We start from the raw sequence: 72089 nt of genomic DNA on the forward strand, positions 1-72089 counted from the left end.
TGGAATATATTGATGAGACTATTTTTGAAAGGCGATATGGGAGAATTGCACAACCAATGAGGTTACCCGTACAAGCAGCAGCAATCAAAGCCCTACTAATTTTTTGGGATCCTAGTTATCGATGTTTTACCTTCGGGAATGTCGATATGACACCGACTTTGGAGGAATATGAAAGGATTTTAGATTTTCCAAACAACAACCACAAGATCTACCTCAGGCGAAGATTTGAAGACACAGCTTCAGAGGTAGTCAGTTTATTAGGCTTGGGAAAGATCAGCCAATGTAGAGTCGCAGAGGGGGGTTTCAAATGGAAGGTCATTGAAGCCCGAATGAAGAAAAATGCTGAAGAAGGCAAGTTGAGAGAGGAACGATACAGGTTGGTGGCCTTCGCCATTTTTGGGCTAGTATTATTCCCTTTCGAAATCGGAGTCATCAGTTTGGAAGCAGCAAGTGTCTTCATAGAATACGAGCGTGACCGGATCAATCCCTCGTCAGCCATTTTGGGAGAAACCATGTTATCACTCAACCACTGTAGAACGCATGGAAAAGGAGCCATGAGATGTTGCATCCCTATGTTGTATTTATGGATTATCAGTCATATCGAAACACCAAGGGACATTTTTAACAACTTTTGGTGGTTTGACCTGCGACCGTTAAAGGTTACCATGGATGAGACTTGGAAGAATTGGGATGAGAAAGCATGGATAGATAAATATGCAGCATTGCCAAGGAGCAACTTCAAATGGAAAGCACCATGGATGAACGTCATCTGCACAATGAGCTGTGGAAACAAGATATGGGTTCCTTTGATTGGTGTAACCGGGTACATCAGCTACGCCCCCGCCCTCGTAACAAGGCAGTTGGGTGGAATGCAGTATGCACCAAGAACTCTGGGTTTAGCTGATTTCGTCGGTTTATTCAAACACCAACCTTTCCTCGAGGAGATGGAACTTATCCGACAAGATTGGGAAAGACCCCTGATGGTAAAAAGGCAAGAAGGGAGCACATTTGAAACATCATTCAGCCAGAACTATAGAGTTTGGAGGAACAAAGAGCTTTTTGAAGTGAAGGGTTTCTCAATACCAAAACATCCAGAATCCACAATAGAGCAACAAAAAAGGAAAAGGACTGATATTGAGGAAGAGTTGAGAAAGTAGCTAGAACAATGTAGAATTGATCTCAGCAAGAGCAAAGGGCAGCAACAACTGTTAGAAAATCAATTAGAAGAAGAAAACACGATGAGGGTTTACTTGAACCAGCAGTTGGAAAAACAGGATAAGCAATTAACATCCTTAAAGGAATGGCTGAAAAGGGCCGAGGTAGCTGAAGAAATAGCAAAAGCGGTTCAGGCTGAGTTAAGGAATCAAATAACTGAGTATGATAAGCTGTTTAACAAGAACGGGCTCACACAAAAAGAGTTGGCTAAGGTTAAGAGATCAACCAAAGGCAAGATGAGTGTCGATAAAGAGATGGTGGATTCCTTGAAGAAAGAAATGAGCATTCTTTTAAAGAAAGTGGAAGTTGAAAAGGAGAAGAATCGGCTAGCCCATCTCGACATAGAAGAGGAAAGAAGGATCAAAGCTCAATACATGATGCAACTAGAGGAAGAGAGAAGTTCAAGAAAGGCTGCAGAGTCTGATATGAGAGATTACCAGAAGAGAGCCGAGTCTTCGAAAGGAAGGATGATGGCTTTACAATCGAAGATCGAGATACGAGAAGAAGAGTTAAAAGAGATGAGCAGCCATTACTTCGAGATGGAAGAGGAGCTCAGTAAGGCTAAGCAAGAGCGTCAAGAATGTCAAGACTACATGGACAACTTTACAGTTCAAATTAACTCCAAAATAGCCGAGCTGGATATCGAAAAGGAAGAACTACAGAGGGTAAGGGATAAGTTGGCCCGGTCGGAGGATATGGTTCGAGTGTTGGAAAGAAGTAATGAAGCCCTAGGAGCCAGCAACGAAGTGATAATTGCAGATAACACCGTGTTCCATGATAAGATAAGGCACATAACGAAGCAGGTCGAGCAAGCAGCCCGTTATGCAGAAAGATTGCAACAACAAGCAATCCAAGTTGGAAATGATGCTTCAAAGTATTGGGAATACATGGCGGCCATCACATGTTTTATTGGGGACTTAGCTAATAGGGGAAACACCTTTTAAAGGGTAACAATGTATAACGCCCTGTTTGGTAATCATTGTATGAACGACTTTTATTTATAAGAAGGTCATGACCTATCTTTCTTTCTAAATGTGTTTTGGTAAGCTACTATGATAAAGAACTTGGCAAACCCTCCTTTACAGTAATCGGGTCAACTCAGAAATCTTGCCTAAAGGATTACGAAAGTCATGAGTCGGCTCTAAAATATACATTGTATGAGCATCATATTTTCATCACGCATTTGTTTTTAATTTATCATAGGCATTCCAGATCGTGAAACATAGGCCCCACATCCAAAGTCCACAACACCCGGTTTAGAGCAAGAATGGAGAACGAAAAAAGAGCTCACTTAGAGTCACATTATCAGACCGAGTTGGAGTCCGTAAAAAATGAAGTTTCTCGGCTAACCGACTTACTCGAGCAGCTTTTAAGAGCTAAGAATGGGGAGGGAACATCAACACAACAGCTTGAAGGAGCGCCAGCAGCTCACATCCCTCAAGCATCTCAAAACCAGGGGGCAAACTCGGCCAATGGACAACATTTTGTGCCTATCACCCCTATCCAGCCAACTCACGCTCCAATCACTATGGACTTAACAATTGAGGGAGTCCCGGATAATAGATCTCCCAGTTTGATAGACCAAGACAAGCTATTTGCTCTGGAAGAAAGATTAAGGGCAGTTGAGGGTAATGATTGGTTTGACCCTATGCGAGCAGCCGAAGTATGTTTGGTACCAAACATCGTGGTGCCAAAAGATTTCCGGATACTAGAATTCATTAAGTATACCGGTTTGGAATGCCCAAACACTCACCTTCGATCCTACTGCAACAAAATGGCGGAAGTAATCCGTGATGATAAATTGCTAATCTATTTCTTTCAAGATAGCCTAGCAGGATCCGCTTTAAGCTGGTACATGAGGTTAGATAGCATCAGGATCAAGAGCTTGAGAGATTTGGTGGAGGCTTTCCTTAAACAGTACAAGTTTAACCTGAAAATTGCTCCAGATCGGACAAGTCTAATGCCAATGGAGAAGAGGAGCCAAGAGTCAGTAAGGGCCTATGCACAAAGGTGGAGGGATGAGGCAATGCATGTCCAACCCCCTTTGATAGAAACAGAGATGGTGAACTTGTTTGCTAATACCTTCAAGGCACCTTATTATGAGCACCTAATGGGTAGTTCCTCTCAACATTTCTATGATGCGGTACACATAGCTGAAAGGATAGAGCAAGGGATTAAAGCTGGGCGTATAGCGATGCCAGTGGAAAAAAAAGGTTTTATTAGAAGAAAGAGAGAAGGCGATATTAACAACTTGGAAGGCGGGTATAGGGGCAAGAAAGTAGATTCCCATAATCCACAAGTACCTACCTCTCAATTCTCACACATGAACTTTAACCAATCTTTTTTTCCTAATCGAACAAATAACCAGTCAAACAACCAAAATCACTACCAAAGACCCCATACAAGATACCCTTCAGAACAACTGCCGCCACTACCCATGCCTTTGAAGGACATGTACGCCAAACTGTTGAGCATTGGGCACATAGCTCCTATCCCTACACTACCATTACAACCACCATTCCCAATTTGGTACAAGCCCGAGTTGACTTGTGAGTACCACGCGGGTAATCCTGGGCATGGGATTGAAACCTGTTACGCTTTCAAGAAAAGATTATTGGAGCTTATTAAGATAGGATGGGTATCCTTTGAAGACAAGCCCAATGTTAATTCAAACTCGTTGCCTAAACATGCCTCAAGTAGTAGTGGAATAGGCATGATAGAAGTTGGAAATCAATGCAAGGTGTTGAAGGTGTCTATGGAAAAGATGTACGATATGTTAGTACGATCAGGATTTCTAAAGGTAAATGTGGAAAGTCATTCGGAGGGAGGTGGTTATTGTGAGTTCCATGGAAGAGATGGACACCATATTGAGGATTGCATCGAGTTTTGCGAAAAGATTGCAAAAATGTTAAAAATGGGGCAATTGAGAATTGAACCCATGGAGAGCAGGGGTGAGGTGAGTATGATGGAAGGTCAAGATGAGATGACAGGAGTATGCAAGGTCCAACAAACAGCTAATGGGCCCCCAAGGCTAATCTTGGTTAAACCGTCCTACACAAAAGGGAATCACAATGCCATGCACTACAAACGGTTATGCCTCCAACGTTCAAACTCCACTTCCTTTGTTCCAAACTGAGATTAGTGGTTTGACTCGGAGTGGTCGTTGCTTTACGCCCGAGGAGTTGAGGAAGGCAAAGGGCAAAGAAGTAGTAGATCTTGACAAAGCACTAGAAGTTAATAAGCCGGTAACAGAAGAGGAGTCGAATGAATTCTTGAAGTTGATCAAGCATAGCGAATATTGCATAGTAGATCAACTAAAGAAGACTCCAGCTAAGATCTCCCTTATGTCCTTGATACTCAGCTCTGAGCCGCATCGAAACACCTTGCAAAAGGTATTGAATGAGGCATATGTACCCCAAGACATTGAACATAAAACTATGGAGCATCTGGTGGGGAGGATCCATGCAACTAATTACCTGTACTTCACGGCTGATGAGCTTGATGCTGAAGGTACCGGACATAACAAGCCCTTATACATTACGGTTAGGTGCAAGGACTGCCTCATAGGAAAGGTACTCATTGATAATGGCTCGGCCCTTAACGTATTGCCAAAGCACATTCTGGAAGAAATGCCGATCGATGAATCCCATATAAAGCCGAGTACTATGATGGCCAAAGCGTATGATGGCTCACCTAGGCCAATAATTAGGGCTTTAGAAATGGAGCTATATGTGGGACCACAAATGTTCCTAGTAACACTTCAGGTTATGGATATTCACCCTTCCTATAGTATGTTGTTAGGAAGACCTTGGATTCATGCAGCGGGGGCAATAGCTTCGTCATTACACCAATGCCTGAAGTATATCATGAATGGGATGTTGGTAACTGTCAAGGCCAAGGAGACAGTATCCATGATAAAGAATATGGCTGTGCCTTTTATCGAAGCAGATGATTGCAAGGATAACAATATCCATGCCTTTGAGATTGTGAACACTGATTGGGTGCCGGAGAACACAGTGCTAAGAAGGCCAAGGATATCAGAAGCAGCAAGGATGGCAAGTCTATGCTTCTTGGACCGCGGGATCCCATTTCAGTGGATACCAGAAGGTGTTAATTCGGCAAAGATAACATGTGTTGATCAAAGATTTGGGCTAGGATATAAACCTAACAAGGAGGATCATCGGTGGGATGCTGGTCGGAGAAGGGAAAGAAGAATAACTAGAATTGAAGGAAGGGAGCGTGAAGAAGAAAAGCTAGAAATCCCTCCCCTTAGCGTGTCATTCCCAAAAGCTGCATACATAATACAACATGATAAAGAAGCTGAAAGCCTTGATCAAGAGCTGTCAAACATGAGCATAAATACCTTGGGGGAAAACAAGGTGGAAGGAGGTGACATGAAGACAGTAGCGAGAAAGGGAGACGAAACACTGCCACAACTGACGGTCTACACCCTAGAAGGAGTCTCCGCCAAGACCTTTGTGCGCAAGTTGGCTCAGGGCGAGAAGTTTCAGAACTTGGTGATCCAAGAAGCTCCAGTAGTTTTCAAAATGTAAACCCACTTTGGTTGTCTTAACATGCTTTTGTCATTGCTTTGGTTTGCTTTTATTTTCTCTAGTCGACAATCAAGGCTCAATTGTCAGCTAGATTTCGTGTTTGTCATGGAGCTTACCTTTTCCTTTAAATAAATTGTGAGATCATGCATTTTTCACAAATTGCCTTCTTTTTTATGCATTTACACCAAACACTTCCCGCTTTCAGGAATCCTGAAAGCGGATCTCCTACAACATCACATACATTTAGCATCAAGAATAAATGGCCAAACTTGAACGAGCATGTGATAGCTATGGAAGAAGAAGAGTGGGATGAAAGCAATATTAGTAAATTCACCAGGCTAGTAGAACAACAGGAACAGACTTGGAAGCCTATCACCGAGGAACTCGAAACCATCAATGTGGGCAGTGATCAGCTTAAGAAAGAGTTGAAAATAGGTACCTTAATTACTTCTAAACAAAGGATAAAAATGATCGCCTTATTACAAGAATATTCAGATGTCTTTGCTTGGTACTATGAAGATATGCCCGGTTTGGATACAAATATTGTAGTACACAAGATACCGTTGGAAGAAGGTTGTAAGCCAATCAAGCAGAAGCTAAGGAGGGCCCACCCGGATGTTTGGATCAAGGTCAAGGCAGAACTCGAGAAGCAATGGGATGCCGGCTTTCTAGAAGTAGTTAGATATCCACAATGGGTATCTAACATTGTTGTGGTGCCCAAGAAGGAGGGGAAGATTAGAGTGTGCGTGGATTTTTGGAATTTGAATAAAGCTAGTCCCAAGGATGATTTTCCGCTACCACACATAGATGTTTTAGTGGACAACGCTGCCCGGAGTTCCACATATTCCTTTATGGATGGTTTTTCAGGATACAACCAGATAAAAATGGCTCCGGAGGATAAAGCAAAAACAACTTTTGTCACACCTTGGGGGACGTTCTGCTACAAGGTCATGCCATTTGGATTGAAGAATGCAGGAGCAACCTATCAAAGAGCAATGATGACTTTGTTCCACGACATGATGCATAAGGAAATTGAGGTGTATGTAGACGACATGATTGCCAAGTCTAAAAGGGGAGAGGATCATGTTGAAGTTTTGAGGAAGTTATTTGAGAGGTTGAGGAAATATGAACTAAGGCTTAATCTTGCAAAATGTTCATTCGGAGTTAAATCGGGCAAGCTGTTAGGATTTGTGGTAAGTGATAGAGGTATAGAGGTGGATCCAGAAAAAGTAAGGGTCATCCAAGCTATGTCATCCCCTAAGACGGAGAAAGAAGTAAGAGGATTCTTGGGAAGGTTAAACTACATTGCTCGGTTTATAGCTCAGCTAACAACGACGTGTGAACCTATATTCCGACTACTAAGGAAAAAGAATCCTGGAACCTGGAATGAGGAGTGTGAGGAGGCATTCAATAAAATCAAGCATTATTTACAAAATCCACCTTTACTGGTTCCTCCGGTATCAGGAAAACCTCTAGTATTATATCTAATAGTAACTGAAGCAGTCATGGGATGTGTATTGGGTCAGCATGATGGAACCGGAAGGAAGGAAAGAGCTATTTATTACTTAAGTAAGAAATTCACTGAATGTGAGTCTAGATACACAGAGATAGAAAGGCTTTGTTGTGCGTTGGTGTGGGCGGCAAAGAGGTTGCGACATTATATGTTATACTATACCACTTGGTTGATTTCAAAAGTAGATCCTCTGAGGTATATTTGTAACAAGCCCTTTCTCTCAAGTTGAATTGCAAGGTGGCAAGTTTTATTAGCAGAATATGACATAGTATATATGACAAGGAAAGCCGTGAAAGGAAGTGCAATCGCGGACCATCTGGCTGACAATGCTGTTGAAGATTACGAACCTTTGGATTTTGACTTCCCCGATGAAGATATATTGTCAATAGAGAAAGAAAAAGAGAAGACAGATTGGTGGACGATGTTTTTTGACGGTGCAGTGAATGTATATGGTAACGGGGCCGGTGCGGTAATAATCTCTCCTGATAAGAAACAGTATCCAGTTTCAGTTAAACTACATTTCGAGTGCACCAACAATACAGCTGAGTATGAAGCTTGTATCCTCGGTTTAGAAGCGGTATTAGAGTTGAAGATAAAGAAGTTAGATGTATATGGAGATTCAATGTTGATTATCTGTCAGGTTAAAGGGGAATGGCAGACCAAGGAGGAAAAGTTGAGGCCGTACCAGGAATACCTATCCACGTTAGCAAAGGAATTTGAAGAAATTAGATTCACCCATCTGGGAAGGGAGGGGAACCATTTTGCGGATGCTTTGGCCACGCTAGCTGTTATGACTACCATTGATCTCAAGTGCAAGGTACAACCGGTACACATTGACATTAGAAATGACCCAGCTCACTGTTGCTTAATTGAAGGAGAGATAGACGGACAGCCTTGGTATTACGATATCAAGAACCTTGTGCAAAATCATGAATATCCGGTGGGAGCTTCCAAAACGGATAAGAAAACCTTGAGAAGGTTGGCTATAGACTTCTATTTAGATGGAGAGATTTTGTACAAAAGATCATTTGATGGAACCCTGCTAAGGTGTTTGAATGAGGTAGATGCTAGAAAGACATTACAGGAGGTTCATGAGGGGATTTGCTCAACCCATGCTAGCGGGCATATGATAGCGAGGAAAATCCAAAGGGCTGGTTATTTTTGGATGACACTAGAGAAAGACTGTATCGACTATGTCCGGAAATGTCATAAATGTCAAGTTTATAGTGACAAGGTCAATATGCCACTAGCTCCTCTGTTTAATCTAATATCCCCTTAGCCATTTGCAATGTGGGGAATTGACGTGATCGGTCCTGTTAACCCAAAAGCTAGCAACGGTCATAGATTCATCCTTGTAGCTATTGACTACTTCACAAAATGGGTGGAAGCTAATTCATATGCCCACGTAACACAGAACGTAGTGAAGAAGTTTGTAGAAAGAGACTTGATTTGCCGATATGGTCCTCCGGAAAATATAGTGACAGATAATGCACAGAATTTCAATGGCAAAATGATAGCGGAGTTGTGTACTAAATGGAAAATCAAGCATTCGAATTCCTCACCATACCGACCAAAAATGAATGGCGCAGTAGAAGCCGCCAACAAGAACATCAAAAAGATTATTCAGAAAATGGTAGTCACATATAGAGATTGGCATGAGATGTTGTCGTTTGCTCTTCATGCATACCGCACTACAGTCAGGTCCTCAACAGGAACTACCCCATATTCTCTGGTGTACGGTATGGAAGCAGTGATGCCTTTGGAAGTAGAGATCCCGTCGTTAAGAGTGTTGATGGACTCCGGATTAGAAGAGGCCGAGTGGGCCAAAGTGAGACACGAGCAACTAAACCTGATTAGTGAAAAGAGGATGGCTGCAATATGTCATCACCAACTTTACCAGAAACGAATGGCCAAGGCATATGATAAGAAGGTTAGACCGCGGTTGTTTCGAGAAGGGGATCTAGTATTGAAGAAAATATTGTCGCTACTTGGAGACGATCAAAGCAAATGGGCATCGAATTACGAGGGTCCTTACATAGTAAAGAAGGCATTCGCAGGAGGAGCGTTGAAGTTGGCTAGAATGGATGGAGAAGACCTAGCTCGACCCGTGAATTCTGACTCTGTAAAAAGATATTATGCTTGATGTAGGCTCCTAAATCAATAAAGAAAAGTTTGGCCATTGACTTCTTTCTCTTTTGCATTGATCTCACAATAATCATTTTTGCATTAATCCCAACAGTGCATGTCATGTTGTTATCGCACCTAAAAAGTTTAGCATCGGCTAAACGAATTTCTTCTCTATACAAAAGCCTAGACTAGAATCACACCCCTACACTGGGGGCAATAAGAGATGTTTTCATGAAAAGTTTTACGTGTTTAAAATGTACGGAAGCCTATAGATTTGAAAACCAAGCTAAAGCATTTGACAAAAGCATGACAAAGAGGCAATGACAAGTTATACATTTTGGGAAAAGGACTACTTGAAGAAAGTCAGAGACTTCTCCTCCAAGAATATGATAGGAGGCAACACGAGAGATGAATCCAACTTACGACTTCAAAAGCAAGCTTATGTTAAGAGGGAGTCTCATGAACTAGAAGAAGAGGATGGGGCCTATGTTTCAAAACCAGGTACGAATGCATGCATGGCATCTAATAATAAATCATTGCATATATGTTTTTTGGATCGTTACAGGAGGAGACCTTAATGCATTCCAACAAGATTGGAGACGAAGAAAGAATCATAGTGGATGATAGCAAAGAATCACGGTTTTGAACCATAGTGGATTCTGGAACAACGAGAAGAACAAGAAAAAGAGAGAAAATGGAAAGTTTTGAACCCTGCCATCAGGAAGAACGACATCGAGCAATCGGTTAAAGGGAATCGCCAGATGGGATTCCAGGTTGATCGATTTACAAAATAGATTTTTTGGTTTTTGATTAAAGGAGATCGCCAGAAGGGATCTCATTATTCCAGCTTCGAATAAAAGGAATCGCCAGATGAGATTCCAAGTTGTTTGAGATCGCTAGAAGGGATCTCGTATTTCGATATTGGTCAAAGGAGGTCGCTAGAAGGGACCTCGTATTTCAGCTTTGAATAAAAGGAATCGCCAGATGGAATTCCAAGTTGATGGAGGTCGCTAGATGGGACCTCATATTTCATGTTGGTTAAAAGGAATCGCTAGATGGGATTCCAAGTTGATTAAAGGAGATCGCCAGAAGGGATCTCGTGTTTCGCTATTTGGAGGTCGCCAAATGGGACCTCGTATTACATGTTGGTTAAAAGGAATCGCCAGATGGGATTCCAAGTTGAATAAAGAAGATCGCCAGAAGGGATCTCGTATTTTGCTATTTGAAGGTCGCTAGATGGGACCTCATATTTTGTTTGAATAAAAGGAATCGCCAGATGGGATTCCAAGTTGAAGGTGATCGCCAGAAGGGATCTCGTATTTCGCTATTTAGAGGTCGCCAGATGGGACCTCATATTTCGTTTGAATAAAAGGAATCGCCAGATGGGATTCGAAGTTGAAGGAGATCGCCAGAAGGGATCTCGTATTTCGCTATTTGGAGGTCGCCAAATGGGACCTCATATTTCGTTTGAATAAAAGGAATCGCCAGATGGGATTCCAAGTTGAAGGAGATCGCCAGAAGGGATCTCGTGTTTCGCTATTTGGAGGTCGCTAAATGGGACCTCGTTTTTTTCATGTTGGTTAGAAAAGGAATCGCCAGAAGGGATCTCGTATTTCGCTATTTGGAGGTCGCTAGATGGGACCTCATATTTCGTTTGTATAAAAGGAATCGCCAGATGGGATTCCAAGTTGATGGAGATTGCCAGAAGGGATCTCGTATTTTGCTATTTGGAGGTGGCCAGATGGGACCTCATATTTCATGTTTGAATAAAAGGAATCGCCAGATGAGATTCCAAGTTGATTAAAGGAGATCGCCAGAAGGGATCTCGTGTTTCGCTATTTGGAGGTCGTCAGATGGGACCTCGTTTTTTTCATGTTGGTTAAAAAAAGAATCGCCAGATGGGATTCCAAGTTGATTAAAGGAGATCGCCAGAAGGGATCTCGTATTTTGCTATTTGGAGGTCGCCAGATGGGACCTCATATTTCGTTTGAATAAAAGGAATCGCCAGAAGGGATCTCGTGTTTCGATATTCATCCAAGGAGGTCGCCAGAAGGGACCTCATATTTCAACATTGGTTACAAGGAATCGCCAGATGGGATTCTAAGATTTTTTGTTAAAGGAGATCGCCAGAAGGGATCTCGTATTTCGATATTGGTTAAAGGAGGTCGCCAAATGGGACCTCACATTTCATGTTGGTTAAAAGGAATCGCCAGATGGGATTCCAAGTTAAGATTGTTGTAAAAGACAAGTTTCAGATCAATCAAGCTTCAACCAGATCAGTTTCGGGAGTTCCGTTTTGGGTTTATCTTTATAAAACTTACTACGCAAAACTCATGCTGCTCCGCAAGAATTATAAAGAAGGGGCATCTGTTGTAACCCATTTTTGGGTCCACACAAATAAAAAAAATATATAATAAAAAAAAAGAATTTGAACAGTGTCGTTTTGACACTGTTCCTCTTCCCGCATGCTGCCGAAATCAAGGGAGCCGAACCTCGACAGTCACGCCCAATGGCCGACCAGCCGCAGCGTGATTTGCTCCTAAGGCGCACTAGCAAAAGGGACCAGCTCCTTTCCCCCCTATAAAAAGGAGAGACCCCGAAAGAGGGAAGAGGGGAAAAAACGGACAGAAGAGAGGGGAAGAAACAAAAAAAACATAGAAAAAAAACAGAGGGAAAGAAACGGGCAGAGAAGAGGGAGGAGATTGAAGAACAACACCAACAGAGTAGTTGAGCCATCATCGAACCAGGAACCAGCCGAGGGGACCAGCATCATCATAGACTTTTTCTTCTCCAGAATCCACTCCCCAGGCCGCCGCCACCAGCACCTCCACGAAGCCACTGCAGAGAGGGAAGAACATTGTTGACAGAGGGAATAAAAGAAACAAAGAGAAGAAGCAACGCAGAACAGAGGGGAAGAGAAGAACAATAACCTCTCTCTCAGGTCTCTTTCTCTCCACCGTTTGAAACAGCACCATTGCTGCCACAACACTGTCACCATGAACGCCACCGTCAAGTAATCCTTTCTCTCCTCTGTCCATTTTTTGTTCGTCTTCATTTGCATGCAGAACGTGAGCAATTCACGTTCTGCAGCAAATGAAATATAATTAGGTGGTTACTGTGTGGAGCACAGTAACCACCTAATTATAATTCATTGGTTACTATGCGGAAATAATTATAATTCATTTGTTATTATGCACTATGCATGTACAGTAACCCGGTTACTGTTGTTTCGGGCTGGACTGAGTCCAGCCCTGTAGGAAGTAGACCCAATTTATTTTGGGCTGATTTCGACCCAGTTTACTTTTGGGCCGGGTCTGGCCCGTTCGAACAAAAATTCTTCAAAAATTATTTCAAAAATATGTGATTTTCTGTAATTTTATTACTGTATTTTTATCAATATCGGTTTGTATTTTTATACTGTAAAGATACAAATCCGGTATTAAAATACCTGGTTTTTGTCAAGTTTTCAAATTAAAAAATATTTTGTTTTCATGCATACGGCCTAGTCTCTCCAATATATATATATAAATATTATAACATCATATTTTCACACAACAAAGGAAATTTCAAAACAATATATGTATTAGCATGCATTTTGGCTTTAATAACTAGTTTATTCAAGCCATGAGAACTATGCCAATATTTCAAAAATTCTAAAAAAATCTTTTTGTCTTCTTTTAGTATTTGGGATTACAAATTTATACGTAAAACGTATTCCTGATATTAAAAATATGGTTTTTTTACATAGACATTAGAACGGTTAGGTTTTACCCGATAAGATAAGGACCTCCTTATTGAGGAGGACTTTTCTTGAACCCTAAACGGACCAACAACTAGGAAACACAACGAGACCTTCAATTTTATCAGACAAATAAACAATGCAGCTTACCTTAGGTAGGGCGTATTTGGGGTGCTAATACCTTCCTTTTACGCAACCAGTCCCCGTACCCAATCTCTGAGACCAGTTAGGGTTCCTAGTGACCAAAATACTAGGTGGCGACTCCCATTCCATTTTCTACCAATAAAAGACAATATTTTCTTGTCTCCCCATATTTGCCAGATAGATACCATACACAGTTCCTAGATTTAAAAGTGGAATACTTCGCCGCAACGCAGCGCACCCGCCACAAACATTGTCACACCCGGATATCACGACGACCGATTAAAGAAAATAATCTTGATTGGAAAAAAGAACAGATATCTGACATCTTGTTCTTTTTAAGGGAAAAGGTCTTGTTCAAGGAGTTGCCACCTAGTATTATGGTTACTAGGAACCCTAACTGGTCAACAGAGATTCTATGGTACGGGACTGGTTACGCAAAGGGAAGATGTTATCACCCCTTAAGCATCCTACCTAAGGCAAGCTGCATTGCTGGTTTTGTCTAAAATTGATAATAATTTGTTCTCTTTTTCCTTTTTTTATTCTTCTTTTTATGTTCCTGACTCTGGCGTCAGCGAACAATTCCTTCGAATATTTCTAACTTTGGTGTTGGTAAATATCGCACAAATCCAAAAAATACGATACTTCTGACTTTGGTGTCAATGAATATTTTTTGCAAAAAATGAATTTAAAGAAGAAATTTTCTATGTCATTTTTTTCTTGTTTATCCTTTATTATTATTTGCTCTTTTTTAGATGAAAGTAAAAAAAACATTGCACGACATATTTGCATTTAACAATAATAGTCCACAGATTGAGCACATCTACAAAAAATACAAACATAAAGGAAAAAAAATAAAACAACATGTGAAGGGCCCACAAATAAATCAACGAAGGCTCCCAAATATTTTTGGAATTTTTTGTTATCGAAAAGGGGTTCGTTTGGTCAAATATCAAATTAGAATGGGCATAAAAATTATAGTCAAGGCATAAGAGTTTGTTTTGCCAAGCACACCCTTAGCAAATACAATTTGGGTCGGTTGGGCCTAAAGTTGAGACCCGGCCCACTTTTTTTTTTTTTTTTGGGTTAGATCTAGCCCAGCCATGCGGGCTCGGCTAGACCCAGCCAAACAGGCCTGGTTACTAGTTCAGACTAGTAACTCGGCTGATATATTTTTCTTTGTAAGTGTGCCCGAGCTACTCGCGCACACTTGCTACAGGAAGAGGGTAATTAAAAGTGAAAAGGAGGGGACGAAATGACTTGCTTATTGTTGGACTGCTATTGCCAACTTCTTGAGCGAAGATTGATGCAGGCGCTCGTTGCTGGGAAAACTAGTATTATTCCTTCTGCTTTTTTTTTCCTTACCTTTGTTCCTTCTTCCTCTCGCCTTTGTGTTTTGTTTTTTTTTTTTTGTGTTTTTCGGGTTCTTTCTCTCCCTTTCTCTCTCCAGTTCTCTTTGTTTTTTGTCTTTTGTTTTCTCGATTTTTCCTAATGACCTCCTCTCAGGGTTTCTTTTAATAGTCTCCTCTTGGGGTTTTTTTGTGATAGCCTCCTGTTAGGGTTTTTTTTGTGATGACCTCTCTCCAGGTTTCTTCTGATTGTCCCCCCCCCTTTTTTTGCATACACTGAGATCTGTATTTATAGTGTTAGATTCCCTTTGCGTGTGAGAAATAAAGTTTAAATCAAACTCATTCTCTTCTTCGAAGTTTGAATTTGATTAAGAATTAAATTTGAAAAAGAATAACTATTATTATCTTGAAAACAAGGATAATCTTGAAGATAAAGATAGAATAACAAAAGCACATTGTAGTTCCTAGTTTTCACGCAAGTTGACAAATCACACTTTTCATTGAAATAAATCTCTGATCTTTTAATTTTACATTTTAAACCCTGTAAAATTAAATTAAAAAACCAATAGGTCAAAATTAGGTTACAACAGTTACTCTCTCTTTATAATTGTTGGCTTTTGGGTTAACAGGCCAAATCACATCAATTCCCTACATCGCAAATGGCCATGGAGATGTTAGATTAAATAGAAGAGTGATGGGTGCATTGATCTTATCACTATACACCTGATACTTGTGATATTTATTAACATAATCGATACAATCTTTTTTAACGTCATTAAAAAATAATCAACCCTTTGTATTTTTCTTGTCATCATGTGCCCACTAGTATGAGTTGAGCATGTCCTTTCATAGACTTCTTGTAATGCATTTCTAACGTCAGCCTCATTTAAACACCTTAGCAAGGTTCTGTCGAATGATCTTTTGCATAAAAATTCTCCGTCTAAGTAGAAATTCATTATCAATCTTCTCAAGGTTTTCCTATTTGCTTTGGAAGCTCCCACAAGATATTCCTAGTTTTATACAAAGTTTTTAATATCACAGTACTAAAGGTTCCCATCTATCTCTCATTCAACTGAGCAACAGTGAGCTGAGAAATTTCTAATATCAATGTGCATTAATTGTACTTTATGTCTAAAATCAATTCTAGCCATGATAACTAGTGTGGCCAAAGCATCCGAAAAATGGTTCCCTTCTCTTCCTAGATGGGTGAACTTTATCTATTCAAACACTTATGCTAGTTTGGATAGATATTCTTAATAGGGTCTTAGCTTTTCTTTCTTGGTTTGTCATTTCTCTTTCACTTGATAGATAATCAACATTGAATTACCATATGCATTTATCTTTTTTTGTAAGCTATAATACAGTCTGTAAACCCAGGATACAAGCCTCATACTCAGTTGTATTGTTAATGCATTCAAACTGTAGTTTAACCGAAACCAGGTACTGCTTCTTATCATAAGAGATTATCATTGTACCAGCTTCGTTTCCATATATATTCACCGCTTCATCAAAATATATGGTCCATCAATCTGTCTTTTTTTCTTCTTCGTTGATTAATAATATGTTTTCATTGGGAAAATCAAAATCCAATGGCTCATAGTCTTCGATGGAATTGTCAGCCAGATGGTTAACAATTGTGCTTTCTTTTATGGCCTTTTTATCATATACACTGTCATATTATGCTAGTCAACAAGGTTAAATTTTCCAATTTTATATATTTTGACTCACCTCAATCGATTTTTGGCAATTTCTTGGGAATTCTAGTATATTCTTCTTAACTGATAGATTTTTTTTCTTCCATCTTTTTTTATTTATTTTTTGTATTTTCTCTTTTCCCTTTTTTATTTTTTTGTTTATGTGAAGCCCTAAAACGGATAATACCTAGAGGGTTAACTCTCTATTTTGTGACTTAAATAGTTTTTCTAAAAAACAACCACTCCTTAAAAAGTAAGAGGCACAACTTATTATCTATAGCAAAATCTAAAAAACCCTATAATCAGTAAAATAACAATTTGCTCCCTGAAGAATATTCATATATTAATTCAAGATAATTTTAAAACTTATCTCAATCAAGTCCTTGATTTTTCTAAGTCTAGAAATATAATCCTTGTATTAATTATAATCTAGTCTTTAATTTCTAAAATATATTTTAATTAATTCATACTTAATTAAATCATCTCAATTACATTTTTGACTAATGGTTCTTAATATATGTGACCCATTAGGTTTCTAATATTTTGGCCTAAATATAAATTCTAATTCTAATTAAATAGAAACAAATAAATTAAATAATTTAATTTATTATCAATTAAATAATTTATTAATTTATATTTTAAGATCAGATGCATCTTTTGGCAACATGTCATAATCCTCCAAATATTAAAAAAATCATTAATGGTTTAACTTGACATTTCAGTAACCAGTTTCTCTATGTAATTAATATTCTTTCATCAATAATTTTCTGATTTAACATTAAAACATGAAGTATGTATGTCATGTTAAATCGTATTTGTTCTATTCATAATAGTCATTAATCATTTGAATAAGATTTGAAACCCTTTTTAAATCTTATTCCACCTTGGCCAAGAATTTCTCGGTTAATACTATTTGAGAACAGATTAAACATTTTCTCTAATTCCCCTAAGGTGATGAATCATCTTTTGTTCACAAATACCTTCATATATACTTCATGATATACCCAATGTTTGCCCTTTCGTTACCTTGATTAAGATAACAAATATAAAATCAAAGCATAACATTCTCTATATAAGATGACTTAGTGATCTCAAGTCTAAAAATCATTTACACAACCGTCATGTGAGCCTTTCAATAAACATAGATAATCTCTCCATATGAAATCCTCATGCAGGTCAGTTCAATTTACATGTCTTATGACAAAAATCTACATATTAGTTTTAGATATCCCTTATCCTCAGCTTATGAGAACAATTGTTTTCTTTCATTAAGGAAAAAACATAATATGTATCAGTCTCTACAACTCTAATGAATATCTAGTATTTAGGAGAGCATCGATTAGAAACATTTTAGAAACAATACTTTAATGCAATCAGAATATCATAATTGTAACAATTTTATAATTTTCTTTGCAAAGCATTTTTTGTCTCATTGACTTTATCTTTATTCTAGATGAATGTTAAAGATAAATTAAGCCTTTATTGATAATAAATATGTATTTACATGAATATAATAATGACATGTGTAACCAACTGATTGACTAAATGACATATTAAACTAACAATAAATAAATCATAAATCCTTGAAGCCAAAGGTTCACAATCTCTTCAATCTTAAAATTTTCAACATACATATTTTTAGAGTTTATTTTTCTAAAATATCATTATTTTTTCTCTACAAAGTTTCTGACTTTACCATCGGAGATTCTCCACGTTCATCAAAAGGGACCTTTTATAGGTATCAGCTATTGGTCATTTGGCTTATAAGGCACCACCTACTACTACCACAGTTACCGGTCACCTGACTTATCAGACACCACCTGCTACTAACACAGTTATCGGTCACCCTCAGTTACTAAATACCATATGCTACTACCACAGCTATCAGTCATCTTGACTTACCAAGCATCATTTGTTGCTAACTACAAACCTCTTAGGCTTTCCATAGCAAGTCAGCAGACACCTTGACTAGAAAAAATGAATTTGATTGATTGAACTAAAAGATCAACTAATTAAACACATCAACCTTATTCATAAGCATCTTGAATTTTGAGACTCATCAGTTAGAAAAAATAAGTTATCTTGAAAAACACTACATTAGTGCCAGTTGAGTTACAAGTGATACAACCATATTATTTGATTGTTTTACCCATATTTACCTAGTATTTTTCCTATGTTTTATATATAAATTATATATAAAATGTCTTGATATTCTTTGTTTTGTGTTTTGAAGGCACTTTTGGATGTAAGATTCGAAAAGAAGTAAATTGGAGAAAATTGGCAGATTTGACCTCCAATCGATGTTTTGTGCAGAGCTTGAGCTCTAGAGGTTGAAACGAAATGATTCCAGTGGCATTAGAAAGCTGACATCCATACCTTTGTGTAAATATATGGTAAGAAAAATATAAAAAGAAAGAGGATGGAGATCGCAGCCTTCAAAGACAAATCTCGCATTCTGCCAGTGTTGACCTTAGGCCATTCTGACTTGAATATCTTGAGCTAGAGAAGTCCATTTGATGCAAACTCAATTTGATTGGATTCCTGACTCAAAGACCTATCATCTTACCCAATTTCAGCAAAAAGAGAGCTCATATGAGAGAGATATGATTTTTCTAAGATGCCACATGAATTCTGCCAGCATACATGTTTTGTGAAGAAATAGGTCCAAATTACTTCCCAAAGCTTCCAAACCGACATCTAAGTCTTTATTTCGCCAATTTAACTCTTTTAAGTCCAAGTCAAAGTTTGTGGATTTTATGCAAGGTTATTTCTCTTTTTTTTAGAAAAACAGTTATTGAACTACTTAAATGTAAATTGTCTACTTAGGTAAGGACTATTTTGTAGGTAAGAGGGATTAGGGCTTCTTATCAAATAAAAAAAGAAGAAAGAAAGAGAAGGGCTGCTAGTCAAGAGAGAGAAAACACACCTTCATCTAAAAAACCCGAAATCATGCATTCTTCTTTCTTTTTTATTAGTTGTTCAATAGACATGCAAGGTTAAACTCTTTTTCTTGGTTGCAAGGACATGGAAACCTTCGGATTTCAAGAAATATGAGATTTATTTTACCTTTTCTTTTCAGTTTACATGATGAATGAATATGTTTGTTTTCCTATGTTTATTTCTTGCGATTGTTTATTTTAATTGCTAGAGCAGACTCTAAGTTATTATTGTGAACAATCTATTGCTAAGTTTGCTATCTAAACTGGAGTTGTAATATATAAACTTGTAAAGCAACTAAGTTTAATAATCGTAGCGAATCTATGTTATTAATCTTAGGAAAAACATTCGATCAAATCAAACATGAACTGCGAATAGTTATGTTGTCTAGATTAATCAACTTATCTAGTTTTTAAGGCTGCCATTGAATTTTAATTACTAGTGTGGACACTGTGATTGTTTGATGGTTAAGATTAGTTATATGGCGGATCTGTTAACTAACCAATGTTAAGAAAAGATAAGGATTCGGATATAAATTGATGTTTTGTTTCAATAATCGGTTCTGATTTTCGTAGGTGGATGTTTACTTAAAACCAAGGTTTGTTCTCTTGATAATTTTCTGATTTATTTAATTTAGCTTGATTCTTTAATTCAGTTATAGCCTAGATAACCTCAGTTTCCCCCAATTGCATATCGTATAGCATAAAAATCTGAACTAAAACTTCCTCGTGGGATCAAACCCTTGCTTGCTCTATATTATCTTGTTTATTTAAATTAGGGTAATTAATGTGTGCGATCGCGACATCGCAACAACAAGTTCATTGACGTGTGTTTAACTTCATTTTATTCGTTTGAAAAATATCAAATTTATAATGTTAGTACAAGTATAGAGGAATTTCACTAACCAAGTATTTCAAATTGTTAATTGTTGGGATAAGTTTAGTCTTAAGGACTACCTCCACTGAAACCGGTTAAGCATGGTTCCAATGTAGAAAACAACAATTTGTTTCCTCTAAAAGAGGGATTTGAATTCACTTCTCACTACTTAAATTCATATATGTATGTGACAAGCAAACAATTAGTAATAATAAAAATAGTAGTAACATTTTTTATCCGGGCATGCTACAGGTGAAGATTCTGAGGAAGGAATCCTACTGGTTCAATGGTGTTGGATCCGTAGTAGCTGTTAATCAGGTAAGACGATCTCTCTCCTTCCTGACCTCTTTTTTTCCTTTAAAATTTCTTATCATGGTTATTTACAGTGGATTTGTATTGGAAAGGACCTTAAGACCCGCTACAAGTGGCAGTTTGATTCAACAAGGTTAATTATGAAAATGTATATACAAACAACTATACCTTGGATGAAATCGAAGTAAAATGAGTGTGATGTCTTTGAATTGTAATTTTGGTTTTCTTTATCCAACTCTATAGCTTAAAGCTTTGTAAGTGTCATGAATGTGTATTATACTCCACCTTAGTGATTCTCTCTTGTTCCCTATTATATTTCTATTATTACTATTAAAATCAAATTCAAAAAACCAAAAAATGTTAACCCTTATATTGCCCCAACTGGCTGCAATTTGTAACAAGTTTCTGACCGACTACAATGAAGGCATAATTTGTATCCTTACTTTTCAAAAGAGAGTAATGTTGGGTTCTAGAATATCATACACGCAGCGAAAATAATAAAATAAAAATATTTGGAGGTCTCTATGATCCTATTAGATAGATCTAGAGTTGTTTAAGAATTTATCACTTGAAGGTCTAATCACTTACACAATCATTTGACTTAGTCTTTCAGTAATCGGTTTCTTAGTAATAATTAATATCCTTTCATCAATAATATTCCGATTGAATATTAAAGCATAAAGTACATATGTCATGTTAAATCATGTTTGTTGTGTACATAATAGTCATTGATCATTTTAATAAAATTTGAAACCCTTTTCAAATATTATTTCACCTTGACCAAGGATTTCTCGGTTAATACTATTTGAGAACAGATAGAATATTTTTTTTAATTTATCTAGGGTGAAAAATCCTCTCTTGATCACTCAAGTACCTTCATATAGTTCATGTTATACCTAATATCTACCCCTTCATTATCTCGATTAAGATAACATGTAACAAGATTAAAGCATAATATTTTTTATATAAGATGACTTAATGATCTCAAGTCTAAGAATCACTTATGCAACCATCACGTGAGCCTTTCCATAGACATAGGTGATCTTTCCATATAAAATTCTCATGCAAGTCAGTTCAATGTACATGTCTTATGATAAGTATCAACAAATTAGTTCTAGGTATCTTTTATACCCTAACTTATAAGAATAGTTGCTTCATTTCATAAAGTAAAGAACATTATATGTATTAGTATTCACAGCTTTAATGAATGTTCAATATTTAAGAGAGCATTGATCAGGAATATTTTAGAAAGAATATTCTGATGCAATCAAAATCCTATACTTATAACAACTAGTGGAATCCAAAGAACAAATTAGTTATGATGGTGAGCTGTGACAGGGGATTTACTGACACATACAAAAAAAAATTAAAAATTAAATATTGATTAGCAAAAAGTCTATACTATGATTTCCCAGCACATAACCTAAGCTAACCATTGCGTTTTCTAGACTAAGGTAATTATATTCATCTCCAGTTCCTAAAGTTTGTTTTCTTTTCTTTCAAAAGAACAACAATCAATTACTCTCGTGTTACTATAAAGAAATGCACAGGAAGTCATAGCGATGAACTTCATAATTAAAAAATTTTGAGAAGATAAATAGGTCAATAGCATCGATTTGATTTAAATATAAGAGAAGGGAAAAAAGGTTAGGCCAAATTTGTTTGGACATAGTGAGGGAGGAGAACAATTAATATTAATTGTGAAGGATTGAATATAAATATTGCTTCTAGGCAGTACAAATGATAAAATTTTGCAATTGGTTGACAGCTGAAAAATGTATGAACCATTAGTATTGATATTTACGAGCAATAACTGATCTCCTGCTCTACTTCATTATTTTTTTATGGAGACATTTGACGATGGGGCATGAATATTGCTATTAGCATGGAGATAATGTACTCTACAGTAAATGGTAATCAGCAATGACCGGAAGGAGGGTCAAGGTTATGAAAAAAGGATGAATTATATAATAATAAAAAATAAAATGTAAGTTCTTAAATTCAAAACAAAGGAAGTAAGATAACTTTAGCAACGACTGGAGGAACTATACAATCAAAGAAGAAACTAACCTGCAGTGGCTGGAAAAATAAAACTATCTAAAGAACTCTTCCATCCATGCCATCAAGAAGACCTGACCACATTCCCTTTGCTGGTGGTAGTTGGGCGACAAAAGCATTCCAAGGGGGATAACCAACACCACTTCCACGGACACGGCCATCCATGCGCAGAGACAAATACCTGTAGAACATAATGTACTCGGAAAAGTTTGGAATATTCCTAACGCAAGCTTTATATCAACTTCTACATATAAATAAAGGAAAAACATCATGTTAAGGATAGCACACATATACAAAGATTTTATGTTGAGAAGATGACAACATTTTACTATAATTGGAACCATGGACTCTCAACTCTAATCCCAAGTACGCCCAATCCTAATATCGCACAACTTTTGTTTTGCCACAAACACGTACATAGTACGTTATAAGTTGGAAAAAAACAATCCTAAACCCAATATGATGAGCTTATACAATTAGGATTTGTTAAGGTGTAATTGATGCCACATCTTTAACACAAAAGAACTGATTTCTTAAAGCACGGTTCATATTCTCACAACCATGTGAAATGGTGAAATGTAAAATTACAGAATTGATTTGCAAGAATTAATCCTTGCATTTTCCTGCACTAGAAAAAGGCAAGTAAATGGAAGAATACATACACAGGAGATTCAGGGGAGACGCCAGCCAGCTTCTTCTGTTCATCTAACCAGCTGTAATTTGTTATGTGTGGAATGAGAAGGAGTGAGCACAAAATTCGAGAAGAAACAAAGAAACATTTTTCTGACACGATTTCTTACTTGGACCATTCAGAAACATAGATAGGAGCCAACTGCCAGAGTCTCTTCCTCTTGGTGGTAAGCTCCTTCATCTCCTCACCCTCGTCAAACTCAAAACTAGGTAAATTCCCATTTGAAGCAAATGGAACCACAAGCACCCCTCTATCCAAAAGGCTCTGAGTGAAAGGCTCACTAAGTTTAAAAGATTCTAAAATGAAAGGTGCAGGGCCAGCACAGATTACAAGACGAGCAACACCCCTCAAAGAGCTCACAGAAATGATCTTCTTTTTATCCACACGGAGCTTAAGATTTGAAAGGTTTTCCTCTCTTGACAGCCTGGCCAGTTGTACATTTTTAGCTTTGTTCTCCCTGTAATATAGGAATGCGAAGATAGCTGCTGCTCCAATGTCTATGCCCAGACCTTTCAGTATCTCAGGTACTTCAGCTGCTCTTGATGGATTTGCTAGAGCAGCAATCAGTCGTGTGGTTGCTATTAATCCTCCCAAAGCACCACTTGCAATAAAAGCTAGGTAGAAAAACATCCGGACAGACCGAAATGGAGATAGAACTTCACTCCTTATCTTGGCTGTAGAGCTGAAGAACAAAAGAAAGAGTGATTACAAGGAACCCTCAGTTGTAAAAAAAGACTCGGACAGCTGAAGCATTGAATGGGAAAAAAAAAGAGTCATAGAGGAACTGAAAATATTCTTTAACAAACTTAATTCCATGGACAAAAGCGTAAAAGTCAAGCACATTGCAATACATTCAGCTGTCTGTCTTCCTATGCAGATCAACCAATCAATATTTGTCAGCTTTCACCCTTAAACTGTTTCAATTCATGGTCTAATTTTTCAATTCAAGATACAAAGTACAACAAAAAAAATTGAGAAAAGGAGAACCCACCTGACTTCAGTAGACGGAGAGGGTTTGTTGGCAGCAGAGCAGGTGATGGTGGAAGTGGAACAACTTTGCCTCTTGCAGCTTAGCATGTGTGGTGTTAAATTATGATCAATACAAGAGAACAGTGCACAGTTTCTGTGATTGCCAATTTGGTATTTGTAGTTGTTGTGATGATAGAAGTTAAGGGGTCCAGCCATGTTGTAGGGAAAGAGACCCATGAAAGAAGCCATGGCTGGCGCTGGAACCTTTGCAAAATTTCCAACTCACAGGGATTTTATTTGTTTGAACAAGAAATTAAATAAATCCTGTGATGCCGCCGCCGCGTTGTTGGATGATCGTTATAGCGCCACGCTTTCCCGTTTATTTCTTTTGTCCGTGCGATTTTACATGGGCTGGATCATCCAGAGCGATAACTGAAATCCAAAGTAATATTAACGTGGAGGAGGTGGACGTATTAGCCCATTAAAACAACATTTTAAAATGCAGACCAACTCGTATTTTTAAAAAATTAAAAAAATTAATATTATTTTTTATGTTAAATTATTTTGATATACTGATTTTAAAAATTAATTTTTTAAAAATAAAAAAATATTATTTTAATATATTTTTAAATAAAAAACATTAAAAAAAACAACCACAACCACATTCTCAGACAAACCCTAAAAGCCACATGCTGATGATGTTTTTTCACCACTACAATTGGTTGGATTTGAAGAGTACAAATAAAATCCTTTATGTTTTTTATTTAAAAATATATTAAAATAAATTTTTTGTTATTTTTTTTAAAAAAATTGTAACATCAACATTTCAAAACTTCAAAAATATAAAAAACTTTAAGCAAAAAAAATTAAATTTTCAAGAAACATAGTTTGGAACACAATTCCAAACGGTGCCTACATGTCAAGTGATTGTTTAGAAGTGTGACAAATGTTATTTTTTAAAATATTTTTTACTTGAAAATACATCAAAATAATATCATTTTATTTTTTAAAATTTATTTTTGATATCAGCACATTAAAACGATTCAAAAATACCAAAAAATTAATTTGAAGCTAAAAAAATTCAAAAAGTTTCTAAAAGACTAAACTAGAAGAACTTAACTTTTTTTCTTCTTCTTAAAGGCCCCTTTTACAGTCTTAAGCATATTAAACAATTATGACATTATACTATCAAACTTTTTCATGTGATAGTTCATAATGAATTGCAAAAAAATTTGAGGTAATGACTACAATATCAAGTCAACACTTAACTCATGATCCATGACAAAACTCAATTAGTTAATTTCTCAATATAGTCAATCATTTTTAAAATATAAGTGTTCACCAAAGAATCTTATATCATCTTGTAGCGAAACAATTTATTAGAGGTTTCGTACCTCTCAATCTAACTAGCCTCATCAAATATTTATTTAAGATACATAATCATAGTATGGACATCCATATTCATATATTGCCTTTGAAGTTCAAATGATATACTGGTTAACATCATACATGTATTTTGTTCATCGTCAACAACATGACGTTGATGTTCATTTCTAACTTCTTCTTCAGCATTTTTAGTAGAGGCATTTGGAATTGAATTTTCAAGAACATACAACCTCTTTTCTTGCTTGAGAACAATTCTCACATTTTAGTGTCAATCCAAGAAATTTGGTTCAATCAATTTGTTAGCATCAAGTATGTTTCGTATGGATATGTTCCTACTCATTTTATCTATCAACATATTAATGTAAAGATAGCGAGTATTAGTTTCATGCATACATATTTAAATTTCAAATTTAGATCAGGTCTTTAATCCTAATTTGATCTCTCATTATTTTCTTGCAAATTAATAGTTTTTCCTATTAATTTGGGAAATCTCACTTAGATCTTTCTAATGGGTTAAGATTCCATTTAATTTATCCGACATTGAGTGACTAAATAAATCAAAATAAATTAAATTAGATAGATAACCTAGTTTATCAATCACATAGATGTGACTTCTAGATCAGTTAAGTGACAACTCTGTCTAAATATATCTTATATGTTTTGCCTAACTCATGTCTCTAACCTTATATGATCATAAATGACTTATCCAAATCATATAGGTTAATTAAGTAGAACTTAATTTTATAAAATTAAATATATTTGATTAATAGTAACCTTAAGTAACTCAATAAGTTATCCATAAATAAAACTTTAGTTTTATACATATAAAATTGGAAGGTAATTTTTCATGTTCTTAATATGTACTTAATATTTTAATGAGAAATTTAATAATTAAATAGGTCTCATTCAAAACATACATACATACATATATATATATATATAAACATACACCAGTAGCATACCATTCTAATTAGATGATTATGGACATATCTAAGTCAATATTCTTGATCCATTGAAGGGAATTAGATGGTCAAGTCCTACATAGTTGTAGCAAGTCTTCATAAGTCCATCGCAAGCACTTTAATTATAGCCTTTATTGCCATTTCTTTCTTCAACTTGGATTACATAATAATTTCATATCTAAATTTCTATATTTGTAAATTACATAACAATTATATAATTAATTAAAAAACCTCGAGTTATATTCGAGAGGAATTAAATGAGAAAACAATTACAACCCAGAAAAAAAAATAGAGATAAAGCAAAACACACATGCCCTATTTAATAAAATTACAACCATTCAACTATCAAATAAAAGCACAAACACATTGGTTTTTAATGTCTATAACCATCCATCATGCATAATAACATATTAATATGAATAATAAAATTATTAGATGCTTCAATTCTAATTATTGGCTTTATATGAATATTTTAAAATAATATTTCTAACATTTAGAAATATTAAATCAAATCCAATTTGATAATTTCTCAAATATAATAAATTTTATTTAATATAGATTTTCTTTGAAAAATAATTTTTAAAATCTAATAAGAAAATTAATCACATTAAAATTCTTATTAATACCTTAAACTATTTTAAGATTAATCAAATAAAGTTTTGATTTAAAACCTCTCTTTATTTAATTAAACATTTTAATTAAATCTTAATCCTATTAGGATATGACAAAACTTGAAATTTTTGAATTAAACATTTTAATTCAATCCTAATCTAATTAAGAAAATTAATTTAATTTTGGGTTTTAATTTTAATATAAAATCATTATTTTTTATATAAAGGGCATAAATGGTGGAAATATTGGTGATGAGCAGTGCCATTGGCAGAGAAAATGATGCCTACTCTACATAAAAACACTCCTGTGTGCATAGAAAAAACATATGTGCATGAAAAGTTTGTGTACAACTCCTTGAAGCCCTAAAAAAAACATAAAAAGGTGCATTGATGCATGATTGGACAAATCATGTCAATATTAGGTGTCATTTTGAGAATTCCAACCATCCAAACTAGAATTTTAGGGTGGAATTACAGTCGTTTCGAATGCCCAAATGACAACAAAAATATTTGTTGTTTTTAAAAAAATTAGGTGTTATCATTTACCCCCCCAACGTATTAACAATCATGTTTGAAAGATATTACGAGCAAATATAGGAGGAGAAAGTAATTATTGTATAAACATTACCTTTGTTTGCTTGAAAAATACTATCTTCGTGGTTTTTGTTAACATAAGAGTTTTTCTTGCAAGATGATGAGAATATATTAAGTTCTAGTAGGGAACATTTTTATCTAAAAAATGGTTACTTTGTGATCATGAAATTATTGTGTAAGGAGATGTTGTGTGGAGATAAAGAGATTTGAATGGAGATCCCAATGGATATATCTCATGAAGTCATTGAGATTTTAATGAAGACATAGATATCTTATTATGAAGATTTTTCATGGAGATATGATTAGAGACATGGAGAATTCAATGGAGATATAGAGACCTCATTTTGAAGATTTTCATGGAATCATTGAGAATTTAATAAAGATATGAAGATCTCACTGGGAAGAATTTTATAGAGAAACACTACTCTTTATTGGAAAAATCAAAAGATGGAGATTCAATTCCTGAAGATAATCTAGAGATCATCTGATCTCAGGTAGCTCATTGTAGAATATGTAAACTTACTTCCTTTCTTATTTTAGTTGCCTTTATTTATTTACAAATTGTTAGAGATATCCTCTAGCACTTAGACTTTTTTTTTTGTTTTTTTAGGGCAAGACATTCCTCAGTGTCATACCCATGGTTATGATGAAAAAGACATAACTTGTTAGAATTCCTTATGTTTAAACCATTTTTCATGAGAGATGGGTATTGCACGAAGTATTTCTCCTTGTTGATGGCCAATATCTCAGCATATATGGTGGTGAAAGGTATGGTTGGGAGCTCAAGGAATGTCAGGCAATCATGATTATGCCCTTATGCAAACCCGAACGTTAAGAACCATGAATCTATACATAAGAAAGCCGAAATCAAATTTAATTGGTAAAAGCTCGACATAACTATTATATAAACCCCCTACGTAATGATTATAGAGAATCACGTACGAGAAGTATAAGGAAGAAGCCATAAAGACAATTATTTTTTGATAAGTCAAGTTAGTTCAATGAAGAGCTAAAAAATATGAGTTTTCCTCTCTCTCACACACACACACACACAAATATTATTCTAAAATGAATGTTTGTAAAAAAAAATTGAATAAAAGCTAAATAACTCTATTTATAATGGGTAAAAATGTCTTAAATCAACTGGGAAACTAATACAAATTGCACATAGTAGCCTATGGACCTTATTATAAAGCCTTTCTAATTTTTTATCGCTATAGAATTTTAACCATATATAAAGCATGGCCTCTGAAATCTTCTAGCGAAGTCTTAGCTCAATCCAATGATCAAATTGAATGTTATGTTTGTTAGTTATAGCTCAATCGAATGAAACTAATACAAATTGCACATAGTAGCCTATGGACCTTATTGCAAAGGCTTTCTAATTTTTTATTGCTATAGAATTTTAACCATATATAAAGCATGACCTCTAAAATCTTCTAGCGAAGTCTTAGCTCAATCCAATGATCAAATTGAATGTTATGTTTGTTAGCATAAAACTATTATAGCTCAATCCAATGAAACTAATACAAATTGCACATAGTAGCCAATGGACCTTATTGCAAAGCCTTTCTAATTTTTTATCGCTATAGAATTTTAATCATATATAAAGCATGACCTCTGAAATCTTCTAGCGAAGTCTTAGCTCAATCCAATGATCAAATTGAATGTTATGTTTGTTAGCATAAAACTATATATTATAGGAAATAAGTCTAGAACCACCTTTAATGTCCTTGAATGATAAGAAAACATTTTTAAATAAGCTTACTATTGCCTTTTAGTTTCATTGTAGGACATGAAATCCTTGTTAACTTTATTTTCACATTAGATAAAAATTGTTGAGTTGTTAAACTTATCCAATATGAATTCTTTTACTACTATAAATATTTCCACATATAATAAGAACTCCTAAACTGATAAGGAATCAATAAAAATCATGGAAACACTTAATTAATTTAAGGTTGTCATATGCTTTATTTAGACAGTCCACCACTGTGATATAATTAGGCTTATGTTGTAGATGAATTGTGCCTCTCTTTCACATAATTTAGATTGATTTAGATCTTATATGTGGTCTTTTCTTAGGATTCTATCAATTTACAACATATAATTAATATATCAAACTTCATCACATACTCTTTCATACTCAAAAAACCTTGTTATATTGTCTGAAGCTTTATGTATAACTTTCATTTGTAGTAATCAAGTACAAACCTCTTATTCATCACCTTTTTCATAGCCGTCCAAGTGGTGATATTCTTTTCATCATCTTTTTTCCTTTAAATTTTAAAATTCTTCCACCATAACAAAGCATAATCGGTAAACTTCAATGCAACCACCTTACACTTTTTTTTGTTAGTATACTTATACCAATCAAACACCTTCTTAACTTTTTAACCCACTCCAAGTACTCCTCAGGTGAGCTACTACCTCTAAATGATGGCACCTTAAGTTTAATTTCCAATAAGAGGGTGATTATTCTGCCTTTTCAGTCTACCTTTTTCGTCAGCCTCATCATCCTTATTTCACTCTAATTCAGCCTCTAAGACAACATTTTGGTGCACCTTACGAGCTTGTTTTTGTTAGGGTTGCAAATTGTTCTTTTGTATCATTTGCATGAGGGCATTTATCTGATCATAACTTCCTATCATTTCTTCATGAATCTCATCATGAAATCATTGCAACCCAATAAGTTGTGTTTGTTCCAAACTAATTCCCCCAGAGCTTCATCTCTTTCTTCAGCCATAACATATAAATTCCCTATAATTTACATACAAATCCGAACAACAATGTCTTTCAACTCAGATCATAAATTTAATGAAAAGTACCAGTAGTCACCAAAATCAATAAGGAAAAACAATTTGTTTCAGTCTACATTCATTAATATTTCAGATCCCAAATCAACCACATACAAAGTCCCAAATCAGAGTTGAAACCTTTATTCTGATACCAAGATGATATGTATTGGGTTCCTAAATCGAACAAACTAGCAATTTGATATGATATGATATGATATGAAGGAAAATAGGTTTGGTTATATGGTTTTTCTAATGGTATTTAGGCTGAAAATTGCATGATTTGTAATGGAAATAAGGGATAAAATCTGAATGAAATTCTTTGATAAATCAGAGACACTCCAAAGGAATTCTAATCAAGATAAAGATGTCACACTCTTTGTAATTAAGAGTAATAAGTTTGATTTATTCTTCAACCAATTCTGGAAATTGAAGAACAAGGAAGAAAGTTCTCTAAATAAGAAGTTGAAAAGTTTTATATTATTTCCAAAAGTTTGTAATATTTGGTCTGAAACATTATTATATACTTGGAACAACCCTCTAAGTCTATAAAATATCAAAATGACATAATTGAGACCCAAATAAATGACTTTTTTCACAAAACTAGACAAATAATAAATAACACATGTTTTTTACTAATAGAATATACGGACACAAAAATTAAAACAACCATAACTTCTCGCACAGAATTCCAATGCATGCATAATTAGACTATCTAGAAAGATGACATTCTGAACTTGAAAACCATATAAAATGGGCTTATTTTCCAATGCAATGAGGTTGTGAAAATTCAGACTCAAATTGACCCATAGGCTGACAACAAACTCAAACTCTCCAAAACTCTGAAATCATGACTCAGGTATTATTTGAAAACAAACAAACATATTTAAACCATTTTCATTCAGTTAACAAACCTTTAAACTTATTAAAGCTTTAGTTATGTTAATCTAACTTGTTAAAACACAGTTATTTCGCATGAGCTCCTTTCATTGGACTATTTGAATACCTATACACATTAGAATCAACCATTTCCTTGTTAGATTTATTATGCATATCATTGTTCTTCATTGTTACTCTATTTAACTGCTTATAATTTATTTAGAGTAAAAAAAATCCCATCTTTTTTCTTTACAAATAAGATTGGAGCTCCCCGTGGTGAATTACTTGGGTGTATAAACCTTTTTGTAGTAATTCCTACAGCTATCCTATATGGTCACTAAGCTATAGAAGAGGCACCATATAATATATCAATAGAAACCTTCACTTCTCTTTCCAAGGGCAATCCTGATAACTCTTCCAGAAACACATCTGAAAACTCCCTTAAAATGGGAAGATTTTTCAACTCTACCTCATCTCTTTCTGAATCTATTACATAAACAAGATAAGTCATACACTCTTTCCTCAACAACTTTCTAGTCTTTATTGTTGAAATCACACAATTTAATAGGAATTTTCTCTCTTTCTTTTAAAGATCACTCTTCTTCCATCTATTCCTTGAAGAGTCACTATCTTGGTAAAACAATTCACTTGTACCTTATAGGTACTCAATCAATCCATCTCTAAGATAAAATCAAAATCATGTAAATGTAAAAGCATTAAATTCACTATCATATCATGTCCTTCAATAGTACCCTAATACTCTTGTACATATGATTCACAAATACAATATCCCCAAAAGGTGTGCTAATTAAAAATCTCTTTTTTAGTCTAATTGGTTGCACATTTAGTTTATCTTTAATTTTTCTTGCCACAAAAGAATGTGTAGAACTAGGATCAATCAAAACATACACATAATGATTTTCTAATAGTAAATTATATGCAACTACATTAGTGGTAGCTCTAGCATTCTCTTGGGTCATGTGAAACACTCTACCATGGGTCCTTTCCCCTATCCTCGAGGTCGGCCTCTATTACCATTGATTACAGACTATACTAGTCGAGTGGGTTTATCCACAATGACTGATTGTTGATAACTTTATGTTATCTATCTCTGACCCTAGACATATTCAGCTCTTCGAGGGCAATCCTTCTTGTAATGTCCTTGACCTCCATAGTAATAACATTCACGACCTAAATATAAGCAGTCTTGTCATTTATGTCCCTTTTGTCTACAAATATAACATCAACTTGGTGATGCAGAACAATCTTTGGGATGCCTCTGCTCATATCTAACACTATGAGAATAAGTAATGGTTCTTTGTTCTAAAGCTCCTCCAGCAAAACTACCCCTGAGGTTTAACTACCCCCATTTGATCCTCCACATGTACTCTGAAAAGACCCAACAACTGATCTTCCTTAACTTGTATCCCCTCCCCTCTTCTTGAACTAGCTAAATTGTCCTTCTTGAAAAGAAACAATCTAAGAGGTTTACTCGAAAAGTAGTTAATATCCTTCATTTTACCAAACTCAGATTGGCCTTGCTGACCCTTCCCAATACACGTCTCTAAAGCCCAAGTTGCTTCTATCAAATCTCTCACCATCTGCAATGCTATAAGCTTTTATTTTAAATCTTGTAATAACCTATGTCAAAATAACTCAATCATATATTGTTCCATAGAAACATGATATGAGGAAAACATAAAGAGGTTATTAAACATCCGTTCATAATCAAGCACCAACAAGTAATCCTGCATCAAAGCCAGAAACTCATGTTCTTTCATTTTATGGTGATATCTAGAATATAATTGATTCCCATACTCTACCCTAAAATCACTTCACGGCCACGACTATATGGCCCTCCTCAATTGCAATCTCCCATCATGAGTGTGCTCTATTTGATAATAGCTATATGACACAATCCATACGTAAATTATATAACACCTTTATTTAAATCAAAGTCTTCTTCACCTTCTTAATCCACCTCCTAGCAAACTCTGCATCCTATTACCGTAAGAAAAGCTCGCATCTCATCTCTCTCATACTCCTCACAATCTATACTAGGGTAACCACATCGTCTATAGGTAGACCACTAGATCTATAAGCATTGTTGGGGTTGCGGGGGTTGGTGCATTATTCATAGCATCAACTACTGCCTTCACTAATTGTGCTACAAAAGTGGGGTCAGTAAATGGAGAAGAAGCTCTTATGGGTGCCACGGGTGGAGGCACGATTGCCTACCTCTGATGGTCTAATCTATTTGGTTATGACACCCCAACATGTCTAGAAGTGGTATCATCTTGAAGTTCAAATAACTTCACCTGCCTCAACTGAATAGATGTTGATAGCACATGAGAAGCAGTATTTTCAAGGGGATCCTACCCCTAAACCTCTTCAGAATCCATGCTTTGAACCCTCCATACTGAAGAGGAATCCGTCCTCACACTATGTATTGTGTGAACCATTATGCAACAAATCAACATCATCATTTTCCATAATAAATCTTAAACCTAAGTCAGGGCTATGATACCAACTATAACAATCCCAAAATTTTGATACAATGTTGGTTGGTCATCGAAACTTCCAAAATATAATTCTAACTTAACTATTATATAAAAAAAAATGTAGTATGATCGTGAAAACTAGGTCGAACCCAAGCGAAATTTCATTTAATCTTCTTACAATATACTAAAATAAAAAACAACAGGAGATTTGAATAAAAAAAATTAAAGAAACAAAATTTTAAAAATAAAAATAAAAAATTAATATATCGTTAACTCAGCTTAATGGTCCACACATCCTTTCCTATAAATTTGTTGGTCATCGAAGTAAAATAAATATTCTTTCATGTTAAGCAAATAAATTTGATACACCTTAAAACTAAGGGAAATAAATAAGATTACGAGTAAATTAATTATACAAAGCTCTCTAATCAATTTATTACCATCAAACAAATTTAATATTGAAAGCAATTCTCATTCACTCGATAGTAGCTTTGAGAATATAGTCTGTGAAATTATTCTAAGCAAACATTCAAAAGCTTGATAATTTAATTTAGTTTATTCTTCCTTAATAAATCAAGGTGATAGTTGTAGCAATCAAATTAATTCTTTTGCTTCTTACTCTAGTTTTTAACAACAATTATGGATTGAAAAAAACTATAAAGCATACATACCATCTCAAAACAATTCAATAAGCTTGAATAACAATCAATAACATAATTCTAAACAAGAAAAAATAAATTCTTGAATCTAAAAGAATTACAATGATAGCGTTACTTCTCACAACTTACTAATGGAGATGGTGTGTATTCCTCTTAAATCGAAATTAGAAATTAGTTCATAGGCTCGAAAAATGAAAAAAACATAGAAGATAAGAATGTTATTGTGTTGTTGTTTCAACCGTGTTCTGCTTTATTTATTATCTCATTTGGTTGCTGAATTTCTTCAGGATTCTTAGGCTAATTAGAAATTCTTATGCTACTTAATTCCTTCCTTCTTTATCGAGTCCTTAAGGTTAGTTAAATCCCTCAGAATTTGTATTGAAACTAACTTTGTTATTGTCATAACTCTGTTGTAACTTAGACTTTGTTTTGTACTTGGTTTTTTGCAATATCCGACCAGTCTAGCTATATGCTTTTATTCATGGAAATTATGACATAAAAATTTCCAAACTCCATTTTTGGTTGCTAGGCTATATAAGGGGTCTCAAATGGAAAATTTATCTAAAGGTGGGTTGTTAGGCTATATAAGGTACATAACAAAGAATGCATTAATCATGTTCATGTATGCATGTAAAAGTAAGGTCTTGATTAGAATCAAAGCAAGTTCTAGAGAAACAAAATCAATGGTAGAAAATCAAACATGAAAGGAAAATAGAGACAGATATGGATATGTCAGTTATAGGGCTCAAAGTCTCACAGGTTTGTGTCTAATAAATCCAGTTACTTTAGTCCTAAAAAAAAATAGCTTGACTAAACAATCTTAAAGAAAAAAAATAAAATCATCATTCATTCATGTTATGATATTTTAATGAGCTCAATTGAGAATTTGTTAATGATATTAACAATCAAGACATTGAAATAACATCACCATAAAAAATATTTCGGTCCCACAAATATAAAAATTACGTTTGCAACAAACAACCCCCAAATCGCTGATTTTAAAACATGAAAATGTAGGCATATTAAAATTGCCAAAGCAGAGTATAATGCCACCAACATAAACAACCCCTAAATCCCCTCATACTTAATATGGACATTATCCTCAATGACCGTACTAAAAAGAGATGAGGAAGTAAAGAAAAATGTCCTGAATGTGTTCTGTTTTGAGCAATGTTGTATTGTTGAATCATTGAGGGCTGATTTGGCAACTGAAAGGCAATTTATCGTACGGTGCATTCTAGATTTCCAACTAATGGAATATTGTTTGTGGAGAAAATATGGTGGAGAAAATTCAAATTAAACAATATTGAAAATAGAGAAAGCAATAAAATGAACTAAACAAAAAAAAAATCTTTATTGGTCATGGTGCAACACCATGCTTGGGTTGCCTTCCAAAAACGCCTTTCTTTATTGTTTTTGGCTAGACAATTCTCAATAGTTTTTCTTCTTGGACTTTGGTTAGATCATTTATAATAATCATTGGCAGGGTTTCATCCTTTTCCAAGTACACATACTTCAAATATTTGGGTAAAAACTTCAATTCCAACTTCGAGGCATGTTTAATAGAAGGTGAAACCTGTTCATAAGAATTTGATAGTTATAAAGGAGAGTTAACCAACTTGTTTGGCATTTCAAGTGGTGAATGCAAAGACATAACTATTTTTTTCATGTCTTTATTATTTAGGGTTTGAGTGAAGATTATTTAAAGATCAGATCTTATTTCTAAGTTTTGATCAATTTTTTCAAAATTATATTATTGCAAACCACAAGTCATCCAAGTATTCAGCCTCTACAGTAACCCATACAAACCACCAATGAGAAATCTCTTAAAACTCTTTTAGGATGGAGGGATCATCATGCCTTGAGTGTTAACTCTTTCTTTTCTCTACTCTGTCTATCTATATAGATGGAGTGTGTATAACATTTTATATCATAATTCATATAAATTATGAGGCATATCATTCTATTTATAGGGAAAACTTTATAACTCTGTAAATGGAAAAATATCAGTTTATCCTCTGAATAATAATATCATTTTTTTCTAGGTTTATAATTGGAATCCCCTATATTAATTACATTATAGTCCTCAATGCTCAAAACTTATTCTTAATTAAGTTACACTTGATTAATTATCCTAGTTTAATTCCTAACCAGTAGTTTTTAATCCTATTGGGTTTCTACTAAGTTGACACATATATAAATCATAATCTTAAATAAACTAGGATTAAATAATTTAATGTATTATCAATTCAATAATTGATTGGTCTATATTTGTATATTAAACGCATCATTTAGCAACGTGTCATGATCCTTTAAATATTAGAAAAGTTATATGTGGTTTAACTTAATCTTTCAGGAAGTAATGTCTTCGTGTAATTATTATCCCTTCATTAAGAATATTTCGATTTAGACATTATAACATAAAGTGTGTTTGCTTTATCAAATCATGTTTGTTCTCAACACCATAGTTATTGATTATTTGAATAAGATTTGAAACTCTTTTCGAATCTAATTTCAACTTGTGCAATGATTTCACAATCAATATTATTTGAGAACATGTGAAATATTTTTGTTTAATTCATATAGGGTGATGAATCTTCTTTTGATCATGTAAATACATTCATATAGTTTACATTATACCCAATATTTACTCATTTGTTACTCTTGATTAGGATAATGAGTAGTCAGTATCAAATTATAACATTTCTTATATAAGATAACTTAGTGATTTCAAGTCTAATCTACACAACTATTAAGTGAGTCTTTTCATTTACATAAGTGATTTTTCTATATGAAATTCTCATACAAGCCAATTCAGTGTATATGTCATATGACAAATATTTACATGTGAGTTCTAGGCATATATCATACCTCAGCTTGTGAGAATAGTTACTTCTTTTCACAAAGAAAATAACACAATATATATTAGTCTCAATGACTCCAATTAATATTCAATCTTAATAAAGCATCAACTATAAACATTAGGAATAATGTTTTAATACAATAGAAATATCATAATTATAACAACTTTATAATTTCCTTTGTAAATTATAATTATCCTAAGGATTTTATCCTTACTCTAGACTCATTAATCAAACATAAATGAATATTAAAGATTAAGAAAGCCTTCATTAATAATAAATATATTTACTTATACATTAACAAAGTAAGCGTCACGTGTAATCAATTTATTGGTTATAGAATAGATACATTAACACTGGCCTACTTTGGCCTCTTAGGGAGGTCTTCAGTTTGTTTGGATTTCTTTTGCTATATTCAGGTGTTTACACCAAATGTATATGCTAGACAACTAGAATAACTATAGGATGGATAAGGAGTCTTAGTTAGGATTCAATGATATTGATATGTAAGTGCTTGGTTAAACTTTTTGAAATGTTTTTTATTTGAGTTCATCAATGTGAATATAGAGAGAGCCACAACTATTTTGGCACATTTTCTATTTGAGCTCATCAATGTGGAGATGAAGAGAGCCATAACTAATGAAAACATTTATTTGGCTGGTCATAATTGAGAAAATCCTTATGACCAAGGAAATGTTTAAAAAATGGCTAACCTTAAATCATTGTTGTAGTAAATGTGCTAATAGCATGGAAACAATGGTTAATGTACTGCATGATTATATTGTGTTAAAATCTCTAATAATGGATTCAAGTGAATGATATTCCTTCGTTAGTTGTTCTCAGTTTGTTTCGTTTACTAAAAAACTAGTAAGGGGTGTATTTTACTAAATTTAAAGAGGATTGGGTCATCATATTTGGCATTATTATCTAGTATATTTGGTGATGATGTAACAAAGTTATGAACTTTCATACAATTAATTCTTATAATGTTGAAATTAAAGAAGCTTAAAAGAGCTACTTTTTTTCTTCTTCTCACCATCCCTATGGTAATGTTTAGTTATTGTCTCAAGATAGAAGAAACACAAATAGCGAGGATAGAAGGGATATGTCTCCTTGTACTTCTTAACAGATAACGAGGATAGAAGGGATATGTCTCCTTGTGCTTCTTATTTTGATATAGAATTCATTAAAAAAACTTCAAGAGATATATTTATTTTACATTCATGTCTCTTAGATCAAACATATTTCTATTTCTTTTATATATATATTTTTTCTATTTTAAGACACCAACCAAATGTAACATATGTTATCAAATGAATCAGTTAGGTCTATAGTAAGGGCAATTCTTGTTAGGTTGGAAAAAATCTAAATAAAAATAGGGTTAGTAAGGGCAATTCATGTTAGGTTGGATTTGGGGATTTGCTTTGTAGATGGGGTTTCTAAGGACAATCAAATTTAGGCTAGGTATGGTGATTTGCTTTATAGATTTAGTTGGCAAGTACAACATCAAACTTGAGTATTAGTTTGTAATTCTCAAATGTTAAGTCATGTGTGATGAATATTGGATTATATATGGTATGAAATTCTCATATAAAACAACTTCAACTTAAAATAAATTTTGAAGTGATGTAGAAGTTTATGTCACAAAATCATAAAAAGTTAGTTAGGTTTTCGTAGCATATTGTTGAAATAAATTAGGAAACTTATTTGCAGAGGATTCATTATTAGTATTATACATAAACATAGAGAAGCCTACCATTACGAAAACAAGCTTGATAACTTTAAGGTAGAATTACGTAAAAAAGTTGTCTATTTTGTTATGTTGGCCTTCCTATATGTATAAGATAGAAGTTATTGAGAGATGTTCGAGGTATGTGATCAATTAGGACATTTACTAGACAGGTGGTCCGTGTTATGCTATGGGCCGACTCAATTTTTTTCCATCACAAAAAAAGATGCTAAGGCAATGTAAGCTTTCCTAAAAAACAAAACAAAAATCTAAAACTTAGGTCATTGACTCATTTGGGTTTAATAAACTCGATTAATTTCATGAGGCGAATAAACAAAATACAATGATAGTACATAAACTAAAAAAATTGACACAAAAAAATTCAAAAATACATGACCCGAGCCCATCCAAGTTAGCATGTTGAATATGTGAATTGGTCATGACTCTAGGATAACCTCTTCGACAGAAAATTGAATAAAATCATAATGCTTAATTATCAAACAATCAAATGTTGAAATGTGAAATTGAATTTATTTTTAAATAAAAAATAAAAATAAAAAACCGAGTCAAACCAAGTTAACCCGCTAAACTCATGATCATAGACATAAGACTAGGATAACCTAATGGAAAGGAAAGAAAAAAAACAAAGCACAAAGACCAATTCTCAATCAATCAAATGTTGAATGGTGAAATTAAAATAAAAAAATCAATTTTTAAAAAATCAAATGTTGAAGGATCATATCTGGTAACTAAGTAAAAATTCATTGATAACATAATAACCTCATAAAAAGCAAAAAAAAATAATTGAAGCTCAATTTCTAGTAATCAAACTATCAAAGGACAAAATTGATGAAAAAATACAATCCAAAAAAGGTATAAAAAAATCGACCCGAGCCCACCCAAGTTAACATGTAAAATCTATAATTTGATTGTGATACCAGGATAACCCCGTTGAAAGTAAATTGGGTAAAAATATGAAGCTTAATATCATACCCCTCAATGTTGAAGGGTGTTATAACTCAAATCATTTTTAAAATCAGTGAAAAATCCAATAGAAAACAAATAAAAACATAATCAAACCCAATCTCTAATTAAATAAATGCCTAAGGATGAAACTAAAAAAATATGAGCTTAAAAAAAGAAAAAAAAATATGTGAATCTCTTAAACCTGAGTTAATCTTCTAAACTCACAACACATGAAATCTCAAACCTAGGCTCAATCAAGAAGCTTAATTATCAACCAATTTAACTTGAAAGATGAAATAAAAAAATTAATTTAAGAAATTTACCAAAGTAAAAAAAAAAAAACAATCAAAATATTAAGGATCAAATCTACTAAGAAAAAAATCGAAAGAGGATGAAATCGTAACAAATATTCAATTTTAAAAATTCTCAAATATCAATCAAAAGAATGATGATCAAATTTGACAAATAAAAAAAATTAAGGGAAGAAGAACTTGAAAAATAAATTATAAATTATTTCAAATAAAATAAATAGTAATAAAAAATAGGGATCAAATCTAAAAGAAAAATAAATTAAAGGGCTGCTTTGAAAAATTCAATGTTCAAACACTAAAATCGAGGAGGAGAGATAAAAGAAGGGGAAAAAGAAAAGGTCGTCGATGTCAAATCAAAAGTTTGTTGGTCACACACATTGCTAAGATGAATTGAATGTCGCCCTGCAAGACATCGTTTAGTTGTTGGACGATGTTGCATGCTTCAATAAATTTTTTTAAAAAATAATATTTAATATTTATAAAATTATCAAATTGCCCCGTACTATATCTGATTATAACAAGAAAACCAAGTTGAAAATATGAAAAAGCCATTGGATTCCAACTTAATTTTTTTGTTATTTTAAAGGTAATTTAGTCATTTTATCATGCTTAAAAGATAAAAAAGACAAAAACACCCTTAAGGCAAGTTTAATATTTCTTGTCTTAAAAGATAATCGAATCATTTTATTATACTTAAAAAAAATATAAGAAGACTTTCCATATTAATTTGTTAATAATTAATGAATCATAAGTGAAAAAACAGTACCTCACCTTGATAATAAGTTAATTGATTTTATTTAAGAATGACTAAATAGTTGTTACCATAGTTTTAAAACCCGGATCCGCCCGGCGGGTCGACCTGGGACTCGGGACCCAATCGACCCGGGCCTGGGACCGGTTTGGGTCTAAGTAAAAACTCATCGGGGAGTTGACACGGCGAAACCTGGTACACCCCGCTGAGACCCAGCCTCTTTATATATATATATATATATATATATATAGACGTAAAACGATGAAGATGAACGATGTGCAAGCATAGAGAAAACCTAATTAAAGAAAAAGCAATTTCAACATAGTTGTTGTAAGATGTACTGCGGAATACCTGCAGATGATAGAGGATGTAGAGAACGGAAACTTAACATACAAGCTTGAAGTTTTCTTCAATTCCTGCATACTTCATAGGTGGAAAGATTCTATTGTCACTCTACAGAGCACCAAAGAATTTTCTTTGTGGTCAGAAGACCTTGGAATCATAGTTATTAAACCTGGATCAGCCCGGCAGGTCGACCCAGGACCCGGTCGGCCCGGTGGTTGGACCGGTCCGGGTTTGTCAAAAGACCGGCCAGTGCAACGACCCGACAAAACCTGGTCAACCCGACGGGTGGACCAATGACTCGGGTGACCCGGGCAAGACCTGGGTGACTCTCCATGGCAGATTTGAGATCTTATCTCTATCTGGATCTGTGGAGGTTGAAAAATTAATAGTGGTTTGGTTGTGAGCAATGGCTTAAGCTTCAGATCCGTGTCTTTCGAAAAGGAAGAGAGGGTTTTAGAGCGCAGATTTAGCATGAATCAAAAAAGAAAAAAAATCTCAAACAACAAAAAATCAAAAGAAAGAGCATGAGGAAGAGAAGGGGAAGATTTACTTGGAGATTGAAAACTTGTTGATCTCTCTTCACTTATTAGAATTTGAGCCCAAGACGTAAGAGAGGAGTGGCAACGAAGAGGAAGGGTGTAGAGTGCAGACCTTTAAATTTTAGCTGATTTTATTGAACTATTACTCTACTGACCTTGAAATTTTGGTTGATTTTATTTCGTTCCATGTATTTTTCTTTTGCTCTCAAATAAAAAAAACCATGTTCACTTCTTTTTCTTTTATTCTTCTCAAATTTACTTTTACAAAGATATTGTTTTATTATAAAACATAACCGAATTAGAAGCATATATTTTCTAGTTAAATAACATTAAGAAAATCTCTTCCTTGTTTTAATATTTTTTTTTATAGAATATTAAAACTTTAAATATATTTTTTTAAAAAAAATTCGGATTAATCCGAGTTGACCCATAAAACCTGGGATCCAGCTCCTTGGCCGGGTTTAATAACTATGCTTGGAATAACAAGCAAATGCATTGAAGCGATTGCCTCTAAAGTCTTAACTCATCCATCAAAAGTGAGTTTGTCGCACATTTACTCTAGAAAGGAAAGAGATGATGAGTCTTGTAATGGAGTGGAGAGCCAAAGATATAAACCACCAAGCAAAGGGTGGTGGGTTGAAGATATGGCAGAATTAGGCATAGATCTGTATTGGAGAACCATGATAGCAGTCAAGTCTGGTGGAAAGATGTCATCTAGTCTCATAGGGGAGGCCTTGAAAATTTACGCAGCTCGATGGCTATCTAACATATAAAGAGAAAGAAATGTTAATTAGTCTCATAGATGGAAAGATTATCATCTCTCTTTTCTTTATTCTTTGTCTCTCTTTTTTTTACCCGAGTCAACTCATCTAACCCGTGATCCAATTATTAGACTGGATCGACCACTGGGTCAGATTTCAAAACTATGGTTGTTACACTATTTTAACTTAAATCTAGAGGTACAATGGTTTGTTGATTTTTTTTAATATTATACCTTGTGTAACCAAAAAAAAAATTTGAATGTGCAATATGATTAACCATTGAGGTCAACCCTGTGATCTTGTATCTTGTTTAGTGTAAGCGGACAAAACCTGTAAAAAAAATGGAAAAAGAAACGATGGATGGATTTGGATGATATACATATTATGTTTGTAAAATTCACACAATGGATTTCAGATAAAAAAAAACTAGGATTTTCATTCATATATATATAAAATAAATTAGTGTATTGACTCGCGCTCCACAACAGATCAATAATAATTAAAACAATATATATATATATATATATATATATATATATATATTCAAAAATACTTTTTTAAAAAAACTTGGATCTGATGGTTAAGATAGACCTAAGAGCCTTGGGTTTGACGTCTAAGCCAGACCTAATAGTCTTGGGTCTAACGACTAAGTCAAATCCAAGTTAATTGGGTCTGGCTCCCCTAATAGATTCAAGTTTCTAGGATCTGGCTCCCCTAATAATAATAAAAATAATAATATTAAATTTATCTGATACAGGTTCTTATAGTTTTTAATCCCTTCAAATCAAATTTACATTTTTTCTTCAATAGTAATTACATTTTTTTAAAAAACTTTAAATAATAATAATAATAATATTAACAATAATAATAATTTTTAATTTTACCTTTCAAATCAAATTTATTATTTTTTTCAATAGAAATAGTATTTTTTTTTTAAAAAAATCATTACTAATTATATTAAACATGCCTACCCAAGTTCTTATAATTTTTAATTTTACCCTTCAAATCAAATCTATGATTTTTCTTCAATAGTAATAATATTGTTTTTCAAATCTAATAATAATAACAATAATAATAATAATTTTTAAAATGTAAAAAAAATATTTTTAAAAGAGATTTAACTTTGGTGGTCATGCCATACCTAAAATAGTTGGGTCTGACGGTCATTTCCAGACCCAAGTCTCTTAGGTTTGGCGGTCCTGCCAAACCTAAGATACTTGGGTCTAGGAATGCTATAGCCAAGTTACTTGGGTCTGATGCCCCTACAAGATCCTAGTTCCTAGAGTGTGACCGTATCAAACCCAGGTGTGACCTTACTACTATTTTTTTTTCCAATAGCAATGATATTGTTTTCAAATTTATTAAAAATTATATGAATAATATTAAAAATAATAATATTTTTTTAATTTTACCATTCAAATCAAATTTATGGTTTCTTTCCTATAACAATTTTTTTTTCAAATTTATTCATAATTATATGTATAATATTAAGAATAATAATATTTATAATATTAAATAGGCCTGACCCAAGCTCATATAATTTTTAATTTTACCATTCAAATTAAATTTATAGTTTTTCTTCAATAGTAATAATATTGTTTTTTTAAATTTATTAATAATTATATAAATAATATTAACAATAATGATAACAACAACAATAATTTTTAATTTTACCCTTCAAATCAAATCTATAATTTTTTTTCCAATAGCAATAATATTTTTTAAAAAATTTAATAATATTAATAATAATGAATATAATAATATTAAACTTACCAGACCTAAGTTCTTATAGTTTTAATTCATTTAAATTAAATTTATGGTTTTTCTTCAACAGTAATAATATGTTTTTCAAATTTAATAATAATAATAATTTTACCTTTCAAATCAAATTTATAATTTTTTTCAATAACAATGATATTTTTCTTCAAATTGTTTTAATAATTATATTACTAACAATGAAAAAATAATATTAATAATAATATTATGTGATGCTAGATCCAAATAAGAGGGTTTGGCTAGAGCATATATGATTTGACAGATATGTTTGAAACCAGAGTTAGGTGTCTAGCAGCCATATCATTCCCCAACGCTAAATCCCAAAAAACCTAAATAGATTATTTTGTCGCTAACTATTTTTTCAATGCTAAATATATATCATGAAAAAGATAACTCCATCTTCAACTGCATGCCTAACAAGTTTCTTTGTCAATAATAACCATTAGGTCTGGCACCCCTACCACACCCAAGTTACTTGGGCCTAACGTTGTTGCCAGACCCACGTAACCTGAGTCTGATGCCTCTACTAAACCTAAGTAACTTGCCAAGTATTTATAGTTTTTAATCTATTTAAATCAAATTTATGACTTTTCTTCAATAGTATTAATATTTTTTTTCAAATTTATTAATGATGATGATGATAATAATAATAATAAATAATAGTAATACAAATATTAACAACAACAATAACAACAATAACAACAACATTAATACTAATTTTTAATTTTCCCTTCAAATCAAATCTATGATTTTTCTTCGATAGTAATAACTTTTTTCTTCAAATTTATTAATAATAATATTTATAATATTAATAAGAATATTAGTAAACATGTCTGACTCAAGTTCTTATAGTTTTTAATTTGACTCTTCAAATCAAATATAAGATTTTTTTTCAATTGTTATAATTGTTTTTCAAATTTAATAATAAGAATAAGAATCATAACAACAACAACAACAACAACAACAATAAGATCCATGTTCCTAGGGTATAACACCCTCTTCTAAACCCAAGAACCTTAGATCTACTAGGGCTGCCAAACCCAAGAGCACTAGGCCTGGTGAGCTGGCTACTCTGCTAGACCCAAGTTACTCAGGTCTGGCGCACTTTCCAAACCCAACTAACTTGAATCTAATTCCTTGCCTGACTCAAGTTTCTTGGGTCTAACGCCCCTGTCAGACCCAAGGTACTTGAGTTTGGGTTTGAGGATGCCATACTTAAATTACTTGGGTTTGACGCCCTTGCTAGACCCTAGTTCCTATCATTTGTTTTTTTATTATTTTTTTTAATTTTTTTGTAGTCTTTTTCTTCACCCTTGTTTTTTTGGAAAAACATTATTTTATTATTATTTACACTTGGAATATTTATCATTCTACACTTGATCTATTTATATCATTTTTTTTATTCATACATTATTCTTTTGTAATTTGTTATTTTATTTCTTCATTTATTTTTTTTTGAAAAATTGTTATACAAAGACTAAGAAAATAATATTTCAATGTAGCAATTGCAACATAGTCCTATTTTTATATTATATTAAAAATGAGTTTAAGATCTTACATGTCTTTATTAATACATATGATTTTCACTGTATTTTATTATATATAAGTATCAACTTTTTTTATTTACAATTATATTTTTTATTCATTGTAAAAAAAATATTAATAACACATACACATTAATTGATTTATATTAGAAAAAAATATTCAACCTATAACTAGGTGAATCGAATTGTTGTGTTAATATTTTTTTATATATTTATTGACATAGATAATTATTAATTTATTTAATTAAATTCATGCATAAATTTTTAATTTTTAATTATAATTTTTGTTGTAAAAAATATATTTAAAAAACTTATATATCTGTCTTTTATAAAAAAAAAATAAAAAAATTAAACCCACAGCAAAATATGAGCCATTACGATTACTATTTTATATACGTAAAAAACAAACCATATCAACAAAAAAATCTCAAATCGGACCATCCATGAGCAAGCAAGTCGGTAAACTCATCACTTCCAAATCACGCGCTCAAACCAAGCGCGCGTGAAGCAGACAGACACCATCACTTCCCAAAAAAAACCTTTTTTTTTTTTTTTATTTGGCTACAGCAAAACTACAGAACGCTACTCAACTAGTGCTAGTAGTCTCTCGCAATTAATAAAGCTCCCTTCTCCTCCACCACCTCTCTTTCAAGTGTCAGCTCTCTCACTCTTCAAAACCCCCTTCTCTCTCTCCCTCTTTCATTTTTTTTTCTTCTTCTTCTTCCCTAACACACACAGACTCCTGTACTTTCCTCACCGTACATTTATACAGCGCACGGGGAGCATCCGTGTAACTGTTTTTCTAGATCTCTACCGCATTTCATGGATCTGCAACCCCACACAACACGTACACCCACACTGACACTGTCTTGATTTCTCTCTCTCCTAGGGTTTTAGTTTTGACTGACCGTTTGTTTACTCTCTCACTGCCCAAACTCTTGTTTTTAGGTTATGCTTGATACTCAATTCAACGGTGGCCTCAGCCGGAGCTCCTGGAACTTCCGCTGGATCTCCAGCAAGCTTCAAGGCCTTTGGTTTTGACAATGCTTTGGATTTTGGTTTGACGTAAGATGCATACCTTGACGACGTCGCTGCTTGTTCTTTGCTGGTCTAGCTTTGTTCTTGCTTGTTTAGGTAAACATCCTTTTCTTTTCTAACGCTTTTTTTGGTTGATATTTTCAGCTTGATTGAGTCAGAGAGTGCTGAAATTTGGGTTTATTAGTTGTAATTTGCGTGCATTTTTAGGAATTCAAGGAAAGAGTCTTGCTTTTCTTTGTCAGTTTTGCTTCTAAGAGGTCAATGGGGTGTTAATATGAGAATTGCTGTTTAGCGCAAACTTTACCTGTTACTGACTTTGCAAAATGTGCTTGTTTCTCCTAATTAACTATCAAGTATCAAGAGATGCTATAAATTACCTGCTTCTCTGCCTTTGATTGGAGCGGACATGGTTGTGCATTAATGTTTCTGACTCTTTAGGTTAAATTGGTCTCACTGATTTGCTAATTGCATGGTTGTGAAGTGTACTGAATGAATGGAGATGAATTCTATACCTTCTGTCTAGAGAATTGAAATTTTTTTATGAAAAAAAATTAGCAGAATTTTGGAAGCATGTGGGAAAATTGCAGAATTCGGACCTTCATCCATGCTATTATGAAGGATGGGGTTTTAGATTTGACACGTGTGGATAGAGATTGCCAATGATTCTTTAAAATGTTAATTTGCCAAAAACTGAAAGAAAGCATATATGGCAATCGTTTCTACAAATGGATGACCTAAGTTTTACTATAGCATATCAATAAGATACTGATATGAACCTCATGATCATATGGTCACACAACCCCCAACGAAATTGAAAACTAACCCAAGAAAGCTGAATACTAGGTTTGAAATCCTAATCCAGAGGTAACCCTAAGAATCAAAGGTATTGGAAAAAGAACTTGAACTTAGAGATAACCTCCGTACCTAAGAACTCAGAGTATGTGAATGACACTACAAAGCCAATTAATCTTTGATAAGTTGATGTACAATCTGCCCCTGCAAAGAAAGGTTGTTTGCAACATGCAAAACAAATAAAAAATCCAGTTTATTCAGATCAACATAGCTGCTGAAACTTGCAATGATAAAAGTAATATTTAGTCCCCTTTAAATAACCCTAATGGATTCCTTTTGGGTTGCAAGCGAATGAGCCCTATCTAGTAATCAATTAACATAAGTTTAATATTGAAACAAACTCTAAAACAATATCTAATGGGTCAAAACAAACCTAATTTAGAATAAGGTCTAAAGTTAATAATATTCAACACTAAAATAAATAAAAGAAACATCATAAAACAAAGTTCTCTTGCTTGAAATCCCCATGCATGACCGAAACTCTCCCTTTGCTTTTATTGGAGGCTTTGCCGAAACTTCATGCTTCAAATTAGCTAGGAAACTTTGTTTTTAATTGCTGGAATTTTCTCCCTTAAATTGCCCCCTCTTAGTCACCTTGATGTGCTAGGAGATTCTTTAAAATAAGGAAAGGAACAACAAAAGAATTCAAAGCTTCCTTGCCATCACATGCATTTGATAATGGATATGGAATCCTTGCAAACTATGGATAATAGTTGTTGCCATAAATGTCTCATTGTTTAACATGGAATTCTTGTAGAATAAGCAAGTTAATAGTTGCCAAACATGTTTCAAAGAGCATGAAGGATCGTTGTATTGACTGGAATCCATAATACACAAGAAAACAATGTTTCTCTAATTTTTACACATTCCTGATGGATTTCAGTCCTAACTTTAACACGTTGTTCTCTCTTGTCCGAATAAATTAGCAAGTCTACCACATATTGCCAAAAAAGGTATGGATGTCTACTTTCCAATCCAATTGGAATCCCAACAGAATTCCTCTTATAGCTTTAGATATAGTTCAAACAGTAGATGAAGGTCCAGACAAACAAATTTGACAAGATTCATCTAGTAATTTTGACCATCTGAAATAAACCCTTCTCAAACTTTGATTGACATGAAATTTTAATTCAATGTAGAACATGTCTAGAAACTCTTATCTAGAACTCGATAGCGTAAATTGGATAGTAGAAAATTTTACGCTAAATCCAAATTTGACCTTGCTTGGATCGTATCATTTCTCTTTCTTTAAGATGATTCATCCTCAAATCACCAATAGGTATAATGGAAAATTCTTTAGCCTCTTGTTGAAGCCTTTGAAGTTCTTTTCTTGCCCGCACTTGTTTCCAACAACATTGTATAAAAATAGTAGCTGATAATAATTTCAAATAAACACGTCTTGCCATCCACTTGCATACATATTTTTGAATGATAATCACTATTGTTTTTTTTTTTCATCCTTTCGGCACTGAAATGAAGGTCTCCATTCTTACATTTTTTATTTGTCTCTTTATAAACCTTTGCAATTCGTTTAGCCTTGCTCTATTTATCTAACATCATAGAAGCATTATGATCATAAATATTTGAAATTCGTAACCTTAGTTTTTCTTCCTTACTCATTGAATTTTCTTCGATCAGCCTTATGTCAAGCTCCATCATTTTCATTAGCCCCCCCCCCCCCCCCCAAAAAAAAAAAAAAAATCTTTCCATCCTATTTTGCATATCACCCATAACCAATCACCAATTGTTGAGTGGTAGCTCTTAACTGAAAAGCAACGTTGTTACCTATTGTTGGTGGTGCCATATTGATTGACTTGGACATCTTCAAATTTGAAAAATTGGTTAGTGATAAAGAAAATATGTTTCCTCGCCCGCTCCCTCACGTGTTTACTCTCCTTTTGTGTTTCACATAGATTTCTTATGGCGATCCATGAATACAGTAACATGACTAGATGAAGATGCAACACAAATTGAATATACGATATGGAAGCATAAATTTGACACGAATATAAATTGAAAAATTATGAAGCCAAACTTACCTAAACTAAAAAAAAATGACTTGGAATTGAAAATTCAAAAAGAATTGACCTGAACCTATGATTTTTAAAGCAAACCTTAAAAAAATCAACTCTTAACCTGAATTTGCGATCTGGTTGCTTCTTTTTTTTTTAAAAAAAAAACTAATGTGACTACTTTGGATAGAAATATTAACACAATCTGATTTTTTTTTAATCAAAGAATCCTAGATGCAAACTATTAAGCTCTAGACATGAAATAATTGAAAATCGAATCAAGGATAGCAAAGGCTAAGAAATTCAAAACTAACAAGAAGAAAATAAAGAATATAACCTGATTTTTAGGGATTTGCTCTGATATCAATTGATGTGAACCTCATGATCACACAACCCAAAAAAAATTAAAAATCAATCTAAGAAAGTTGGATATCAGGTTTAAAACCTCAACCCAGAGGTAATTCCGTACCTAAGAACCAAAGGTATTGGAACAAGAACATGGACTCAGAGATAACCCTGTATCTAAGAACCTAAAGTATGCAAATGACGTCATGAAGCTATTTAATTTTTGATAAGTCGGTGTACGATCTTTGTCCATGCAAAAAAAAGTTGTTTGCAATACACAAAACAAAGAAAAAATTTTGTTTATTCAAATCATCGTAGCTTTTGAAACTCTTAGTGATAAAAGCAATAAATAGTCTCCTCAAAATAATCCTAATGAACTCCTCTTGGGTTGCAAACCAATGAGCCCTATTTAGTGCTCAACTAACACAAGTTTAATATTGAAACAAACCCTAAAACAATGTCTAATGGGCCAAAATTTAGAATAAAATCCAATGCTGATAATATTCAACATTAAAATAAATAAAAGAAACATTATAAAACAAAGTTCTCTTGCTTGAAATCTCCATGCATGGCGGAAACTCCCCCTTTGCTTTCCCTGGAGGCTTTGCCAAAACTTCATGCTCCAAATTAGCTAGAAAACTTTGTTTTTAATTGCTAGAATTTTCTCCCTTCAATTGCCTCCTCTTATGTGCTAGGAAATCCTGTAAAATAAGAAAAAGAAGAACATAAGAATCCTAAGCCTCCTTGCCACCATATACATTTCATAATGGATATAGAATCCTTACAAACAATGAATAATAGTTGCTGCCATAAATGTCTCATTGTTTGACATAGAATCCTTGTAGAATAAGTAAGCCAATTGCTGCCACACATGTTTCCAAGAGCATTAAGAAATCTTTGTATTTGATTGGAATCCATAATACACAAGGAAACAATGTTTCCCCAATTTTTGCACACTCCTGGCAAATTTCAATCCTGACTCCAAACACGTCGTTCTCTTTTGTCTGGATGAACTAGCAGGCCTACCAGGTATTGTTGGAAAGCTACAAATGTCTACTTTCCAATCAAATTGGAATCTCAGCAGAATTCCTTCTGCTTCTATAACTCTAGATATAGTTCAAACAGTAGACAGAGGTGACCCTCTAAAACAATCCCTTCCCTAATCCTGATTGACCTGGAATTTTAACTCAAAATAGAACATCATGTCTAAAAGCTCCTGTAAAAATCTTAGTCTGATCCAATGGTCAAGTTGAAAGTTATGCTTAATAGTGCAAAATTAGACAATATAAAATTTTTTAATAGTGTAAAACTAGACAATATAAAATTTTACATCAAAATCCGAATTTGACTTTACTTGGATCGTATCAGTTACGGTCTTCATTCCACATCTAGTAATGCTGATACATAAAGTAAAATATCATGGTGCTACAATTTATCACTCTTCCCAATACACATTGCTTGTGGCCTTCCATTCTTTCTTTTCTTTTCTTTTTTTCTTTTTTTTGTGAGGGACAGTCTGATAGTGTAGGATTTATACTATAAGTATAACATGTCTCTTTGTTTTAAGTTTCTAGTCTTAACTAAATTATGAATCCCCAATTCTCTTTTCTAGGTCTCAAATTTAATACCAAAATCTCAATGCTTCTTACCATATAAAGGAGAGGTATAATGACGAAGAACTACTCCAGATGAAGTGATCGAGATTCTTTTCATCTAAGGAAATCATCTCATTTTCTTTTTTGGACGAAACTCTGTAGAGATTGAAATTGAAATATCACTCTCCAGATGCTTTTGTTAAAAGTACATTAACATTGGTTTTGCTTTTGGTCAATTCTAGATTGGTTTTGTATTAATTGACTTCAGATTTTAGGAAATCAAGCAATGGCTTTAACTCTTGCCTGTTTATTTTGAGTCTTTTAAGAGGGTAACTGCTTTTGGGTTATTCACTGTTTAGCTGGTTAAATTGATCTAACTGGTTTGCTGATAGCATGGCTGTCAAGTTTACTTTATGTATTAAGAGATTAGCATGATCTCACTGATTTCTATACCTTCTTTCTGGAGAATTAGGAGATTGTTTTAATGAGAAAGTAGATAGAATTTGAGAAGATGAGGGAAAATTTGCAGAATTTGGAAATGAGATTTCTGTTGAGTAAGATTGTACATTCATCCTGTGTTGAAAGATAGCTTAAATGCTAACACCATGTTTCCTTATAAATTGAAAACGATGCAATAAACCTCAGGAAATAGGCACAACGGATTATGTGTACGAAACCATATATGCATTATGTGTATTTGCTAAAATTGAAAGAAACCATATATGCATTATGTGTATTTGCTAAAATTGAAAGAAACCATATATGGCATGTTATTTTGATGCTGATAAAGCATTCGCTTGCTTAAGCAATTGATTACCTAAGTCTGGGGATTAGATAAGATATGGTCTTTGAACTACATTTGACAAAGCTAATTAATTAAGTAATTATTTTAGGTATCACAATGCATCTCTCTTCCCACACACCCTGTTACTGGTTTTCTCTTCACATGAAAGGAAATAGTCTAACGTATCCACTGTATTTTCAGTAGGATTTATACTGTAAGCATGATGTGCCTCCTTGTTTTAAGGATCTAATCTTAAATTATGAATCCCTGAATTTTAAAAATCTTGAATTTATTATGATAATCTCAATGCTTAGCATATAATTGAAATGCATAATGATGAGAAACTACTCTGTACAGAGTACACGTTAAGTGGCCAAGTTTCTTTGCATCAAAAGAAATCATTTTTTTTTTCGAAGGAGCTTGGTAGAAATTGAAATATCATTCTTCATATGCTTCATTTTAATGAAATCAGTTTTATAGTCGATGTGGACAAATTATTTCCACTGTTTTATACTTTATTTTTTAACTCTCTTTAGTTTTTATGATCTGCTAAATGGTGATGCTTATTCCTACTTTTGTTACATATTCACTTTATTATTGAGTAGTTTTTTTTTTCTTCCTATTATTCATTAATTGTTTTTGTAGCCATGCGTCCTTACACATTGTTATAACATATTAGATATCAATTAATCACATGATTTTTTTTGGTCAAATCGCTGTAATATTTATCACAAGAGGTCTTGCAACTTCGCTTCGTTCAAGAAAACTAACTTATCTGTTCTCCATTCTTTTCAGGACATCCATTACTTCATGTGTATTCGTCTCCTTTGCCACCAAGTTGGCGATTATCTGTGAAAGACATTTTTGTGCGACACGGTAAGGCCACAAAGTTTTAGTATCTGGGAAGGTCAATGTCAAACTTTTTTTTGACTCTATATCAATCTCCATCTATATGTGATAGCTGTGTATTATTGCTGACCATGGACAACATGCACTCTACTGCTTACAGGAATGTCAGCTGCAATGAGTTTGTCATTTGCTCGATCACAACCATCTCATAGTCATGTGGTTCAGCCTTCTTTGGGCCCTTCCCTCTCACCTGCACCTTCTCCAGCACATCAAGGTGCCCTTTATTCTCAATTTCTCAGCAACTTTCCTTGACACTGCTACTGGGATTTCACTAATTTCTTCTCTTCTTATTTCAGATTTTCTCCCTGTTCCTCATAGTGCACCCTTACCAAGACATCATGGTGGTCATCACAGACATCATCATCGCCCTGTGAAACCTGCTGTGACTGCTCCATCCCCTTCAGAAGAGCAAAGTAACATCTGGCAGCTAGAGTTTCTAGTTCTTTGTAAGGTGCTTTTGAATTTATGCTGATAAAAGATTCTTTGGCAGGCTGTGATCAAATATGCACTGAGCCACTCACTACAGTTCCCTTTGGCTCACCTTGTGGCTGTGTTTTTCCTATGAAAGTCAGACTTCTCCTAGATGTGGCACTGTATGCAGTTTTTCCTGTTATGAGAGAACTAGAGAGTGAAGTTGCAGCAGGCACGTATCTGGAAGAGAGTCAGGTGAAAATAATGGGTGCAGGTGCTGATAGTCAAAATCAGGGGAAAACTGTGGTGGATATCAACTTGGTTCCACTTGGAGAGAAGTTTGATAATACTACGGCAATACTTACATATGATAGATTTTGGAAAAAGAAAGTGCCTTTAAATATAACTCTTTTTGGTAATTATGAAGTAATATACATTAGTTATCCAGGTAATAATCTCGATTCTCTTGTAAATCTTTGTGGCTTTACGTATATTACTTTAATGGTCGTGACCTACCTCCTGAGATTATATTAGGGATTCCTTCTTCATCACCATATCCAAACTACACGGGGAGTGGTCCAAGTGGAAGTACCAGGGATCTCCCCATCACTGCTAATTTTGTAAACAAGAACCAGAGGATGAATCTTAGAACCATTGTCATCATTACTCTGTCATCATTTGTGGTTTTAGTGGTTTTCATTGGAGCAATTGCCATTGTCATAAGATGGAGAAAATCTGGAAGACCATCAAGTGCTGTTGGTCCGGCATTCATGTCCTCTATAAATAAAAGATCTGGTATGCCCCTTTTTATTCATTTTGTTCTACTTGTAAAGATTTATTTGGTCAAAGTGTCATGTAATGTTTATGCTGTTACATCTCCACTTTTGAATGCCAATCCTGTTATTTCACAGCTTCTACTGTAGTATATAATGGAGAATACAAGTGGGAAAGTTTACAGAAATGTATGCTATCAAAATTTTTATGTCACTTCACATGTCTCTGTTGGAATAGAGCAAGCAGTTTTTGTAGTCGTGCTTTATTGGCTTTATTTTCTATGATCTCTAAATAATTGTTACTGAACAAGATAAGTGCATGCCTAAGTTAAACACTTGATTGCTACATGCAGGCATTGGGTCTTTCTTGTCAAGTAGCATTGCAAGCTCAACACCAATGTCCCTCATGTCCAACATGGCTACTTGTATGCTCTCTGTCAAAACATTTACATTCGCTGAGCTTGAGAAGGCAACTGACAAGTTCAGTTCAAAGAGAATTTTAGGTGAAGGGGGATTTGGACGTGTTTTCGATGGAAGTATGGAAGATGGAACTGAAGTTGCTGTTAAGCTGCTTACAAGGAACAATCAAAATGGAGACCGTGAATTTATTGCTGAAGTTGAAATGTTGAGTCGGTTGCATCACCGCAACCTCGTGAAACTCATTGGCATATGTATTGAAGGGCGCACACGCTGCTTGGTGTATGAACTTGTTCGGAATGGCAGTGTAGAATCACACTTGCATGGTATTTTCCTCATCACCTTTGTCTGTCTTTTTATCGGATCAACTTTTTTTCTTTCATTTTTTGAAACATATGTGTTTAATTGTGCCATGTGCATTCTATAATTTGTCCTGGATACCTCCTAATGATATTGAGCTTTTCATTCAGCAATATTCATTCAGTTGTCTTGCAAGTTATTTTCCCTGAAACAAGAAGGTAAAATGAAGTTTCTTGTTCCATGCCCCATTTTTTGACACGTTTCAGGTGTTGACAATAACAAGGGACCTCTTGACTGGGATGCACGGTTGAAGATTGCCCTTGGAGCAGCTAGGGGATTGGCTTATCTTCATGAAGATTCTAATCCTCGTGTAATTCATCGAGATTTTAAGGCTAGTAATGTTTTACTAGAAGAGGACTTCACCCCAAAGGTCTCTGATTTTGGCTTGGCGAGGGAAGCAACGGAAGGAAGTCATCATATTTCTACCAGGGTGATGGGAACTTTTGGGTAATCACACTTGCCTTGTCATTGTTTAGTAAGATATCATTTGAAACATGACCCATCACCAGTCACATTGAACTGTATTTATTTTACTATTTCTTATTGGGAGTAGTGGATTTCTTTCTGTCCATGAGAATCTGTATGAGTTTGATGATGGCTGATGTTTCTTTTACTTTTTTCTTTACACTATAAAGATGCAATTATTCAAATGTTACTTTAGTCCCCCATCTCACTTTCTGAGGTTTTGGTTTGTAGGTACGTTGCCCCTGAATATGCAATGACAGGGCATCTACTTGTAAAGAGTGATGTTTATAGTTATGGGGTTGTGCTGCTTGAGCTTCTATCTGGAAGAAAACCCGTGGATATGTCACAACCCCCGGGACAGGAAAATCTAGTGACTTGGGCACGCCCACTGCTAACTAGTAGAGAAGGATTGGAGCAGTTGGTGGATCCTTCCCTGGTAGGAAGCTATGACTTCGATGACATGGCTAAAGTGGCAGCCATTGCTTCCATGTGTGTTCACTCAGAGGTGGCTAACAGGCCATTCATGGGTGAAGTTGTGCAGGCTCTGAAACTGATATATAATGACACAGATGAGACTTGCGGAGACTACTGCAGTCAAAAGGAGTCTTCTGTTCTGGAATCCGACTTTAAAGGCGATCTCGTTCCTTTGGACAGTAGCTGGTGGAATGCCGGTGGGATCTCCCCTCGGTTAACTTATGGGAGAGCCTCTTCTTTCATTACGATGCAGTACAGTTCAGGTCCACTTGAAGAGATGGAAAACAGACCGTTTTCAGCTTCAAGTTTAGATGGGGATCGGTGGTTGTCTTTGCCGATACATGGGAACCGGTCTGGTCCCTTGAAAACAGTAAGAAGTAAACCATCCTTTTATAGATTAAGGGGCAGCATGAGTGAACATGGAGGGGGGCTCCTGTCAAGGCGTTTTTGGAATGATGGGTATTGTGTTTGAGGTTTTTTTTCAAGAGGTGTTTTTGGAAGTGTACAGTTCCGGAGGACCAGGGCTTTCTGGTCTATTGTAGTTTAGGTGTCTGGTGTTTATGGGGTTTCCATGTCTGGATGAGAGATAGAGAGGCCCTCGCTTCTGATTTTGAAAATCTTTATTCATGTTACAGAAATTTGGAGATGTAAGTTGAATACACTCGTATTTATTATTATGGACTCTCTGCTCCATTTATATATCCTTCTGGGACAAAGAGCATTCTCTCTCTATGCTACAATGCAACAAAGTTTAGAGTTTCATTCCGGTGAAAGCAGAAGGAGTAATTCTTATCTTGGTTGTTTATATGAAAGGAAGGACATTAAGTATAATCATTATTAATTGAGGTTCTTGATTCACTTTAGATTTGGAATTGAATGGGATGTGAATTTGAGAGATTAATCTAGGTTTAAAAAAATCATTCAAGATCATTTGTTTTTTTTTTATTTATGGTTTTTTTTTTATCATTTAGCATTTGATTTAATTGGATATTTAGCTTTGTAATTGTTTTTCTTTGTATACGATTTTTTATTGCTTTTCAAAATAATCTAGATTATCTCAAGTCTTTTTATATTCTTTTCTTTATTAGATTTAACTTCTTTTAAAAGAAATTTTTTGGATTAAATTAAATGAATTGTTTAATATTTATTTTTAAAAATATATCATCAAATATGTCACCATGTCTATTCATTTTAATATTTTTTAAAAGGTTAGAAAAAATATATTTAACCCACACAACTAGTGTAAGATATTAAATCATTTATTTCTTCTCTTTTTTAATTTTATATTTTAATTTTATTTTATTCTTCAACATTTTATTTATTTGAAGATTGGGCTTTCTTTTTCTTTGGTTTCTATATGTTTTTTCCACTAATTTAAAAATGACATGAGTTATTTCAGGTCCTTTTGTTTATTATTAATTGTTATTTTTTTAATCATATTATTAAATTAATCCAACTTAATGGATCTAGTCAATTCAATTACCCGAGTCTCAAATTTTTATTTTTTTTAAAAATATTGGTCCAAGCTATGTCATAGTGCAGAACATCGTTCCGAGTTTGCTAAAGTTTTTTTTATTGAATGTTTTTTTTTTTTTCATTTCAAGCCTTTAAATTTTAATTAATTTGAATTGGAGTTTCTAATTTGTTTTGGTTTAGATTTCATAGTGATATTACATGTTCATGTTCCAGATTAAGAGTTTCACATATTAAAAATAATTGATTTTAATTGATCTAATATATTATTATTTTAATATTTATTATTTTAAAAGGTGTCATCTAGCATATTATAATCTCAAAATTTTAAAAATTTTTCATCCATCATACGTTGAACCTTTGACTTCTTAATGTTTTTATATTTTTTATAAAGTTATAAAAAATATCTAACCGGTAAACTAGCGCGCATATATATATATATATATATATATATATATATATATATATATATATAAAAGTAGTAACTCAGGAGCGCCGTTGCATCGGAAATTGATCTGGATATGAACGATTTCGGAACAGGAATACAAAGTCCCCTCTTCCCAAACAAAGAAAATCGAGTTTAAGTAGTAGTAGTAATAATAAAAACAACACTGCAAAGCCAGGATCGAGTAGTGGTTCCAAAAAAAAAAACAAAATTCCAAATCCTCGACAGTTGCCTGCCTGAAACAGAAAGAAAGATGCTGCTCTCACCTTCGACATTTCCTAATGCTTCTTCTTCTTCTTCTCTGAGCTCTCTCTCTCTCCCTCTCACTCTCTTTCCTTTTCTCCTCCACTAAGTCAGGTCCGTTTAAACTTGGTGTGAAAACCCGCTAAATTATAATCTGAGTAAAATAAATAAAGTACCGAATAGATTAAACAAAAGGATTCTAAGTATTGTAATTGGATACAATAGAATAAAATATAAGATGTTAAGGTGAGAATTAAGTAAAAAGAAGAGTTGAGTGACAAAAATAGAAATGAAAAGAAATGAAGGCTAATGTGTAAATAAGTAAAAATTAGACTATAAATGCTCCATTTTTTTCTCTTTTAGCCATAAGCTTTAAACAAAGAGAGGGGGAAGAATTATGTGATTTTTCTATTTAAATGCTCATTAATTTCACTAATTAAAGTGAGTAATTAGAGCGAATAACTTAATTAAACATAAAGAGAGGGTTGATTTTAAGGTGATGAATGCATTGAAGGAAGGATTTCAAGCTAGGGTTTGAAAAGGGAGAAGAAGAAAACTTGATTTTTCTTGCATTCTTTTCTTAAATCCTTATCAAAGTGAGGTAAATAACATGCTCCAAATGATTAATTCCTTTAATTTTATGTTTGATGAAGGATTATGCAAAATTATGATTATGTGAAATTATGGATTTATGTTATAATTTATAGGAATGATGCAAATTATGTTTGAACCATGTTAGAAAGCATGAATTATGATTGGGTAAGTGTTTAATTTTAAGTAAAAGAAACAAAAATTATTTTTCCTCATTTTAATTGAATATTTGGCCAAAAGAGGAATAATTTAGGGGAATTGAGGTTAAATACAATTGTTTGGAAAATATGGGAAGATAAAGGTCTATAAGTGTTGTTATATGAATGAAGTAAGAATTTTTCAAAGAGAAAAGAAAAATCTTCACTTCCTTCCCTAGGTTGTTTTTGGCTAAATAGAGAAGAAAAATTAAAGAATGGAGTTTAAATGATATTATTGAGGAGTTTTTGGCTAAATGGAGAAGAAAAATTAGAGAATGGAGTTTAAATAATATTATTAAGGAATCTTACCAAATTGAAGACAATTGATGTTGATAGATTAAATTGTATAAGGACTTTTGTGAAAAAAAGAGAGTAAATGTTTCATAACGGAGGGTTTTGTCCTCCTTGAATTAAAAGTCAATTAAACTTAATTAAGGGTGTTTGATTTAATCAAAGAATATGTAACGGGTATTAGAATTTTTACCGGTTCGAATGAATGAAACAATGACAAAATAGTTTTTATTAGTATCAGAGCCGACCTCACTGGTTGTTCGGTTGTGCCAAAGAGGTCGTCGGGCTCCTTAAGGAAGGGTGGATTGTAATATCCCACATCGGCGGGTGAGGGAGTGGTAGCTGGCCTTATTAAGAGTGCTGGTTGCCAACTTGTCATACGTGTTTTGGGGCGTCAGGCTCAGAAGTGGGCTCCGTCACCAGGAACAAAACCGTGAGGGCGGTAAGGCTCAAAGCAGATAATATATGGCAAGTTAGGCCGGGCTGTTACAGTTGGTATCAGAGCCTTGGCTTGGGTTCAGGAATGGAAAAAAAAAAACAAAAAAAAAGGTTTAATAAATTTTTGACTTGTACCAGGATGGTTCGCCCAAGGAAGGGTACAATGATTGGAGAAGGGTTTGAGGAGAGACAAGGAGAGGATCCATTGGAGGATACTGCCTCTCATATGCCCCTAGAGCCTCAGCAGTCAAGACTGGGAGAGTCGACTGGACTCATTCGTGACATCGACTTAAGACAGACTGAGGGGTTACAACTCGAGGGTTCAGACCAGCAGAGACAGGAAGTCGTGCCTTCAACTACGACTCCAGCACCTGCAGCGGTTCCTACACTACATGTTGACCCTTTGTTCATAGCTCAGATAGTGAGCGCAGTGATTGAGGCAATGCCTGGTGCCTCAGCCCTGAAAATCCCAGTAGCTTCGGCAGTACAAACAGCTCCAGCGGCTACGATAAAAGCTGATTGATTAGTACTTAAAAGTGCATTTTTATCAAGGTTTTATATCATTATTTTGCACTTGAAGTATCAATAACTCCTTAACTAAAGCATGTTTTATAATAACATATCTAATTATATAAGATACCTTTAATTTATGGTAAATGTTCATCTTAAATGCAGGCCTATCACATAAATGAAAGAATTGATTGATGAGTTGAAGTACTGAAATTGAAAGGACAAAGAGATGGCCAAACTTAGAAAAGAGATGTTGGTGCAGTCCAAACTAGAACACTGTTCGGTAATTGGGTCATATCTGGAGCTGTAGATCTTGGATTTAGGTTTATTTTATATGGATGGAAAGATAAGACATAGGCCGAAATTTAAAAAGGCCGTTTTCAAGTCCAAATTGTAGCAACAACAGAGAAGTCCGAATCTGTCCTGCAGCCCAGACACTGTTCAGTGTTTAGCCCATATCTCGAGTTCTGGAAGTTCAAATGACCTCATCTTTTTTTTCCTGGAAAGGTGAGATAATTGTCTAGAACCTTCATGGGAGAATCTATTCAAATCCTAACGTTATCAATGATGTTTTTGGCAGACAAGAAGATAAGGATTGTCACCAAGTCAAGATGTGGCCACCCACTCATCAATTAGTCAACAAATCAATAGTTCCAAATTTTGGCCTATAAAAGGAGGCATTTGCCATGTATTTAGGCATCTTGGTGTTCAGATCAAGATCATGCTCTTGATCTCTCTTTTGTAATACTTAAGTTTTGTTTATATTAATCTCTTGTTTATGCCTTTCATTTCATTTTCTTTACTTAGTTAACTTCTTTCTCATTTATGTTCTAATCTTGTTTGTTTATGTTTCTTTCTTTCATTATGTGTAGCTAAGTTAATTATGTCAAGGTGAAAATGGTACACTAATGGTGTAAGAATAAGTATAATATAAACTTAACATGGACCTTAATGTTGGATACTAACATGCTTTGTATTTGTTATCTTGTTCACTTTTAATACTTTGCTTGTTAAATGGTTAATCTAGATTTATGTTGGTACAACAAATACTTGGCACAACAAATACTTGACACTTTCATAGCCTATACTGTATGGTATAACCGACACCTGAGCTATGAAAGGAACTTGATTTGTTCTTAACATAAGTTAGAATCATGAATGCCTGACAACATTTACAAGTATTAGCATTATTCGAATAAGATAACTAATGTAATCATGTTAACAATTTATAATCTGATTGGAACCTCCTTGTGTGTGGTTTCCAATTGAATAATAAGAGTTTATACTATACTTGTTTGAAATACCATTAGTGGATCCTCTAACCTTGATATTTGTTGTTATCATTGTTTAATCCTTACGTTAATCTTCCATCTCGAAGTTCTCATCAACTTCTTCTTCTTCATCTTTATTATTATTATTATTATTATTATTATTGTCATTGTTATTTTTGTTACTATTGTTGTTGTATTATTGTTGTTTATAATTTATACAATTAACCTCCTGTGGTTCGACTCCGGTCTTGGCGGGTTATTTATTACTTCGACACTCCTACACTTGGGATAAGACATCAATCTTTTGGTCGTGTCAATTTTTTGGCGCCGTTGCCGGGGAGGTAAATTCTTGTACAAATTATAGTATTTATTTTATTTTCTCTTACTACTTTTCTTGTATCTAACTTTGTTTTTTTTTTGTTTTGTTTTCTTCTTCTTTTTATTCTCTTTTTACATGTGCATGAGAGTCTGGTCACGTACATTAAGTGGTAGACTTTGTAGGGTATCCTCATCATTTTCATAAAATATGGCCGAAGAAGATAACCAATCACTTCATAATGAAAATAATGAGAATAACCGTGTTAAAACACTTAGAGACCACATGAATCCCACAAGAACAAGTGCACCCTCATGCATAGTTTTTCCTCTTGATGCATCTCATTTTAATTTTAAGACATACATTATTCAACTTTTACCATCTTTTCATGGCTTAGATTTAAAAAATCCATACTTGCATTTAAGGGAATTTGAGGAGGTTTGCAACACGTATAATGACTCAAATTGTAGCATGAATACCATTAGATTGAAGTTTTTTCCTTTTTTATTAAAAGATAAAGCTAAAACATGGCTGCAAAATTTGAGACCTGGATCCATTCGTGCTTGAGATGAAATGCAACAACAATTTTTAAAGAAGTTTTTTCCATCTCACAGAACAAACTCTTTCAAAAGACAAATCATTACTTTCTCTAAAAAATCAAGAGAAACATTTTATCAATGTTGGGATAGGTATCGAGACTTGCTTAATACTTGCCCCCATCATGGTTTTGAAACATGAAGATTAGTTTCACATTTTTATGAAGGATTAACACCTAGAGATAGGTAAATGGTTGAATTGATGTGCAATAGAACTTTTGAGGATAAAGACCCTAATGAAGCAATGGAATACCTAGACTTGCTAGCTGAAAATACGCAAAATTAGGACACTACAGAAACTTATAAGGCACCAAGTAAAACCCAACCTCATACATCTAGTGGAGGTATGTACAACCTTAGGGAAGATCATGACCTCCAAGTCAAGTTTGCATGTTTAGCTAAAAAAGTCAAAGCACTAGAATTGAAAAAGAGTGGTCAATTAAAATCTGTTCAAGACATTGCGTGTCAAATCTGTGAAACTAACGAACATTCAACCAATGATTGTTCAACCTTTCCTTCTTTTAAAGAATGTCTCTATGAATAAGCCCATGCATTAAACAGTTTTCAAAGGCCCAATCATAACCCATACTCGCAAACATACAATCCTTGTTGGAGAAATCACCCAAATTTCAATTGGAAGAGTGATAAGAATAATGCACAAACTTCACAGCCACCGTTTCAAGCACACCATAATTTCTAAAATTCTCATGGATATGCACCTCCTTATGCTCCACCTCCTAGAAGAAATCTCGAGGAAATATTGCATGCATTCATTGAAAAGCAAGAGACAATCAACACTCAACTTGCTCAAAGCATGATAGATTTTAAAGATACTCTTGCAAAATTGACATCTGCTCTCAGTTTCCAAGAGAAAGGTAAGTTTCCATCTCAACCACAACAAAATCCAAAGGGGCAATACAATGCGAATGCAAGTAGTTCGGGAAGCCAACACATGGATCACGTAAAATCAGTCATCACTCTTCGCAGTGGTAAGGTTATTGAAAAACCCATTCTTGAACCTTGTGAGAATGATGATGAGTCAATCTCTGAGGGTAAGGAAGGGGTTGAATCTGATCATTGCACAAAAAAGACTGATTCTCCACCAGCACTTCCATTTCCTCATGCCATGACCAAACGAAGGAAAGTCAATCACAACTCTGAAATCTTTAAAACCTTCAAACAGGTAAGGATCAATATACCTTTGCTGGATGCTATCAAACAGGTTCCTTCTTATGCTAAATTTTTGAAAGATCTGTGCACTGTGAAGAGAAAACTGAATGTGAAAAAGAAAGCCTTCTTAGCCGAACAAGTAAGTGCCATTTTTCAGAACAATAATGCATTGAAATATAAAGACCCTGGTTGTTCTATAATTTCTTGCTTTATTGGAGAACATAAAATTGAAAGAGCCTTACTTGATCTTGGAGCTAGTGTGAATTTACTTCCATATTCAGTTTTTCAAAATCTCAATCTAGGTGAGTTAAAACCAACTTCTGTAACTCTTTTACTTGCTGATAGATCTGTCAAAATGTATAGAGGAATAGTTGAAGATGTGTTAGTACAAGTTGATAAATTCATTTATCCTGTGGATTTTATTGTCTTTGACACACAACCTGTTGAAGCATATAATTCATTTCCTGTTATTTTAGGGCGTCCATTTCTTGCAACTTCTAATGCATTGATTAATTTTAGGAATGGACTGATGAAGCTATCTTTTGGAAACATGACATTGAAGATGAATATTTTCAACATTTGCAAGCAACCTGGAGATGATAATGATTTACAAGAAGTAGATTTTATTGAAGAATTGGTTTATGATAAATTTGAATCTATTTTGAGTAATACTGAGTTTGAAGATTTGCAAATGACTTATTCTCATGAAGAAATCACGGATGAAAAAGGCATTGAAAATGTTGATGCGAATCTTTTGTCAAGAGTGACAACAGATTCGATATTTGACATCACACCAACCGATGATTACTTTCTTGACAAATCCTTACTTTCTCTTAGTTCAATGCCTTGGTTTGCTAAAAATATCAATTTTTTTGCTACAGGAGATTTGCCAACTCACTGGAGTACCGAAGACAAAGGTAAGTTTTTGAACGAAGTGAAGAAATTTTATTGGGATGACCTTTACTTATTCAAATATTGTCCTGATCAAATATTTTGAAGATGCATTCCTGACAATGAGGTAAGTAATGTCATTAAACTTTGTTATTCTGAAGCATGTTGGAGTCATTTCTCGTAAAAAAAGACAGCTGCAAAAATCTTATAAAATGGATTTTATTGGCCCACTATGTTCAAGGACACACATGCATTCTGCAAAACTTGTGAAAATTGTCAAAAGGTTTATACTGGTCAAAAAGTTTTGCTTTATAATTCTCGACTCCATTTATTTCCTGGAAAGCTAAGATCAAGATGGAGCGATCCATTTATTGAGAAACAAGTGTATCCTTATGGGGCCTTTGATATTGAGAATCCAAAGAATGACAATGTTTCTAAGAGAAATGGACATCGTTTGAAAGCTTACTTTGATAATTTTCCTAGTGAAAATGAATCCATTGGTTTGAATGATCCTGTAGATAAAGGTTGATTATTTTGTTTTTCTCACATTGTTTTTGTGTTTTCTTTTGGTGTGACTCTTGTTTTGCTAGTCTCTCATCCCAGTCAAATGGCGGATAACGGTACTCCGTGACTAAAGTCGGTTCTTTCAGTTTCCCATAATAACTAATATCTGTATATATTTATGCAATTCTTTGCACTTTCTCTCTTCTCTAATTCTCATTTGAAAATGGACACCACTTTTGAAAAATTAAAAAAGTACTTTCCCGCACTGTCTCAGAATGCGATTACAAAAATTTACCGTGCTAGGTGTGCAAGATTGAATTTGTTAATGAATCATGGAATTCCTGAAGATATTCGCTAGCTGATTGAAGCAAAGGTCCGATTATCAGGTGAGTCCTCCAATTCTTTCATTTCACACATGCCTGGAATAGATAAAAGCACTTTTGCAAAGAAACGTTGTGCAAAACGACTGAAAGTCTGTCACAGATGTGCCAGATGGACTTGTAATGTAACATGTCATTCTTTAGGAATGATATCTATAAACCATGAAGATAAAATACAATTCATTAAGGATGGCCTGAGGAAGGGGTCTTTAGATAATCTTCTATTAACCCTTGAGACGCATCCTAGTGGAGATGTGCATCGTGCTATTCATGATTTATGGCCACAATTCCATAAAGAACATGATCGACTTAGTCTTGGGAATCTAACTATAAAAGACCCTGTTTGCTAGTTTTTAAGAAAACTGGATGGGAAGCCTATCTCCGACCTATAGAGGGCGTTTAAGTCGTTCTTGGATGTAAAACCAAGGGAAGATGTGAGCCACAATCACAACTACCTGTACATACACATGCTTTTTCAAAATAAATAAATATATAAAGAGAGAAAGAGAGAGAGAGTGTGTGAGACTCCAGCTAGCCTACATATAGGTGATATGATTGCATTTTCAATTTCTCATCTATAAAATCTTCTCTTCCTTCCCCTCATTTATACTCAACCCTTACATTAGATAGATATAGAAGTGTGTAGAAATGGCAGGTCCCTCAAGTTATCATATAAAAAATATTTGTGTTTTCGGTGGATCCAGTCCTAGGAAGGAAATAGCTTTTTTAGAAGCAGCAAATCATCTTGGCCAGGTACTAGCTGAGAGAAAGATTCATTTAGTGTATGGGGGAGGCAGCCTTGGGTTAATGGGGGGTGTGGCAATAACTGTATTTTTAGGAGGTAGTCAAGTTTTGGGGGTCGTCCCCGAAGCTTTAACAAAAAAGGACATCATTGGAAGAACAATTGGAGAGGAACTACAGGTCTCCACAATGTTTGATCGAATGAATACAATGTTTAACCATGCTGATGCCTTCATTGCCTTACCAGGTGGTCTGGGCACATTGGAAGAGATCTTTCATATTTTCTCTTGAGTCCAACTTCACATTCACCATAAATCTATAGGTCTGTTAAATGTTAATGGTTTTTATGATAATTTGTTTTCTTTTCTTGATCAAGCTGTGGAACAGGAATTTCTAACATCTTCGGCACGACAAATCATAATCTCTGCTGCTATTGCTGAACAATTGATTGACCAACTACAATATTTCATCCCTGTAATTGATCCCTCTATGAGTCGCATAAATTAGTCAACTACAGAAAGCTATAAAGAGCTTAGATTGGATTTGAGCCTTTGTTTGTGAATCCTTGTGTCTTTTGGTTTTATTTCTAGCATAGTATTTTGTTCTGTTATTTCTTATATTTGTTTAAGTGTGTTTCAGGTTTGTTAGTGTTTGTTGTTTCAGGTAATGTCTTCTATACTATCTTTCTACCTTAGGACATTGAGGACAATGTCTAGTTTTGGTTGGGGGGAGAGGGTAGTAGTATATATATATATATATATATATATATATAAACTAACCAACTAACTGTTTTTGTTTTTACAAACCATTTGGCAAAACTGTTATTACTAGGATGGCAGAGTAAGGGGGAATTTTATTGACTCTTGAGACGCATCTTAGTAAACATTTTCTGATGGTTATTTGCAATATTCATAACAAGGCCTATTAGAATACTTTTTGAAATATTCAGGTTTACAAACTCTCGCATTGTTATCACTTGGTTCTGCTCATATACTCATTTAACAAATATTCTTAAACCTTCATTTTCACACACACACTTTAACATATGATTGTGGGTTGCACATTGGATTATTACATTATTTATGTTCTTTTATTAAAGGTAACAACTAAGGGATAGGGATAGCCTATAATTTGAAAAAAAAAAAAAACAACAAAAAGAAATGATGATAATAAAAACGTAGATAAGTTTGATTTCGTAGCCTTCCTAACCTAAGCAATTAAGCCCGAAGGGGTGTTTTAACACCTAATACCCTAAAGTCAACTAACTTGGGAGCTATTGGCCCAAAGCTTGTTACATGGGTTAAAGATAAAAGCTTAATGGAATCAAACATTGCACTATCTACGTATCAGTATCTGCAACTCAAGTTACTAAGCTCGTAGGGGTGTCTCAACACCTAATGCCCTAAGATCAACTGGTCTGGGAGTCGTTAGCGGAAAGCTCGTTACATGGGTTAAAGATGCATTGTGCTTTAAGTTATATGTATTTATATTAAAAAGAAAAGAAAAGAAAAAATAAAATAAAATAAAATAATCCCAACCCAAGAAAGTTAACCTTAAACATTAGAACAAAATATTGTTTTCTTCCAATAAAAGCCCCATCATCTATGTTTCATACATTGAGCACATAACAAGAAAAGTTTATTAATATTTTGTTTAAGAGATATTGAGTAGATATATAAAATTTAATGAGAGTTTGTTTATCTGGATAGATTAATGGAAGTTGAATGATAAATGTCTTGCTTTGTGGAATTTACAAATTATTTTTCTATTTTAACGCTTTAATTACTAGGGACTAGTAATAAGCTGGTTGGGGGGTGTGATTAGGACTTAAAAGTGCATTTTTATCAAGGTTTTATATCATCATTTTGCACTTGAAGTATCAATAACTCCTTAACTAAAGCATGCTTTATAATAATATATCTAATTATATAAGATACCTTTAATTTATGGTAAATGTTCATCTTAAATGCAGGCCTATCACATAAATGAAAGAATTGATTGATGAGTTGAAGTACTGAAATTGAAAGGACAAAGAGATGATCAAACTTAGAAAAGAGATGTAGGTGCAGTCCAAACTGGTACACTGTTCGGTAATTAGGTCATATCTAGAGCTTTAGATCTTGAATTTAGGTCCATTTTATATGGATGGAAAGATACGACATAGGCCTACAACTTTCATGTGGAGCCCAAAATTTAAAAAGGCCGTTTTCAAGTCCAAATTGTAGCAACAACGGAGAAGTCCGAATCTGTCATGCAGCCTAGACACTGTTCAGTGTTTAGCCCATATCTCGAGTTCTAGAAGTCTAAATGACCTCATCTTTTTTTTCCTGGAGAGCTGAGACAATTGTATAGAACCTTCATGGGAGAATCTGTTCAAATCCTGATGTTATCAATGACGTTTTTGGCAGAAAAGAAGATAAGAATTGTCACCAAGTCAAGATGTGGCCACCCACTCATTAATTAGTCAACAAATCAATAGTTCCAAATTTTGACCTATAAAAGGAGGCATTTGCCATGTATTTAGGCATATTGGTGTTCAGATCAAGATCATGCTCTTGCTTTCTCTTTTGTAATACTTAAGTTTTATATTAATCTCTTGTTTATGCCTTTCATTTCCTTTTCTTTACTTAGTTAACTTTTTTCTCATTTATGTTCTTATCTTGTTTGTTTATGTTTCTTTCTTTCATTATGTGTAGCTAAGTTAATTATGTCAAGGTGAAAATGGTACACTAATGGTGTAAGAATAAGTATAATATAAACTTAACATGGACCTTAATGTTGGATACTAACATGCTTTGTATTTGTTATCTTGTTCACTTTTAATACTTTGCTTGTTAAATGGTTAATATAGATTTATGTTGTGTAACACTTGGTACAACAAATACTTGGCACTTTCATAGCCCATACTATATGGTATAACCGACACCTGAGCTATGAAAGGAACTTGATTTGTTGTTAACATAAGTTATAATCATGAATGCCTGACAACATTTACAAGTATTAGCATTATTCGAATAAGATAGCTAATGTAATCATGTTAACAATTTATAATCTGATTGGAACCTCCTTGTGTGTGGTTTCCAATTAAATAATAAGAGTTTATACTATACTTATTTGAAATACCATTAGTGGATCCTCTAACCTTGACATTTATTGTTATCATTGTTTAATCCTTACGTTAATCTTCCATCTCAAAGTTCTCATCAACTTCTTTTTGTTCATCTTTTTTATTATCATAGTATTATTGACATTATTTTTATTATTACTACCACTACTATTATTATTACTACCACTATTATTATTATTATTATTATTATTATTATTATTATTATTATTATTATTATTGTGGTTACTATTGTTGTTGTATTATTGTTATTTATAATTTATACAATTAACCTCCCTGTGGTTCGACCCCGGTCTTGCCAGGTTATTTATTACTTCGACACTCCTACACTTGGGATAAGACATCAATCTTTTGGTTGTGTCAAGTTTTTGGCGCCGTTGCCGGGGAGGTAAATTCTTGTACAAATTATAGTATTTATTTTATTTTCTCTTTTCACTTTTCTTGTATCTAACTTTGGTTATTTCTTTGTTTTGTTTTGTTTTCTTCTTCTTTTTATTCTCTTTTACACGTGCATGAGAGTCTGGTCACGTACATTAAGTCGTAGACTTTGTAGGGTATTCTCATCCTTTTCAAAAAATATGGCCAAAGAAGATAACCAATCGCTTCATAATGAGAATAATGAGAATATTCGGGTTAGAACACTTAGAGACCACATGAATCCCACAAGAACAAGTGCACCCTCATGCATAGTTTTCCCCCCTGATGCATTTCATTTTAATTTTAAGCCAGACATTATTCAACTTTTACCTTCTTTTCATGGTTTAGATTTAGAAAATCCATACTTGGATTTAAGGGAATTTGAGGAGGTGTGTAACACCTATAATGACTCAAATTGTAGCATGAACACCATTAGATTAAAGCTTTTTCCTTTTTCATTAAAAGATAAAGCTAAAACATGGCTACAAAATTTGAGACCTGGGTCCATTCGTGCTTGGGATGAAATGCAACAAGAATTTTTAAAGAAGTTTTTTCCATCCCACAGAACAAACTCTTTCAAAAGACAAATCATTACTTTCTCTCAAAAACCAGGAGAAACATTTTATTAATGTTGGGATAGGTATCGAGACTTGCTTAATACTTGCCTCCATCATGGTTTTGAAACATGGAGATTAGTTTCACATTTTTATGAAGGGTTAACTCCTAGAGATAGGCAAATGGTTGAATTGATGTGCAATGAAACTTTTGAGGATAAAGACCCTAATGAAGCAATGGAATACCTAGACTTGCTAGCTGAAAATGCGCAAAATTAGGACACTACAGGAACTTATGAGGCACCAAGTAAAACCCAACCTCATACATCTAGTGGAGGTATGTACAACCTTAGGGAAGATCATGACCTCCAAGCCAAGTTTGCATCTTTAGCTAGAAAAGTTGAGGCACTAGAATTAAAAAAGAGTGGTTAACTAAAATCTGTTCAAGACATTGTGTGTCAAATATGTGAAACCAATGAACTTTCAACCAATGACTGTCCAACTTTGCCTTCTTTTAAGAAATGTCTCCATGAACAAGCCCATGCTTTAAATAGTTTCAAAAGGCCCAATCATAACCCATACTAGCAAACATACGATCCTGGTTGGAGAAATCACTCAAATTTCAATTGGAAGAGTGATAACAATAATGCACAAACTTCACAACCACCGTTTCAAGCACACCATAATTTCCAAAATTCTCATGGATATGGACCTCCTTATGCTCCACCTCCTAGAAGAAATCTTGAGGAAACATTGCATGCATTCATTGAAAAGCAAGAGACGATTAACACTCAACTTGCTCAAAGCATGACAGATTTTAAAGATACTCTTGCAAAATTGACATCTGCTCTCAGTTTCCAAGAGAAAAGTAAGATTCTATCTCAACCACAACAAAATCCAAAGGGGCAATACAGTGTGAATGCAAGTAGTTCTGGGAGCCAACACATGGATCAAGCCAAATCAGCCATCACTCTTCGCAGTGGTAAGGTTATTGAAAAACCCATTCTTGAACCTTGTGAGAAAGATGATGAGTCAATCTGTAATAGTCCGACTGTACGACTCGATCAATGTTAAAAGATTCCAACATAACCTCTTTATTTGAGGGTAATTTTTTTTTTCCAAAAATCAGTAGAGTTTCGTTTGCATTTAGGACATCCCAAGTTATCGACTACTATCAGTTTACTCAATCGACCCATCATCACAAGGTCCCTTAATTCTGGACCTTATATCAAACCTCATAATTCCACACCTCATACAATCCACACAATATATATATCCTACAAGTAAGTTCAATATGAATATAGTCCAACACATCATATCATAAAATTTAAAGGAAAAGGAATACTAACATGCAAAAA

General features: G+C 34.0%; 3 protein-coding genes across 3 annotated transcripts; 2 read left to right on the forward strand and 1 right to left on the reverse strand.

Moving 5' to 3' along the window:
• Nucleotides 1–1238: 1238 nt before the first annotated feature.
• Nucleotides 1239–2159, forward strand: LOC133682902 (uncharacterized). The gene has a single exon (XM_062106445.1). It carries the CDS (start codon nt 1239–1241, stop codon nt 2157–2159), a length of 921 nt encoding a protein of 306 aa, XP_061962429.1.
• Nucleotides 2160–22401: 20242 nt separating this feature from the next.
• Nucleotides 22402–24544, reverse strand: LOC133681425 (protein LOW PSII ACCUMULATION 1, chloroplastic). The gene is made up of 4 exons (XM_062104468.1): nt 24197–24544; nt 23315–23887; nt 23177–23227; nt 22402–22695 (listed from the first exon to the last, which is right to left on the reverse strand). The coding sequence occupies exons 1-4, from the start codon at nt 24421–24423 to the stop codon at nt 22554–22556; spliced, it is 993 nt and encodes a 330-aa protein (XP_061960452.1). The 5' UTR covers nt 24424–24544; the 3' UTR covers nt 22402–22553.
• Nucleotides 24545–46727: 22183 nt separating this feature from the next.
• On the forward strand, nt 46728–57352 carry LOC133682536 (receptor-like serine/threonine-protein kinase ALE2). Its single transcript, XM_062105909.1, has 10 exons — nt 46728–46991; nt 47093–47278; nt 53566–53646; nt 53780–53893; nt 53976–54092; nt 54170–54538; nt 54625–54885; nt 55217–55606; nt 55847–56087; nt 56337–57352. Exons 2-10 carry the CDS (start codon nt 47215–47217, stop codon nt 57049–57051), a joined length of 2352 nt encoding a protein of 783 aa, XP_061961893.1. The 5' UTR covers nt 46728–46991; nt 47093–47214; the 3' UTR covers nt 57052–57352.
• The last annotated feature ends 14737 nt before the right edge of the window (nt 57353–72089 follow it).

The sequence above is a fragment of the Populus nigra genome, chromosome 2, assembly GCF_951802175.1.
Source record: "Populus nigra chromosome 2, ddPopNigr1.1, whole genome shotgun sequence".
In the NCBI taxonomy this organism is placed as follows: domain Eukaryota; kingdom Viridiplantae; phylum Streptophyta; class Magnoliopsida; order Malpighiales; family Salicaceae; genus Populus; species Populus nigra.

What these genes read in the sequence shown, in the direction of transcription:
- LOC133682902 (XM_062106445.1), top strand. Translation starts at nt 1,239, where the DNA reads ATGAGGGTTTACTTGAACCAGCAGTTGGAAAAACAGGATAAGCAATTA.
- LOC133681425 (XM_062104468.1), bottom strand. Translation starts at nt 24,423, where the DNA reads ATGGCTTCTTTCATGGGTCTCTTTCCCTACAACATGGCTGGACCCCTT. An exon ending in TCTCCGTCTACTGAAGTCAG is followed by an intron (nt 23,888 to 24,196) that starts GTGGGTTCTCCT and finishes TTTGTTCTTCAG; the next exon opens with CTCTACAGCCAAGATAAGGA. An exon ending in TATGTTTCTGAATGGTCCAA is followed by an intron (nt 23,228 to 23,314) that starts GTAAGAAATCGT and finishes AACAAATTACAG; the next exon opens with CTGGTTAGATGAACAGAAGA.
- LOC133682536 (XM_062105909.1), top strand. Translation starts at nt 47,215, where the DNA reads ATGCATACCTTGACGACGTCGCTGCTTGTTCTTTGCTGGTCTAGCTTT. An exon ending in CTTTGTTCTTGCTTGTTTAG is followed by an intron (nt 47,279 to 53,565) that starts GTAAACATCCTT and finishes CATTCTTTTCAG; the next exon opens with GACATCCATTACTTCATGTG. An exon ending in TGTAGAATCACACTTGCATG is followed by an intron (nt 55,607 to 55,846) that starts GTATTTTCCTCA and finishes GACACGTTTCAG; the next exon opens with GTGTTGACAATAACAAGGGA.